General features: G+C 41.9%; 2 protein-coding genes across 6 annotated transcripts in view; both read right to left on the bottom strand.

The window, feature by feature from the left end:
• The window catches only part of LOC124016319 (KAT8 regulatory NSL complex subunit 1-like), a 76954-nt gene extending 44426 nt beyond the window's left edge, over positions 1–32528 (bottom strand). Inside the window, exons 1-2 of one of the 3 annotated variants that reach the window (XM_046331868.1) lie at positions 32243–32528; positions 2516–3875 (exon numbers count right to left, since the gene is read on the bottom strand). In XM_046331868.1, coding sequence (XP_046187824.1) covers positions 2516–3780 — 1265 coding nt within the window. In that variant the 5' untranslated portion in view covers positions 3781–3875; positions 32243–32528. Of the gene's footprint in view, positions 1–2515; positions 3876–29121; positions 29563–32242 lie in introns of those variants that run through there. The other 2 variants (XM_046331870.1, XM_046331869.1) reach the window with 2 other exon arrangements.
• A 2120-nt stretch (positions 32529–34648) lies between these two features.
• On the bottom strand, positions 34649–60527 carry LOC124015543 (cell division cycle protein 27 homolog). 3 transcript variants are annotated; one of them, XM_046330821.1, is made up of 19 exons: positions 60350–60527; positions 58920–58995; positions 58208–58355; positions 57803–57928; positions 56932–57029; positions 56505–56674; positions 52919–53136; positions 52196–52307; positions 51847–51965; positions 50429–50528; positions 48184–48388; positions 47712–47884; positions 45624–45776; positions 45196–45404; positions 37767–37884; positions 37460–37588; positions 37247–37321; positions 36628–36790; positions 34649–36270 (listed from the first exon to the last, which is right to left on the bottom strand). In XM_046330821.1, the coding sequence occupies exons 1-19, from the start codon at positions 60374–60376 to the stop codon at positions 36182–36184; spliced, it is 2508 nt and encodes an 835-aa protein (XP_046186777.1). In that variant the 5' UTR covers positions 60377–60527; the 3' UTR covers positions 34649–36181. The 3 variants fall into 3 exon arrangements, with proteins under 3 accessions (XP_046186777.1, XP_046186778.1, XP_046186779.1); XM_046330822.1 differs by having other exon boundaries at positions 34649–36267; positions 60350–60524; XM_046330823.1 differs by lacking the exons at positions 56505–56674; positions 56932–57029; positions 57803–57928; ... (1 more) ...; positions 58920–58995; positions 60350–60527 and adding an exon at positions 53288–53349.
• Between the last annotated feature and the right edge of the window lie 11562 nt (positions 60528–72089).

Genomic DNA, 72089 nt, shown 5'->3' with positions numbered 1-72089 from the left:
GGTATATTTTGGCACTGGTAACACTTTGGACTCCACAGTGTGAGTGCTACATAAAAACAGTCAAGTATGGGTACAAGTGCGAGTTGTGATTTTTGCAAAAATAAATGCTGCAGTAGCAGTTTTCAAAGTATTTCTGTCGTTTGGTTTCATATCTGGTAATGCAAAGAAATCTTAATCCTAACGTTAGCTATCCCACCTCGCACAGCAACACTGCCTGTCTGGAGGGCTGTGAGCACTGAAAGATTTGTTTATAGAAGCAATGGGCACAGGCATAAAAGTTGGTCTAATTTACTTAAGTCTACCACTTTGTCCTTGTGTTTCTTGGCTATTTACATAGTTTTGTTCACAAGCTCGGTTGCTTTTCAATGTTGAGTTTGTTCCCACAGCTAACAAAAAGAGGCATCGTTGGCCTCTACTAGTGACATTGTCACAGGCACATGTGATGACTTGAGTGGCCCTGTTACCAAGTTACCCTTAAAGGGGCAGCTAAACATTTGTTAAAATACTCCGGTCACAGAATATTAAATCGAGCAATATACCACATTACTTCTTACAAGTAATACATTACTTGTTTTAGAAACATTAAGAACGCTCATCTGTTTTTCTTTGTGTAATTATGATAAAATTGATATTTTGTCTGGTAAAAAATCAGAGTGGTTTGGTAAACCGCTACACCCCTAGTGTAATTACGTGTGGGTCAGGACAAACACCGCGTGCAGACATACAAGACATCACACAAATCAAACTCGTCCTCGGGGGATTGCTCAGAGCTAAAATGACCTTATTGTGGCTGCATCAACACCACCATAGCGACATCAACTGGTCTGGAAAGAACAAGCTTTCCTTACACAAGACACAACAGACATCCAGACACACACACACGACATGGTGGTACCATCAACGAGCTTGCCAACCTAAACTATGAAAAGCAGGAATAGGTCTGTCTGGTGAGTTTAAGTGTTTGCAAACATGTTATATCTGTTCATCATATCCACGTCCAAAACATTCTATGAGTCATGTACAAGAAAAAAGAAAAACAAAGTCCCCCTCCCTCTCTGCAAGAGGAGTGCCCTGTCACTTCTTAAAGGTGCAGGCACCCCTATTCTCTTCTCCCACACAAACAGCCAGACAAAGACTGTAAAAAACAGCAGCGGTGTCATCATGCTCCCTCTCTCTCTCTCACTATAATCTGCCTGGAAGTAAGCCTATTTGGTCTTACGCAATTCGCCATGTGACCGACCAACTGCCTTCATCGTGCCTGAATGTAGGTTATCCCTCATGCCGTCGGCCCGTCTTTAGCTTTAGTTCACAACATTCAAACAAGGCCTCTGTGACTCTGACCCAGTCAGGCTCACGTGGAGTCCCAAATGGCTCCTTATCCTCTACATGATGCACTACTTTTGATCCTAGCCCTACGGGCCCTGGTCCAAAGTAGTGCACTATATAGATTGATGAGAATGCCCATGGGCCAGGCCCTACACTCAATAACCAGTGGGCCTTGTGGAGCTGGATTCAGAGGAAAGCTGCAGGGCTGACTATAAAAAGATCCAAACATAGTTGAATAACATGTGGGCACTGAGGATCATAAAGAAAAGGCAAATCCAACTGAATAGGAACATCTAGCATAACCAGGAAAAGCTAGCCAGCGCTATTCAAAAAGTTAACATAGGACCAATACTGAATACTTGAGGGTGAAATGTCAATCTACTCCTACATCATTGCATCTGCATGTAAAAAACGAGATTGAAACACCCTCCTCTATAGGTTAAAATCTACTCTTACGTTGATCACATTAAGTGACTCATCCAATGGAGTCAACAAGGCAAAGGATCAGCAATATCGGACATAAGATAACAACCGCACTGGAATTAACCTAACCTGGGGCCATGCCAGCTTCTTCTGGATATCTCTGCCTTCACTTCTCTGAAAAAGGTGGTTTCTTTCTCTGGTAAATGCCTTAGATCCAGGCTTATCCCTGAAGACATAAAAAAAGTGTGTTTGAAGCAGAGGACAGCACTGCACCGCAGCATCAGAACACAACAGGGGTTTCATTCACTTTCATTACCCATCACTTCCATCAGGGTGACCTTCCACACAAAGGAGGGTGAAAGCCACATCCTCATGAACACAGGACCAGGAAGATGTAGCGCACACACACGCGTATGTAACATGAATGGGCCTGGATTGGGCTTACTTTCAGCAGCAGAGAGTGGTAAACTGGAGATGAACCCTGAAACTGGCAGTGTGTTACTGCTAAAACAAGGCTACAGATCCCCAGTGGCTAACAAACAAAGCCTGGATGGAGTCCCGCCCTGTCACACACTCTAGCATCGTTGTATTTTCCACTACTTCAGTCGCTGACTCACTCTCTGCTTTCTCCCCATCCTAAATTCCAATTTAGTAAACATTCCCCCATTCAAAAAAGCCCATTCCACTCTGTCTTTATCCAATTCATTTTCTGTTGTGTTGAAAAAAAATACCTAATAAACATTTTGTCCAGGTATTAGGTACTTACAGAGAGATGTGTCGCTGCTCGATGTCCACCTTGGTGAGCTCGTCCTCCTCCACGTCAGTCTCTCCTCCGGAGCTGCTCTCTGTGGCGTCCGAGTCGAAGGCGCTCTCCGTGGACCTCAGGTTGGTGGTGCAGCTGAGGGACAGGCGCTCCAGCTCCGCCGGTACAGAGCCGTCCTTCAGGAATCGCCCAAGCCCCTCCCTCTCCTGCAGGGTGAGAGGGGCGTCCTGGCCTCCTCGTCTCCCGCCAGTTCGGAGGGCATCCAGTGGCCCCAGTGTGCTCTCCAGGAGCCCACCCAGCTGCTGTTGGACGTGGTGCTCCACCTGCTTGGCCTGAACCACCTGGAGGCGCTTCCTCAGGCGCCGTAGACGCCCCTCAATCTCGCCCTGCCGGCTCTTGCTCTGCTGAGACCGCTCCTTAACGTCCACTCCAAGGCTGCCCATGCCCAGGGAGGTCTGTTGGTCCGTTGGGGAAAGGGATGATGTCTCCGTGGCCAGCGATGGTGGCCGTTCGGAGGGTTTGCTGTCGGGGCAGTCCATAGGGGTGTTAGTGGAGGCTGCGGGGGGTGCTGGCTGTTCAGGGTTTCCAGCAGGGTTGTAGGACAGTGCTGTGGGCTGCTGGTGCTCCCCTCCCCCATTAATAGGAGAGTTTCCTCTAGAGGCAGCCGTGTTGGGTTGGGGCAGTCCATGTCCAGCAGGAGGCCTGTTATTACCTCCATTGACCGTTGTCATACTGTCCCTGTCCGGCCCGTTTTTGGCAAACTTCTTAGCCACGCCGTTGACCGGTGGCGGTGGGCTTGACAGGGCAGGGGGACCACCTCCTCTGCTGTTACTCATGATGCTCTTGAGCTGCTCCTCTGAGAGCTCCAGTGTCTTGTGTTTCCTGGGCAGGAAGCTGGGCAGAAGGCCGTGTTTCTGCAGCAGGACGCCTTGCAGCTTCAGTGACTCCTTGGTAGAGGGAACGGACGTCACGTCTGAGCATAGGTACGACGCCACCAGCGGCTGGAGTTTCCCAAGAGGTGTGGAAGAAGCCTCGTTGTTTCGCGTCAACTCCTCCTTCCCCTTACCTGTGATGGACCCCCCGTGGGGACCGCGCTCTTCAGAGGCCTTGCGCTTGACAGCGCCGTTGCTGGAGACGAGGATGTGACTGGTGCCGCCGTTGCTCTCCACGCCGCTCGGGGAGAGGTTGGAGGAGGGCGGAGCCAGTTTGAAGCGGATGCGGTGAGCTTCGGCCGGCGCGTCGGTTAGAGCGGGCGCCATCGCAGCCATGCAGCACAGGGGGGAAGGGGGGGCGGGCGAGGGGGCCTCTCCCGGTGCCGAGGCCAGCTGCACACCACCCACCTACTGCCTCGCCAGAGGACAGCCTAGGAGAGGGAGGAAGTCGGAGAGAGGGAGAAAGAGGGGTAGAGAGTTTGTGTCAGAGATTTACATGAACACAGCACAACATCCGTGTGACATTTCAAATGTTCAACCTTGACAAATCATCATTCAGGGTCATCCAAACCAGTCTTACACCACACCAAGATGATTCTGTGTGATGCCTCAAATTTGCCTATAATCGTCATAATGATCTGGCCCCAATTCCACATTACTACTCTGCAAGAAAACCGGTTGCTGAAGCTTTGAATACATATGAACCCATCAGATATCACTGACATGTTTCTGGAGCATAGAGGAGCAGGTGCGTAGAAGAAACCATAGCTGGAGGATAGAGCGTGAAGTGTGTGTGGGGGTGGAGGGGCATTTACCAGCAGAACTACATTGAGAGGAGCTATGCAGCTTAATTTATGTCTGCATGGGACACGAGAGGCAACAGCTGATCTCACCAAATGTAGGTCAGAGCCCTAGCTGGAGCGAAGGCCTACCAAAACGCATCCAGACAAGGGGGATTTCAGCAGCCAAGCAGTAGACTAATGGCGGGGGGGGGGGGGGGGGGGGGGTGATGGGAAAGTACCCTACCAGGGGTCACATCTGTATTTTCAAAGTATTCTCGTGGAGCTCAGAGGGGGGCTTTTAAGACCCCGTAGCCACGCTAAGCTCACCGTTTCAATGTGCAATTTGGTTAAATGTTTGGCAGGCTGCCTGGCTAATGTAATTCAAGAACAAGGGAGGATAGACTGAGGAGAAGGCAGGTAAATCCTAATGGTGGAAGGAAAAATATGTAGGTGGCTGGCTAGCTTTACAAGTGCAAATTCTTCTTACATAACTGCTCAATGGAAAAATCCAATATTGCTAAGAAATGTTCAGTCATGAATACAAACAGGCCAGGCTGACAAGACGCTACATGAAATCACTATTCATTTTCTGAGAAGTAAACTAAGAGGGATAAAGAGAGAGCAGATTGGTGTGTTTTTATGCTCTGAAAGGGTGCCGTGCTGTAAAACTGCAGCTCCGAAGGGTGTGGTGATGGATGACACAGGTGTTGGGTTACATTGTGCAGCTGCATAATAGGATAGGCTACATGCTCCATCATTTCCTATTAGATTAGGGCTAGGCTTAAAAATCACAAAAAAAAGGCAGTGTTGTGTTCAGCTTCATTACATTTGTCAACAAAGAATGCAATAAAGTAAAGAAATGCAATAATATAGAGAATCACGTAGGCTTGTCTTATGCAATCGTGGAGCCTACGTCTTCATTACAAGGCAAAAACAATGTCCCCATGTTTCATCTTCAAGCTAAATGCAAAGCATTTGCTGGGCTATCGACCCCAGTACATCAAAAACCAGACATTCAAACTATTCCTACTTCCTAGATGTTAAATTCCTTTTTCCAATTTGACTCAAAACATATATGTTGCAATAGTGATCGTTTCTCAACGGGGGTGTTTTCTTAACAGTCACAAGTAAATGAGGAAATATTGACCTATCGATGTGTCGTTGAGCAGCTGCAATATTTTAAGCAACAGCGCGAGCAAGCAGAAAGGCAAGAAGTTCTCAAAAGGAAACTGAAAATGCAAATGGCAACACCTTCAAAATAAGGCCAGCTGCTAAGAACTGACGAGGGGGGGATGGACGTGTCATATTCATCCTAATCTTGTGATAATGTTTTACTCAAAATGCCTTGCGTGTGGATAGGCTGGGACGAGGAGTTACTGCAGTAGGGGGGTGGGGAGGTGTGAGGAAGCAAGTTGTTCCCCCTCTGGCCAACCACATCTTATTGACAGCAAAACACTGACAATCAATCGAAGCTGAATGACAGTCAGTGCAACCAATCAGACAGCTCTGCACGATTGGTAGGTGGGGAATGTTGAACAGCAATGCAGATCAGGGCATATATCCTCACAAAATTGGGGGAAAATGTAAGGGAGAGAAAGAGTAAAAGAGGGGGATGGGAAGGCCCGAGTCATTTGAGTTTTACGAAAGCCATTTCTGGAAGCACTTTTCAGAAATGCTCTTTGGTGAGTTTTCCTAAGGCTGTTCCCTTATGTTGCTGGTTGAGTGGGGAGACGGCTTAAGTAGTGAACAGATTCTAGAACATTCTGGAGGTGTATGTTCACCTGAGAGGTCAACTTAACAGTGCTAATCTGAACCCATCATCTGTGCTGCTGCTACCATATGTTGAGGGGTCAGGTGGGGATGGAAGGCCCCACTTCAACCTTTTTGGGATAGGGGGCAGCATTTTCACTTTTGGATGAATAGCATGCCCAGAGTGAACTGCCTCCTACTCTGTCCCAGATGCTAATACAGTGGGGCAAAAAAGTATTTAGTCAGCCACCAATTGTGCAAGTTCTCCCACTTAAAAGATGAGGCCTGTAATTTTCATCATAGGTACACTTCAAATATGACAGACAAAATGAGGGGAAAAAATACAGAAAATCACATTGTAAAATGTTTTATTTATTTATTTGTAACTTGCACAATTGGTGGCTGACTAAATACCCCCCCCCCCACTGTATATTCACATTATTATTAGTATTGGATAGAAAACACTCTGAAGTTTCTAAAACTGTTTAAATGAGGTCTGTGAGTAACAAAACTCATATGGCAGGAGAAAACCTGAGAAAAATCCAACCAGGAAGTGGGAAATCTGAGGTTTGTAGTTTTTCAACTCAGCCCCCATTGAAGATATAGTGGGATATTAGTCATGTTTCACTTCCCAAGGCTTACACTAGATGTCAACAGTATTTAGAACCTGTTTTGAGGATTCTACTTTAAAGGAGGGGCTCATAAGGGCTCTTTGAGTGAGTGGTCTGGCAGAGTGCCACAACCTCGATCTGGCGCGCTCCACTTCATTTGTACAGACAAAGGAATTGTCCGGTTGGAAGATGAATTAAGTTTTATGTTAAAAACATCCTGAAGATTGATTCCATACTTAGGTTGGCATGTTTCTACGGGCTGTAACAGAACTTTTGGTCCGACGTTCGGCGCGACCTGAATGCGCTTTTGGATTTGTTTACCAAACGCCCTAACAAAAGAAGATATTTGGACATAACTGATGAACATTATCAAACAAATCAAAACATTTATGGTGGAACTGGGATTCCTGGGAGTGCATTCTGATGAAGATCATCAAAGTTAAGTGAATATTTAAAATGGTATTTCTGAGTAATGATGACTGCCTAATATGGCGGGTATCTTTTTAGGTGCTTTGTTGTCAAAAGGCTGTACTCAGATTATTGCATGGTTTGCTATCTCCGTAAAGTTTTTTAAAAATAAATCTGACAGTGGTTGCATTAGGGAGAAGTTTATCAAAAACTTCCATGTATAATAGTCATATCTTTATCAATGTTTATTATGAGTATTTCTGTAAATTGATGTGGCTCTCTGCAATATCACCGCATGTTTTAGAACTACTGAATGTAACGTGCCAATGTAAACTCAGATTGTTTAAAAAAAAAATGTTTTTAAATATGAACTTTATCAAACAAAACATACATGTAGTGTGTAAAATGAAGTACTATGAGTGTCATCTGATGAAGGTCATCAAAGGTTAGTGATTCATTTTATCTCTATTTTTATCTCAATTTCTTTGGCTGGAAAAAATGGCTGTGTTTTTGTGTGACTTGGTGGTGACCTAACAATCGTTTGTGGTGCTTTCGCTGTAAATCCTTCTTATATTCAGACACCGTGGCTGGATTAACGAGAATGTTATCTTTAAAATTGTGTAAAATACTTGTATGCTTGAGGAATTTTAATTATGAGATTTTAGTTGTTTTCGATATGGCGCCCTGCACTTTCACTGGCTGTTGCGGGGGGGGGGGGGGGGCTGAGGCCTGTGGACTAGTGGGGTGCAGGATTTAGATATGTTTCTGCTTATAATTTCCAACATTTTGGTAGGCCATGTTAGTCAGCTTGTCTATAATTAGATACATGTCGTTTATCTTCTGTCATTACACAGTATGTAGCCCTAGAATACTAAATAAACCATTGCTTACCAGAATATCATACATCGATAGAGTGAATGCTTCAATCTAGTTGACGTCGGTAAAGTTCTCTGTCATCTCTGATTCTTCCAAGGAGAAAAACCTTTTAGGGACCAGGGAGAAAATTAAAATGTCCAAATGACATCAATTTGACCGATTGTAGGGAAACAGAAAGCTGTGAAAACAACCTAACATGTTTCTGATAAGATTTCAGTTTCTTTTGGATTTTGTGGTTGAAATACTATCAGCTTTATGATGCTGATAAACATAGAGACCGTCTGTAAAGGTGCTAACAGCGCATTTTCATTCTCTCAAGATGCTGAATGAAAGAGATAATATTTCTCCACTCCTGTTCCCAAGTCAAAATGTGGCCTAGATTTGGTGTTTTATTTTACTGCAAGAAATGCCTTATTCTGCAGGAATTAATATTAAAGTCCAAGTGAGAGGTATATAGACCAACAGTTGGTGTGCAGATTTCAGTTTCCATTTATCCCATCTGAACAGTAGGCTAAAACTCCCTTGCCGTGCCATAGGCCTATTTGAAGTCCCTGTCTTGTGCCTGTTGAATTTGTATAGCACCTCACAATCACCACATACCCAAATCGTTCCCAGACATTACTTTTCTGCCCCCCCCCCCCCCCCCCACTCTCTTATTTTCAACTCTCCATTTCACAGCTTCAATGTAGCCTATAGATATAAATTGCACAAGAATAATGCATTTATGGACTTAAGGTATTGTTTTCTCTTTATTCAACCCGCCAGCCATCCACCTTGCCCTTCCTCCGCACAACATTTCATGACCATAAACACGACCGAGCCACAGATGTAACAGCGGGGACTGCGGGTTACGAGTCAACCCAAGCATCTCTTTAAAGAGGAGTGTTACTGTAGCTTGGCATTTAGTCACGTCACACTAGAACAATGCAGCTGTGTCAAATATCAACTGAGACAATAGCCAGAGCCCAGAGCCAATGAAATAGCAGCACCTAGCAAGAGCAGGGCAGACATTAAGTCTATTTAAAGGTGAAGGAAATGATAGAAGATGTTTAATACACGCATGATTACCAAACATACAACCACACACTCTCTCTCTGGGGATGGGCATGGCTAATCAAATATCCGGATATCTGAACGGACGGTTCGTATTCGAACAATTGAGAGTATTCCATTTTTGGAGATCATTTTTAGGCCTATTTTAACAATGAAAAAGCTTCATCTAAATTATATTGTCCAAGTTACATTGTTACACACAAGGACATACTATGACATTTGAAATGCTTAATCGAATAAAACAAAACTTTATAATGTAGTGTTTACTTGAGGCTCTTTGAGCTACTGCTGCTTCAGACGCAACGTGGTGTTGACAGTCATTGTTTACAGTTGTGCCGACAGTTCTGAGGACTCACAAAGTAATTGCTTTATTTTCACTCTTATGGACTATAGGTTGCATTTGACATGAAAAAGGTATTTTTATTATCATAGTGCATGAAGCCCTATGGTCAGCCCTGACAACGGTATGCTATTTTCCCAACTTCAAATAGCAATTAGCCTACAGGCACACACACCAATGGTGAGTCCTCAAGACCTGCCGGCAGATCAATACAAAAAAATAAAATACAAAAAAAAAACTTGTCAGAATTTGTTTATTTTTTAAAAACAAAATCAGTTCTATGATGGGAAACATCAGACTTCTCTTTCACCTTTGTTGTTAGCCTAGGCTACTCTTAGCCAAAAAAAATGTGCTGCTATAGCACCCTGGAAACACCTGCGCACTGTCTGAGACATATTTATTACATTATGTTGCAAAACATTTCCTAGATGGAAACAAACGTAACGAAGCGGGAAGGGACCGAGCCGAATTTATCCAATAGAAACTATTGTTTTGGTTAATTATTAGCTTATGATTACACCTCAGCTGTTTGCATCATTGTGATTGGTCAATTTTTTATATTGTGAATATCAGGAAAATAAATATTGATAGTATTTGAACAGTGAATTAAATCTCCTGTCCAAGTCACCCACAAAATTCAAATCAGTGCAGCCTGCTCTCTCTTCGCTAATGATGTGAGTGTGTGTTCAGTCTGCCTGTTGCATGTAGAACATCCTAGCCTATTTAATGAAAGTTACGAGGCAAGAAATTGCAAAATTACAGCACACCATTGCGAGATACAACTTTGATTGCCGATAGATAGAAACAGAACCCTGCACTATGCCTATCTAAACAGTGCCCCTCCTCTCTCTCACAGTCCCTTGCTAGTTCACTTGTGTTCGTTTGTGTTCTCGGAAGTACAAGTAATCAGTCACCTCCATTCCAAAAATACAAAATCTTAGGAGTCAATTCCACTGAATGTCTTGGTAAGTCACTGTATTTAACAAACTTTGAGGCACTTTTTTTTTTAGGAGAGAGCGGTCTGCACAGACAGCTCAAAATTATTTGATTGACAGTTCTGGTTGTCGAGAGATAGACATGAATTTTGCTTCAGAAGCGGCATTACTTTACAGACAAGTAAAATGCCCTTTGTGTCGGCATTTAAAAAGCTGCAATGCAACCTTACAAACAAACACGCCGCAGATCTATCAAGTGTATTTGTATAAAAACTGAGGTAGACATAATTTCATTGCCCGACCCTAGCAGTCATACATATGCAGTGCTTGACTTGGACTGGAATAGATGCCAGTACTGTTTATATTTAGGTACAGGAGCGCCACAATACTCTTGAGATAATATTCTTTAAAAGGTGCAGGAGCTCAAGCAGTAGAAAATGTGAAGTGCCGGTACTCGCCTCCGGTGAGCTCCTGCCCAACTCAAGCACTGTACATGCATAAGAGGACCATTATTCTGCATTGTGAATTGGTGTGGAATGTTATGAATATTTCTTGAAATTTTAATGGAAAACAGATTTTTTTTAAACAGCGGTTGAAACTAGAGGTCGACAGATTAATCGGAATGGCCGATTAATTACGGCCGATTTCAAGTTTTCATAACTATTTTTGAGTGCCGATTTCTTTAAAAAAATAATAATTAATAACTGACCTGCCTAGTTAATAAAGGTAAGAACACATTCTTATTCTCAATGACGGCCTAGGAATGGTGGGTTAACTGCCTTGTTCAGGGCAGAACGACAGATTTACACCATGTCAGCTCGGGGGATCCAATCTTGCAACCTTACAGTTAACTCGTCCAACGCAATAACAACCTGCCTCTCTCTTGTTGCACTCTACAATGAGTGTTACGTGAATGCAGTTATCCAAGGTAAGTTGCTAGCTAGCATTAAATTTATCTTACAAAAAACAATCAATCAATCATAATCACTAGTTAACAACACATGGTTGATGATATTACTAGATATTATCTAGCGTGTACTGCGTTGCATATAATCTGACTGAGCATACAAGTATCTAACTGAGCGGTGGTAGGCAGAAGCAGGTGGGTAAACATGAATTCAAACAGCACTTTCGTGCGTTTTGCCAGCAGCTCTTCGTTGTGCGTCAAGCATTGCGCTGTTTATGACTTCAAAAGCCTATCAACTCCCGAGATGAGGCTGGTGTAACCGAAGTGAAATGGCTGGCTAGTTAGCGTGCGCTAATAGTGTTTCATCACTCGCTCTGAGCATTCTAGTAGTTGTTCCCCTAGCTCTGCATGGGTAACGCTGCTTCGATACGTGGCTGTTGTCGTGTTGCTGGTTCGAGCGAGGAGAGGGACGGAAGCTATACTGTTACACTGGCAATACTAAGGTGCCTATAAGAACATCCAATAGTCAAAGGTTAATGAAATACAAATGGTATAGAGGGAAATAGTCCTATAATTCCAATAATAACTACAACCTAAAACTTCTTACCTGGGAGAAGTTCTAAATGAAAAACAATAATAAATCGGTATCGGCTTTTTTGGTCCTCCCATAATCGGCATCGGCGTTGAAAGAAATCATAATCGGTCGACCTCTAGTTGAAACATTAAGCAAAATATTAAATTTGTCACATAGCTAGTCAGATCTTGCTCTATAAAGTGGTTCCTTCTAAATATGTCCAGGCACACAAACTCAAGAAACATTTACAGTGAAACTCAAAGGATATGCACCGACTGGCACCCTATTTCCTAATGGGTCCTGGTCAAAAGCAGTGCACTGTATAGGGAGTAGGGTACCATTTGGGACCCAGACACAGCCTGTCTGCCTAAAGGAGAAGCTGTGTGTAGGGAGGAGCTAACCCAGCCTCCTGCTAGTAGCACATTACTAATACAGCAGCCAGGTTCAATCTCAGTTCACCAAACCTCAATCAAATAATCCACTACAGTAGAAAAGTAGGCTACGGTACAACCCCTCCCTGTTCAATGTATGTGTTCACAATTCCCTAGTAAACGGACGGACGGACGGACGGGGGGTTGACAGTGAATGACAGTTTGATTCAAGTAGGGCTGTATAAATTGAATGTACCTCGCAAAATTAAGATGCAAACATGGCCCGAGTTACATAGGACACACCAGATTCATCTTAGCCTAAAACTGTGTGACAAGAACAACTTGGTACATAGTCTACCAGAGCTGCCAGTTACCTCTTGTATCAGCTACTGCAGCCCAGGGTTTCTTAATGGGTGCTTTCCCAAGTGTCTCTACATAGAAAAGCCTTTCATCGACTTAAGCCTTTGAGAGGCAGCAGGGAGGGACAGAAATTAGGGAGTTAGGCTGTCTGGGGAAGTCCCGTCCTACACTCTCCAAACGAGGTTATAGTTTGGATGTAATCATGATGGAAAGTGAACACCATTTTAAAATAATTGTATGTTGACCAACCTTGACACAGCGTGCGCGCGCACACACACACACACACACACACACACACACACACACACAACTTCGCTCAGCGTCACACAACTATCGCTCAGCATCACACTCATAATAACCCAGGAGAGTAAAGATCCAGTGAGGGTTTGGAATGTAAGGTGACCTCCCTTGGGCTGTTGCGTCAGAAAGTGAGATCAGACTGTGGCAATGACTCAGCACTACCTCACTCTACACAAAGCACCAAGTAGACTACAGAGAACATTCTGGAGGATGTTTGATGCAGCCAGGGTCAAAAGTAATGCACTGTGGCCTATACTACGGACATAGGGTCCCAGTTCAGACGTAGACCAGGGTTAGGGAGGAGGAACAGAGCAGTCATACACCACTGATTCCAGACACCTCTAGAATGTTTATTCACAAGGTGATGTCATAGAGCAGGAGAGAGAGAAACCACGAAACATTCATAGCACACATTTACTCGTGACTTAGGCTACTTCCTTTGCATACAGTATAGCATGTTTTTAACCTCTGGTCATTTCCATGTTTAAAAAAAGGCCCCATGAGCACCAACATGTGAAGTTCATGTCAAATCTGGTGACAAATAAAAGCTATGAGTCTGCATTTTTGAGAAATGAAGGCATACATAACTTTAACCATTTTCCATCCTCAAAATTAGGAATAATCAAAGGCTTTGGTTTATGGTCAAACAGACGGAAAAGTCTTAAAATGCATTTGAAATATATCAAAACATAATAATGCAGAAGTAAAGACACTGCCAACTAATATCAACACATATTTTGTTTAATAAACATTGGCCTGTGCCTTAATTCTGTTACCAAAAGCCCACATATCTTTAAGATATTTTCTCATTTCTCTCGCTATTGAGGGAGGATATTGAAAGTTCACAGAAGTAACCAGGTAACCATATTTATTTGGTTTCTTAATTATTAAAAACTTGAATTTAAACAAATTGGTAACAGAATTTCCTTAAAATCAGTAAAGGAATTACTGCAATTGAATTGGCTACAATGGGAAATCAGTAGTCACAAACCAGTCTTCCCTTAAATTGGCATATTATTATGTTAAACGCTGGTGGTCAAAGCTGGCTCTCTCCCTCTCGCAAATACATTTACATTTACAATCAAAAGTGAACTAAACAATCAAAAATTAACAGTAAACTCAAAGGTTTCAAAGGAATCGACATTACAAAATGTCATATGGCTATGTATAGTGTTATAACGGGCAAATAGTTCATGTACAAAGGGGAAATAAATAAACACAAATATAGGTTGTAATTACAATGGTGTTTGTTCTTCACTGGTTGCCCTTTTCTTGTAGCAACAGGTGACAAAATCTTGCTGCTTTGATGGCACAGTACTTCCAATATATATGGAAGTTTATCAACATTTGATTTGTTTTCTAAATCTTTGTGGGTCTGTGTAATCAAGGGAAATATGTCTCTCTTTCCTTAAGGTCAGTCATAGTGGTCAGGTATTCTGCCACTGTGTACTCTCTTTCAGGGCCAAATATCATTCCAGTTTGGAAAGAATTTAACATAAAACAGAGTAATGTGTCAAGTAATTATGTTTTTGTTTTCTCGTGATTTGGTTGGGTCTAATTGTGTTGCTGTTGCTGTCCTGGGGCTCTTTTTGTGAACAGACCCCCATGACCCACTTGCTTAGGGGATTCTTCTCTAGGGTAATCTCTCTGTATGTGATGGCTTTGTTATGGAAAGCTTGGGAATCGCTTCCCTTTAAGTTGGGGGGGGGGGTATGGTGTTCTTTGGATGCAACTCAGCATTCTTTGTCCTCCGAAAATGCAGAGTTGAGTTTTTACCAAAAAGTAATATTTTGGTTTCATCTGACCATATGACATTCTCCCAATCTTCTTCTGGATCATCCAAATGCTCTCTGACAAACTTCAGACGGGCCTGGCCATGTACTGGCTTAAGCAGGGGGACACGTCTGGCACTGCAGGATTCGAGTCCCTGGCGGCGTAGGGTGTTACTGATGGTAGGCTTTGTTACTTTGGTCCCAGCTCTCTGCAGGTCATTCCCTAGGTCCCACCGTGTGGTTCTGGGATTTTTCCTCACTGTTCTTGTGATCATTTTGACCCCACGGGGTGAGATCTTGCGTGGAGCCCCAGATCGGGGGAGATTATCAGTGGTCTTGTATGTCTTCCATTTCCTTTTTTTAACCTTTATTTAACTAGGCAAGTCAGTTAAGAACAAATTCTTATCTTCAATGACTGCCTAGGAACAGTGGGTTAACTGCCTGTTCAGGTGACCAAATACTTATTTTCCACCATAATTTGAAAATAAATTCATTACAAATCCTACAATGTAATTTTCTGGATTGTTTCCTTCTCATTTTGTCTGCCATAGTTGAAGTGTACCTATGATGAAAATTACAGGCCTCTCTCATATTTTTAAGTGGGAGAACTTGCACAATTGGTGGCTGACTAAATACTTTTTTGCCCCACTGTGTTTTTAGACAGATCCTAATTGGGATGTCAAATTTACATTCCTTTTGATGGGGTAGAAGGCCCTTCTTACCTTGTCTCAGAACGTTCACAGCTTTGTGAAAGATACCGGTGGTGCTGCTGTTCAGGCCTAGGTAGGTGTCGTTTGTGTGCTCAAGGACAACGGTGCCTAGACGGAATTGGTATTTGTGGTCCTGGCAACTGGACCTTTTTTTTGGAACACCATTATGTTTTGTCTTACTGAGATTTACTGTCAGGGCCCAGATCTGACAGAAGATCTAGGTGCTGCTGTAGGCACTCTTTGGCACTCTCGCTCACACACATACACAAGCCCCCTCCCTCTCTTTCCATTTATTGTAACCCGCATCTAAGCACCAACCAACACCGGACGTCAATGGAAGTTGAAAAGTGAATGAAATTTGGTCAGTCGGCCCTGGCCTTGATTTCAACGTCCAAAGAATATGTTTTTGATAAGATCTGGGCCGGCATTAATTTCATTGTCCACCGATGTTTATTTTTGGTCCAGTCCAGCCTTGATTTGGCCCATACATAGACATCCACGATTGGTTCAAATCAATCAGAGACGTTTATGTTTTACACGTGTTAAGAGCACCATACAGTAAAGATCTTTTTTAAAAGTTGAGTATAGTTCAGTACAGTCCTGTATGGTACAGTACTCTAGAGTATACTATAATTTACTGCATTGTACTAATCCATTAACGGCAAGAAATTGGAATTCATTGCCCTTGACAATCAACCGTTCTCTGTCATGGATGACGCTGGCTTTCGCCAACTGGTCCAGCACCATGATCCCCAGTACACACAACCAAGTAGGGCGCTATTTTTCAGGTGTTGCACACCGGATGTTACACAGTATTGTTGAAACGCATATCCATGAGCGTCAATGCTATTAGCTTCACAACTGACATTTGGGTCAGCCCCATGTGCATGCGGAGTCTGACAGCACAGTGGGTTGACAAGGATTTTGTACTGAGGAAAGCCGTATATAATGTGCTGGTTCTCATACCGCTGCTGCCATGTCAATGGCATTTGAGAACATGTTTGAAACATGAACACACTCCTAACTCCATTCGAACAACTGACTCACCAGCTGCGTCTGCAGCAGACATCATACCCTCTGTCATGGCATTGAAACGCCTGCTAAATAAAACTGCCGACACAGACCGTCGGGTTAAAACTTGCAAAAGTACTCTACTAGAGGCTCTGAACAAGCGAGTCGGTGGTATTCTCTCTGAGCCTTTACTGTGTCGCCACCATGCTTGATGCTAGGTACAAGTACCGCTACTTCGACGCAGACAAGAAACAGGGTTTACGTGAAATGTTACAGACACAGATGGACAAAATGGAAACGGACACAGTGACAGTTGGCACCGAGGAAGAGGACCCACAACAGAAGAGGCAACAGACAGAGATAAAACTTCACTGCTTGGCATGTATGAGGAAATCCTGGGTGAAAATTAAATGACTGAACCATGAAACAGCACAGCAAGTGAAACAAAAATCTTTTGGTCAGTGTGTGTGTTCCAACTATTTAACTGTACTATAATGCCACTCAAATTCTAAATATCAGTTATCGGTATCGTGTTTTTTGGCAAGGAAAATATTGGATATCAGCCAAAAATGTCATATAGGTGCATCCCTACTTCTCACCGTTGAATTTGACATATTTATCGCACCTATACAACCAGGCAAGCAAGAGTGGCTCTCTAACACACATGCGGTGATACAAACAAATCCACATTCTCATGGATGACCCTGAGCCATATTGCTCGCCAGGCATGGCGGTGTGGAGCCGAGCGTTGGAAACAGGACTCCTGTTACAGAGCCCTTTAAGACCAACCCTCCCAGTCTAACCAGTTGCAGGCATATAAGAAGCTCCACCCAGCCAGCGATACCCTGTCCAACCAACCGCAGGCTGCGTTTAGGACATGGCACGAATTTCACACAATCACCTTATTCCGATGAGGCCCCTCTCACCTAGTCATGATGCGTATTCTACGCCCATCACCCTATTATGCACAGAAGTAATTAAATTAGGTTAATCTTCGGTGGAGGCAGCCTTCGCAGAGGTAGCACCAGTAAAACCTGAAATGGATCAACCTCCAGTACAGAGGGAAAAATGTAGGCTGTGCTAAAAAAGGTTCAAATGAGAAAAACAGGCTAGTAATTTTGTCATAACACAATATACTGTACTTACCATTTATGATGGTTAAGCATAAAGGCCTAATGTTGGTCAAAAACATGCTAAGTATGTCACAGGAAGGCCAAAAAGATCATCAAGGACATCAACCACCCGAGCCACTGCCTGTTCACCCCACCATCATCCAGAAGATGAGGTCAGTATAGGTGCATCAAAGCTGGGGCCGAGAGACTGAAAAGCAGCTTCTATCTCAAGGCCATCAGACTGTTAAACAGCCATCACTAGCACATTAGAGGCTGCTGCCAAAAGGCATAGTCTAGGAATCACTGGCAATGGTAATGTTTACATATCTTGCACTACTCATCTCATATGAGTATACAGTATTCAATAGTATTCTACGGTATCTTAGTCACTTAATGTTTATATATATGGCATTACTCATGGCATGTGTATATACTGTTTTCTATACTATATCTTAATTCGTTCCGCTCTGATATCGCTCGGCCATATGTATATAGTCTTAATTCATTCCTACATAGATATATGAATATGTTGTGTAATTTCTTAGAAATTAATTGTTAGATATTACCGCACTGTCGGAGCTAGAAGCACAAACATTTGGCTACACCCACAAAAACATCTGCTAATCACGTGCATGTGACTTATAAAATTTGATTTGAAATAGGGTCTATCGGTAAGAATTATATATACAGTTGAAGTCGGAAGCATACAGTAAAAATTCCCTGTCTTAGGTCAGTTTGGATCACCACTTTATTTTAAGACTGTGAAATAATAGTAGAGAACATTTATTTCAGCTTTTATTTATTTCATCACATTCCCAGTGGGTCAGAAGTTAACATACACTCAATTAGTATATGGTAGCATTGCCTTTAAATTGTTTAACTTGGGTCAAAAGTTTTAGGTAGCCTTCCACAAGTGTCCCACAATATGTTGGGTGAATTTTGGCCCATTCCTCCTTACAGAGCTGGTGTAACTGAGTCAGGTTTGTAGGCCGCCTTGCTCGCACACACTTTCAGTTCTGCCCACAAATTTTCCATAGGATTGAGATCAGGGCTTTGTGATGGCCACTCCAAGCTTTAACTTCCTGACTGATGTCTTGAGATGTTGCTTCAATATATAATTTTCCGTCCTCATGATGCCATCTATTTTGTGAAGTGCACCAGTCCCTCCTGCAGCAAAGAACCCCCACAACATGATGCTGCCACCCCTGTGATTCAGCTGGTGTTCTTCAGCTTGCAAGCATCCCCCTTTTTCCTTCAAACACAACGATGGTCATTATGGCCAAACAGTTCAATTTTTGTGTCATCAGACCAGAGGATATTTCTCCAAAAAAGTACGATCTTCGTCCCCATGTGCAGTTGCAAACCATTGTCTGGCATTTTTATGGTCCTTCTCCTTTTGTGGTCCTTCTGTAGCTCAGTTGGTAGAGCATGGCGCTTGTAACGCCAGGGTAGTGGGTTCGATTCCCGGGACCACCCATACGTAGAATGTATGCACACATGACTGTAAGTCGCTTTGGATAAAAGCGTCTGCTAAATGGCATATATTATTATTATTATTATTATGGAGGTTTTGGAGCAGTGGCTTCTTCCTTGCTGAGCAACCTTTCAGTTTATGGCGATATAGGATTCATTTTACTGTGGATATAGATACTTTTGTACTTGCTTCCTCCAGCATCTTCACAAGGTCCTTTGCTGCTGTTCTGGAATTGCGTTGCACTTTTCGCACCAAAGTACGTTCATCTCTAGGAGACCGAACACATCTCCTTCCTGAACGGTATGACGGCTACGTGGTCCCATGGTGTTTATACTTGCATACTATTGTCTTAGCTGATTTATTTTGATTTTCCCATGATGTCAAGCAAAGAGGCACTGAGTTTGAAGGTAGGCCTTGAAATACAGGTACACCTCCAATTGACTCAAATTATGTCACTTAGCCTATCAGAAGCTTCTAAAGCCATGACATCGTTTTCTGGAATTTTCCAAGCCGTTTAAAGGTTCAGTCACCTTAGTGTATGTAAACTTCTGACCCACTGGAGTTGAGATACAGTGAGTTAAATGAAATAATCTGTCTGTAAATAATTGTTGGAAAAAATACCTGTGTCATGCACAAAGTAATGTCCTAACAGACTTGCCAAAACTATAGTTTGTTAACAAGAAATGTGTGGAGTGGTTGAAAATGAGTTAATGATTCCAACCTAAGTGTATGCAAACCTCCAACTTCAACTGTATATATATATACACATTTCATTTTTACATCAAAACAATATCCTACCTATTGACTGAGAAACATCAATGACTCTCCCTCACCTGGTCCAGTACCAGGTAAATCCATCAGACTCTGCAGCTACTCAGATTACAGCTGAAGGTCATAACCTTTATCTATGCCATCCGTGGGAACCATCCACAGACTCACATTAAACCCAGCCCTTGAATGCGATAAGGATTTCTCCAGCATGCAGCAGTTAATGTGTCCGGATCAAAGTTCCCAGGCTACACTGATAATGACTGTGTGTGTGTGTGTGTGTGTGTGTGTGTGTGTGTGTGTGTGTGTGTGTGTGTGTGTGTGTGTGTGTGTGTGTGTGTGTGTGTGTGTGTGTGTGTGTGTGTGTGTGTGTGTGTGTGTGTGTGTGTGTGTGTGTGTGTGTGTGTGTGTGTGTGTGGAGCAGTTCAGCTGTTGCAAATAAATTCATTAAAAATCCTACAATGTGATTTTCTGGATTTTTTTCCCCCTCATTTTGTCTGTCATAGTTGAAGTGGACCTATGATGAAAATGACAGGCCTCTCTCATCTTTAAGTGGGAGAATTTGCACAATTGGTGGCTGACTAAATACTTTTTTGCCCCACTGTAACGTAGGTACATGACGCAATGACGCCATGTAAAAATGTTGTGCTACAAGTGCTGCACAGCATTCCTAACCTAGCCCACAATGTCTGCTATGTGGATTTAGCAGTCAACAAGTTGAGCAGTCATTTGAAAGAGTAAGACAATTTCAGCGAGACAATTCAAAGGAGAAATCCATCAAAGCCAAGATAATGGAATTCATTGCCCTTGACAATCAACTGTTCTCTGTCGTGGGTGATGTTGGCTTTCGCCAACTAGTCGAGCACCGGTACACATCACCAAGTGTGCTATTTTTCAGATGTTGCCCTGCCGGAGTTACACAGTAATAGCGTCACTGCTATTTACGACATACATACTATGGAACACAGTTTGGGTCTTTGCGTGTTAATAAAGATACTGTAGCACTGTCAAAGATGTACAGAAAAAGTCTGCAAACAAGCAAACAGCGGCCATGATCGGTGTGTTTACAATATCGCAATGGTAATAATAAAGCATAATTTGTTTGACCACAACTTCTGGGGTGGCTAGCTTTAGCTTGGTACATAGCTAGCACCAATACAACCAGCCTGAAAACAATGACCAGTAGAAACTGCAGTCATTTTCATTATTCTAGACAATGATTTAGGAATCAGTGTGAGTAAGTACTAGCTAGGTTGCCACATGTTCGCCTATTGAAATTTAACTTTAGTTCATGAAAATAAATAGCTAGCCAGCTACTTAACCCTGTTGCCCAAAGCTAACGTTATAAGCAGCCAGCTAGCTTCATCTGGCTAGTGCAGCTCGACCGGACCGGGTAATGTGTTGTGAAGCTAGCCACAATAAGGATCAGGCACTAGGGTTGCAGACTTGGAAACTTTCCATGGGAAGTTAAGCCCGGGAATTTTGCTTAAATTCATCAAAAAAAGTTAGCTTATAACAGTGAACCTTTTTTGCAGGATACAAAAGGCAACTCTAGGACTTGAGGCATATTTTGGTTAAACTATCCCCAATTCAATGGAATTGCAACCCTCTGCATGCACAGTGCATTTTCCCATCACATGTACAGCTGATTCTCAAGATCTTGCACACCAATGAGATGCTATTGAGCCCATACTATTACACTGTCTGAGCCAAGGACTACATGCTTTCTGGTAAGTTTTGATTACAATACTGGGTGGGGTGAATATATTTTATATGACATACGTGATTTTTTGTTAACTAGTAAATAGTAGCCTACAGCAAAGTGTGTTTAAATAATTTCTAACTTGTTCATTTCTGCTAGTTAGTTTTTGCTACCATGTGGGTTTTAACTTGCTTGAGCCTGCTAACTGAGGAGTGTTATGTTTCATTTTAAAACATTTATCTTACAAAGGAGTTGTTTAATCTAACTGCTTAACTATTTATCTGTACATGGAATTGTATTTGTTTTGACTCAAATCTTTACAGGAAAATGCCACGGGCACTCTATGATGTGTGGAGACATTTCACTGCAGCTAATGTAGAAGGAAAAGCTGTGCACATCTGCAAATACTGTGCCAAATCACATGTGAAGAATGCAACAAAGATACAGAATCATCTGGCAAAGTGCATGAAGTTCCCTCAGCGCTCACAACAAGCAACCTCTGACAAAAAGTCCCTCTACCTCTATTTGAGGTGAAAATGATGAATCAGACACCTTATGCATACACAGACAGCTATGTATGTAACTGGTTCACCTCTCTCTGATGCTCACAGGCAATGTGTATTGGAAGAGATTTCTGAATGTTCTTTGCCCAGCATACACCCCTCCAAACATACATGCTTTATCTACTCATTTGCTGGATGCAGAGTTCAACAGAGTTCAATTGAAGGTCAAGCAAATCATAGAGAAAGCAGACTGTATTGCAATCATCTCTGATGGGTGGTTGAATGTTGTTGGGCAAGGAACAATTAACTACATCATCTCCACCCAACCAGTATCCTACAAGCACACAGGGGACAACAGACACATCGCAGATGAGCTGAAGGCAGTCATCAATGACCTTGGACTGCAGAAGGTATTTGCACTGGTGACAGACAATGCTGCAAACATGAAGGCTGCTTGGTCTAAAGTGCAGGAGTCCTACCCTCACATCACACCCATTGGCTGTGCTGCTCATGCATTGAATATGCTCCTCAAGGACAACATGGCACTGAAAACAATGGATATACTCTACAAGAGAGCCAAGGAAATAGTTAAGTATGTGAAGGGTCATCAAGTTATAGCGGCAATCTACCTCACCAAGCAAAGCGAGAAGAATAAGAGCACCACATTGAAGCTGCCAAGCAACACCTGTTGGGGTGGTGTTGTCATTATGTTTGACAGTCTCCTGGAGGGGAAGGAGTCTCTGCAAGAAATGGCCATATCAGTCTGCTGATATGGACAGCCCCATCAAGAGGATCCTCCTGGAGGATGTATGGGAGAGTGGTAAGCAGCCGGAAACCTATAGCAGTAGCCATTGCACGGATTGAGGGAGACAATGCCATCCTGTCTGATGTTCAGACTCTGCTTGCGGATGTAAGAGAAGAAATCCGTACTCTCCTTCCCACTTCACTGTTGCTCCAAGCAGAGGAAAATGCAGTTCATTCCCTGTTGCCTCTAACATCCTCGAAATCCCACCAACATCAACCGCCTCAGAGTGCCACTGGTCCATGTTTGGGAACACACACCAAAGCATGCAACAGGCTGACCAATACAATGGTTGAAAAATTGGTGGCCATCCAGGCAAATGTGATGGTTTTTGAGCCTGATAATGAGCCATCCTCAACAAGGTTGGAAAGTGACCGAGAATATTAGGCCTCAGAGTCTGATGTTCAAGAGGTGGACATTGAGGAGGTCCAGGGAGACAACATGGAAGCCTGAGAGGAGAGCTTTAGTTTAGACTATCATTTTACAAATGTATGTTGAAAACATTTTTGGGAGATGCGATGGATCATTGTGGATCATTCAATATTCCCTTTCTTTTGTTGTTCAGTGAAATCATCCCATGTGAAGAGTCAACTCATTTATTCAAATGTTAAATTCGTAACCAAATAGTTTTTAAATGTCTTTTGGAAGGATTTAATCATTGCAATTATGTCTCCATATGATACGGTAAATATATCCAATGTAAAAAAAAATCCACATTTAAAGGGTATTAATATTAATTTGCATATATTTCCGTTATTCCCACGGAAATTTCCACCTCTGAATATTCCCCAAAATGTGCAACCCTATTAGGCACAATAGTGGAATTTGCGTTCAAAATAAAAGTATGTCATGTCATTGATAATGATGCAAATGAATACAAATAGTAGCAGAATTATGACATACTTTTATTTTGAAGGCTAACCGCAAAGTCCACTATTGTGGCTAATCCTTATTGTGGCTAGCTTCACATAGATGAGTCCAAACCACCATTAATCAATTAAGAACTGTCTTATAAATTAGGGTTATTTTAGATGACACCTAGATTGTTGTTATGCTATGTTTTTGGGGGAAAACATTGTTTGCATCCATAAGCTTAGCTAGCTTTTTTTTAATGACCAGCCCTGTAGGTGCGCGAGACAACTTTACCAGCATCACAGCACACATATGACATATGAAAAACGAGTGATAGTGTAATAACTACATAAAAAAATCTATGAACGCATTAAATGATTATGTGACATGCAATCATATTCAGGTCCTGGTTGGCCAACAAGCTTATTTGATACGTCAAAGTGTTATTTATATATTTTTTGACACGCAAAGACCCAAAAGGCGTTCCAGAGAAATCCTGGTTGAGAATGAAAAGACTGAACAAATGAACAAAGAAACAGCACAGCAAGTAAGTGATAGAAATAGGTTTTGATTATGATTTACTGGTAATGGGGACATACGTAAATGCCAACAAAATAACTTTTTGGTCAGTGTGGTGTGTGTGTAACACTTATTTCACTAGGCAAGTCGGTTAAGAACAAATGACAGCCTACCCCGGCCAAAGCGGAGCCAATTGTGTGCCGCCCTATGGGAATCCCAATCACGGCCGGATGTTATACAGCCTGGATTCGAACCAGGGACTTTCGTGGAGCCTCTTGCACTGAAATGCAGTGCCTTAGACCGCTGCGTCCGTGTGTGTGTGTTAACTATTTAACTGCAATATAATGCTTAAAAGGCCATAATAAAAATGTTGATAATCAGTATCGGGTTTTTTGGCAAGGAAAATATCAGATATCGGTGCATCACTAGTTATTTAACCAATTGACTGGCCAGAAATCAGGGCATTCATCAGCAAAGACACAGTGCAAGCTGACAGTACTTTGGACAACCAAATTTAACTCAAAATGATTGATGAAATCACATTCTGTCAGCAGTATGGTGATTTGTGATTCCTAACTTACATTATACCGGTACTACCAGTAGTAGTAGGCCAATCGATAACACCATGACGGAATGCGTTTGAAGTGATGATGCGCCGCCGAGAACAGCTAGCATGTCCAGCAAAGTACATTGCCAGTGGCACGCACACACTTCATGCCGATCAGCAGGTGGGGGCTTTTAATTGAACAGTACAAACAATCAGAATGGAGAAAGACCCATTAAAATCACTTAAAATGTATGTGTTGCTACCCTTGGGCCACACAATACTCAAAAAGCATATTTAGAACTTGTATTATTCAAAAACATACAATACTATCAAAAATCCAACACTTTTTTTAATACCATGATATGATCTTTGGCCATGTCGCCCAACCCTACTTCTACCATGGGCAAATACCTAGGCCTAGATACATTTTTGTTCAAATCCAAAGGGGTGAAGTCAAAAAAGTGATTGAAATCACATGGAATGACCCAGAGAAGAAGGGATGCATGTAGTTTTGTGCAGTTTTAATTGGGCCAGTAGGCCATCAGGGAGCACAGGCCACAGCACAGTGAACTTTAGACTATAGGTCGGGTTCAACCCATGGGTATACTCACTCCTCTCCTCATACACAGTACAGCGCACCTGGTTTTGTAAACACTGTGCCAGTGGTTTCTGCCTTTGAAGTCTCTTAATCGTTCAGGTTCCTCCACGACAAGGGAAAAAAGCTACAGAAATACACAACAGAAAATGGGAAAAACACAATTGGGTTTGAAAAGAATTCAGAGTTTCCTCTGTTCCTCTAATCTCAAACGTTGAGATTTTAACCAGCTGTCTGAGGTACTACCAAGCTGGAGCAATTAGTTGACAGTAGGGATGTTGTTTTTTTAAACACAAAAATAAAAGCCAGTGTCTGAATAGGCTAACTGGCATAGAGAGAAACCAGTGGTTTGTTTCTGTGTTCCACAATTCACCCAATGATATATGATGCATATGGTTCAACTTCCAGACTGGTTTGGTGGCTTCAGCACAGGAGCGAATGGGGCCCGTGTGTCAGTCGAGCCACTCCCTGCTGAGACTGCAAGAGGTCAGGCTTCCTCTCGACCCTGTCCTGACCTCTAGGATCTGGGCAACTCGCTTGTCTGAAGTTAGGCCTGGAGGGGTGAAACACTTTGGCCTTTAACATCCTACTGAGGAGCCATGACAAGTTCAGGCAGGAGTCCGGTAAATTAGCTCATTACCCTTGTCCTTAGCCCATCTCCCCCCCCCTCCCTTTTTAATCAAAGTTTATTTGGAGATTTGTAAGTAATTTTCTCCTCTGGATTCTCTTCAGGCCATGTACATTGTTGAAGGGGGTCAATTTTTCCTGCTTCTCCAATGTGGCTGGCTGGTCCATGTTTATCTTATGTGAGGGGGTGGTAAAAAAAAACATTCAGGAATGGAGCATTCTGGGAGGAAAGTGAACAAAGGTATTGTTTCAGGTGTGTTCCAAGCGAGGTTAAGTTCAGAGGGAGGCACTGCCCCTTGGTTTGAGATGGGGGAGAGATGGATTGAGGTGGAGGGAGGGGATGTTGGCTTGAGGGCATGAAACGGGAGGGTGTGTGCATCTGAGTGTACTTGGCCTTGGCAGACTAGGCTTACACTATCAAAACAGCCAGCAACGGTGTTGTTTTAGTCAGCCAAATGTCACCCTTCAGCTCTTCCTCCAGTCAGGATTCCAGGAAAGAGACTAGTGTGTGTGTGTGTCCACATAAGCGACAGCTCAAGTATATGCCAAACCATGATGTACAATACCTGCAACCCGAAAACATGAGCAACAACAACTGCTTCTACAGAAAACCACAATAGCAGATCATTTAGATGTATGAATAAAGCTGTGATTGCTCAGACAGATTTCAAGTGTCTGACTGGAACAGATTATTCATCATGAGCTGAAGTCTTCAGAGAAGCCAGACATTAACCGCCTGAGGGGGTCTGAACAATACAAAGTAATAACATCAGTAATACCAACAGGTTCTGCTTCCATCTCGCCAACTCAACAGTCTGACAGGATAAATCCCAAACCCAGTGCGCCTATGAAAACACACTGCAGATCCGTACATATAGATTTGCATAATCATCAGAAATAGGCCTCCATTTATGCCTAACCAGAGAAACGGATGTAGCTTTATGCACATTATGGCCTGTAGCCTACAGCAGTAACCAGCCATACCTCTATTGGTTGTTTCCCGTTTTCCTGGCAACTTGGCCTCTATATTGATTGGTTAGATGCAAAATTAGGAGATAGAAGGATCTAGAATATAGGCAGAGGAAATTGCCATATGCTCCAAGTGGCTAGGTGCTAGAACAGCCTAAATCAAGGACAAAAATGTATACACATACCTTGGTAATAACTTACAGCAGGACTATTTCTTAGTCCACAATATGGTCTTACATAATGCAACATTTCCTACTTAAAATGCAACCAGCAAACCATAATCATGTCATACTTTCAGTTGGCACTGGCAGTATCTAACATTTGCAACAATGAGCCAATTTTCTTGGAGTGGAATGCCCTGGAAAACTGAATAAAGTGGGGCACTGTGCCCCTAAAATAAGGTTATCATTGCTGTGAAGGACAAAAATCTGAGTGGGTGGCTTTTATCCATTCATGTTATTGAAGACCCTCCTCTGGGTCAACCTCCAAATTCATAAACTAGATAATTGTTGTGTTAGCCTCCTTCTAGGGTTGTGCCAATACCACACACATATGTCTGGAAGAGGGCTGATAGGATTCCACAAAGATCTAAAGCGTCAATGGGGGGAGGGGAGGTCTTGCTTTGTCAATTGTGTGGCATATCAAAACAAATAGGAGTGAAAACAGGCAGTGTGAGGATTCACACTTTCAGTAGCACATTCTCCCAGTCCTACACCATATCATACAGGCCATGTGCTCTGAGTGAACAGCTCTCCATTAAATTGGGTATAACATGGACCCAGGCCTGAGCTAGCCGAGCCATCGGTCCAACTCAGCAGCAGACGGGGCGCTCATCACCCTCTATTCATAAAATGTCTCTCTGACTCCAACATGTGGGCTGCAATGGGGACAGGGGCGTGGGGGACCCAGTCGGGCCAATATGTGCAATCAGTAGAATTTTTTCTCTCTACGCTCCAGTCAGGGCTAGTCCCGCTTGTGTATATTTAACCTCCTGAAACCATTTCCCCAAAAGCACGTCACCCAGACCCGGAACTCTCTTGAAATTCAGTCAATGGATTTGCAATCTGCAGAGGCCCCAGTACAGCAGCAGAGCACAACAGTCAAGGCCTCACTAGCTCAGCTACACCAAGAGTGTACTGTGTAGAGTACCCAACCATAATGACAGCAAACAATCATCAGGAAGATAAACTCCCCCTCACAAGACAAACACTGGTGAGATTATTTGATCTTAGAGCAAGTTCACACATCAGAAAATGACAGCATTGAAGTGCTGAGATCACATATGATGCAAGGATATGCAATTTAACACAATATATAATGGAAACCTACAGATCTTGTAACACACTAACCGGGGATTGAGCAGGTTTAGTGTGCAATTAAAGGGATTCACATGAACACAGTTCCTTGTTGACAAATGGATGGGACAAAATTACAGTATCTGCACTGACGTTAGACAGTGTACAAGCACATAGGAGACGGTTCAGATCATGGCATGGCAAAACCTTGATGTGTTGATAATGAATACAATGATTATATTGTTCATTGTTTTTTTTAATCTAGCGGCCTTGTGTATATCGCTAAATCACAATTTAGGCTAAAATAAAATTGTACAGTTATTTAGCAAACTAGCTTGGTTGGTTTATGCTAAAGAAAGTATATTATTTTGATGAAATAATTAATAGAAAACGTCGCGCCTGCAACTGCCAGTGCCTGCGCCATTATGAAAACCTCGCCATAAATGACTAAATTGGAAATGTATCAAAAATGATTACAATGTAATCTATGCGACACCGCATTTTCTTGGTTAACGTTGAAGGATTACGAAAATGGTTCCCCTCTCATGCGATCATTCGATTGAATTGCCTGGGTGTGTACATTATGCACGATTAAGTTTAGAATGCGGTGGCGCAGAGATGCATTATATAGTGGGCAATACAGCAAGCTTGCAAACTACGTTTTTAGACGACCTATGCCAGTAGACTGACTATGGATAATTTGGATACTCAATCAATTGCTTCGGTGAATAAGTCTTGACATTGACACAATTCTATCTGGTACAGTTGAATGCTATTACCAATGTTTTATGATTTTCCCTCGCACTCTCCCATAATTTACGAATATCATGGCTCATCTTGACTGGCTAGTTGTAGATTACTATAATGGTGTACTTGGCAGCAGAACATTCAGCTAATGCAGTAAAAGAGTAACAAACCTAACGTTACCAACACTGTCTGTAACTGACGTTGGAACTTGGATTTGAAATTAAGGTAGACCCGGCTATGGAACATAAAATAAAAAAATCACAAAAAATGTTGTGCATTTACTACGAATGCGAGATAACTGGTGTGTAGGTTACCTAACAAGTTAAACGTTAAATGATGTTACACGATTTCAAAGTTATTTTTTACTACGGAGTTAAAAGTAACAAAGAAAAAAGGAGGAACCTACCACGTGATGAGGAGCCGAGTCCGGGTTATTATTTTTTTTAGAAACAAATCCCGCACTTTGATAGTAATTTCATCAAGGAAACAAAATATGTGGTAAAACAAATAATTCGAGAATGCCCCTTCACAAAATCCGTCTCGTGCGTTCAAATTGGGTAACCCCGTGTTGCTCCCGGAATCACGAAATGGGCGAAACAACGAGTAGTTGAGAAACGGAGTCAGCTTGCTCTCTTCTCTTTGCAATTATTAATGTTCAATCTAGTTTATTTCAAAGGCTGTTTTATTCAAATCGAATTGGTCTTGTCATATTTCCCAACGCCATTATCGACGACTTGTTATGTATTTCCCCCGATAATCCGTTTTATTGTTGCCGTTTTAAGGGAGAGCGTCACACAGAAAATGGCGGCTCGCTCCTCTCCCTCGGATTTCAAGTCTGACAAAACAGAACCCGAGAGCAAAGCCGCGGCGGGAGACATTCCTCACACTCGCCACTAGTGGAACGTCAGCATGTCTCCGCTAGAGGGAGCCAAATTCAAGCGTTCCATTTTCTACATGTCTGAAACTGGGTTGCTGTGTCTTCCATCATGGCTCAATTAAATCGTGACTTGCAGTTATTACATTTCACGCAAGAGCCGGAATGGATACAGTTTCATTATAACTCCGAATCAAAACATGTGATTCTGGAGGATTGGAGAAAGTGAATGGTTATGGGATCATAACCAGGACACACGGTTAGTTATAAATATCTATGATACTACTCTGCAATATAACAGCATGTGTGTCAAAGCATTCCCCTATGGGAAACACTCTTTTCACACCAATTCGATACCAAAGTGACTTTTTCATAGCAGGTTAGGATAATTAATGTAGCAGGTTAAGGTTAGGAAAATAGTTTGAGAAAATGGTTTCAAAAATCACCTTGTATCTAAGTGCCATTAAAAGAGTGTGTACCATTCCCCTCATAGAGGAAATATATGGGTGTTGTATAGAATTATAATGTAATAATGCCAGGGGGAACCGAAGAACACAACACCATTTCTGCAATGCAACAGAGGGCACAGACGGGCAACATAGCTGACCGATTCTGTTGCAAAACCTTTTGCAACAGAAATTGTTTGCTCCAAACGAAAACGAGTTTCTTCTGGAAAAAATCAGGTAGGTCTCTCCCCGTTTGGTTCGGTTTGCTTCCGTTTGGTTTTTAAACAGTAAACAATTTATGTTGCAAGACAATGAATACACCCCTGCCTTCTCAACAAACCCCAATATGGAACATAAAAAACCTTCCCCTGGCCCCGTACCATTTTTGTGTGCAGATCTGAAGGTAACAGATTGGTCACAGTTACATGGGTAGCCTATAGAGAGCAATAGTTATGGCATCACTTTGTACGCACTAACTGCCATGGTTCATTGGACAAAATCTGAGTTTTGTAGTTTTTTTTGGATAAACCCAGAAAATTAGGTCTGTGGTAGGCTTAGGAGATCTTATACATTTTGTTCTATGAGAATCTATATAAGCTAACGTCACTTGTGAATTTTGAAGAATTTACGAAAATAAATTTTAAAAAGCATAAAGGCTTCATAATTCATAAAGGTCATGTTAACTGACTGATATTATCTCATATAACAAAGATCTCCTAAAGCCTGTGTTAACCTCATACCTTATTTTCAGTGTTTATCCCAAAGCCTTATTCTTTACCCCATAAGAATTGGCTGAATGTACCAGAGGTATCTCATTCCCGGTTTTTAGGATGCACAATCGAGAGCATCCTGGCGGGCTGTATCACCGCCTGGTACGGCAACTGCTCCGCCCTCAACCGTAAGGCTCTCCAGAGGGTAGTGAGGACTGCACAACGCATCACCGGGGGCAAACTACCTGCCCTCCAGGACACCTACACCACCCGTTGTTACAGGAAGGCCATAAAGATCATCAAGGACATCAACCACCCGAACCACTGCCTGTTCACCCCGCTATCTTCCAGAAGGCGAGGTCAGTACAGGTGCATCAAAGCTGGGACCGAGAGACTGAAAAACAGCTTCTATCTCAAGGCCATCAGACTGTTAAACAGCCACCACTAACACTGAGTGGCTGCTGCCAACACACTGTCATTGACACTGACCCAACTCCAGCCATTTTAATAATGGGAATTGATGGGAAATGATGTAAATATATCACTAGCCACTTTAAACAATGCTACCTTATATAATGTTACTTACCCTACATTATTCATCTCATATGCATATGTATATACTGTACTCTACATCATCGACTGCATCCTTATGTAACACATGTATCACTAGCCACTTTAACTATGCCACTTTGTTTACTTTGTCTACACACTCATCTCATATGTATATACTGTACTCGATACCATCTACTGTATGCTGCTCTGTACCATCACTCATTCATATATCCTTATGTACATGTTCCTCATCCCCTTACACTGTGTATAAGACAGTAGTTTTGGAATTGTTAGTTAGATTACTTGTTGGTTATCACTGCATTGTCGGAACTAGAAGCACAAGCATTTCGCTACACTCGCATTAACATCTGCTAACCATGTGTATGTGACAAATAAAATTTGATTTGATTTGATTTAGGACTACAAGCTGGCGATCTCTATATAAGCAAAGGATGGTCCTGTGACCTCTAGGAAAATCTCATTTACAATTCTTCACTATATTACTTACAAATTCCGTTCCTTTCATTTGGCAAATGCAAAACTACTTACGGTTTCAGACAAATCAACATCTACATAAGGATGTCATATATTCCACCTGTTCTGCAACTGTTCACTCTACTAATGTGCTATTCTGCCATCTAGTGGTCTTTAGTAGAGTTAACACCCCCTATATTGGATAAATCACCCCTCCACCTGTGTCAGCATCTGACTCCAGCACCATATTTCTGTAGCAGTCTTTAGGTTGCTATGCCAGACAGTGACACAATATTATAGTGATACATCATTTCAGATTATAGTGAAATGTCAACATAGTCATTTATGGAACAATGCACATTTGGCTATCTGTCCAAAGTTATTAAACCAAGCTCTATGCATGAAATAGCTCTATGCATGATGATGACACAATCAATACTGTATCATGAAACACATGCTGTGTATACATACCTTGCAATAGCAAAGTTCACCTCCCACCAAATCCATCCTTAGGGGAAAAATATCCACTGTGTATTCCAGGTACAGTGCATTCAGAAAGTATTCAAACCCCTTCACTTTTCCACATTTTGTTGCATTACAGCCTTATTCTAAAATGTATTAAATCGTCCCCACCCCCTCAGTCTACATACAATACTACATAATGACAAAGAAAAAAAAATGTTTTTAGAAACTATTTTTTGTAAGTTTATTTGTATTTTTATACATTTGCAAACATTTCTAAAAACCTGTTTTCACTTTGCCATTATTGGGTATTGGGTGTAGGTTGGGGGGGGGGGGGGGGGTGGGGTGGGGTGATTTAATACATTTTAGAACAAGGTGTAACAAACGTAACAAAATGCGGAAAAAGTGAAGGGGTTTGAATACTTTTCAAATGCACTGTAACTTCCACAAGGTAATCCCTCCAGTTCTTTGTCCAATGGACCTGTACACACAGACAAATTGCATTATAAATCAATAATATATAATAATATACCTAAAATCATTTGACTGACACAGGGCTACTTGGTATGGCACTACAAAGAATGTCTAAAAACACTATTTGTACAGAACATTGATTTATTTTTGTTCTGAGTCTATATGACAATCATTATATTTATAGAATGACCTGGCATTGTGCCATATTCTAAAATTATTCTGCAAATTATCTTATTGAATTTTGGTGAACATTTACGTGCGGCTACAGTAACACTAGACTAGGACACAATCTCCCACAGTCTTTTAAATGAAGAATAAACTTTATTGATTTCAGACTCAATACTCTTGTTAGCTTGACTGATTTTATTGTGGAAACGGGCTGTAAGCCCATAATCAACTATGTTGGCTAGCTAATAGCTAGCGAACTGGCTAACAAACTCCACCGCCCTTGTTCTAAGTAACTTAGCTAGCGCGACTAGCATAACTTGCTAGCAATCCTTGCGCTAAAATCTATTACTACTTTATAAACGTAGCAAACCATACACAATATCACGCACTGTGACTTACTGTGCGAAATTATAATGTAAATGTTTCACAATGTTATCACAATTATTATTTACTATATAGTGTATATAATCTTGCAAGTGTGTGTGCCTACTGTACGACACCCGAAGTACGATAGCTAGCTAACGTTAGCTAGATACACTATTTGGCCTGTTGACTGCAACCCCACAGTAACGTTCGCAGTTTTACCTTTGCATTTCAAACTGGATCATTAAATAAATCAATAACATACAAGATAACACACCTCAATCCCATCTCTATTCATTTTATATTCTAATATAATCCGTTTTGTAAAATTGCCTAAAATAAACTGAGTTTTAACATGACAGAGTCAAGACTTCATGTTCACTTACCTGCACAACTCAACCAGTCTTGAACCGGAATTACCCGCCTGCCTAGCCCTGTGATTCGTCAATTTGGTTATGCAGCGATGGCGATTGGTTTATTTATCTTCTAGTCTGCACGGATGGCCGTCCTGTTGAAAGTAAATAAATGGAAGTTTACCAGTTGTTGTCGTCATTAATATACAAGCTCAATAACTGCAATACTTAAAATACAATTATTTGGTTAGACTAAATAGTTAGCCAATTACTCTTCAACGTCAATTTGACCAAATGATCCCGGTCTCCACCAAATCATTTGCCACAAATTACTTTGTGTTTAGTCTCCAAATTTCAACCCATCAATTGGCTAAACGGATCATAATTTGTACCTAGTAATAGCCACTGAGAACAGTCGAAGCTTTTTAAGCAACCTAATACGGTGTTAGATGTGTTGACAAGCCGATGCTGGGTCACAACTGAATCACTGTCTTTTGAAGGGGCTTTTCTTCAGGCTGCTGTAGTGTAATATTACATTGCTGGACTAAAATGGCATTATCCAGAGATAATGGTGCTAGCCTATGTGGTTGTATGACTAGCCCCACTCGCAGAAGTCTTTGTCCTTCTACATGACAAGACTAACCTTAAAATAATCTTCCTAACCTACATACACTGGTTCCACAGCAGATGCTCATCCCAGTTCTTCTCTGTTCCAGGTCCTCAATTGTGAAAATATCATCCCACTGCCGTCAGAACCACTGAGTTATCTTGCTTCTTCTCCTATCCGGAAACAATCTAGGTTTCTCCCACTTATAAATCATGAACTAATCATTAGTGTTCTCAATGCAATTCATTATGAGACTTGTGATATAAATCCATACTTCAAATTTTAACTAGGCTATAAACTGTTGTTCAGTCCCCCAATCATTAGCCAATCTGATCAGCATCTACTAAAATACATGGTCTTATCAGGTCTTTGTAAAGGCAGATGCAGCCAATAAGTCTTATATTTACTGACATTCACATTTTGGGGGAGTACAAGGCAGTCAAATAGAGCACATGTTTAAAGTAGTTTATTCTATCATTTCAAATATCCTTAAAATGAATAGCACATATATACATGAACAGACATTATCCCCAAAGACAGAACACATTTTAAATTAAGACCCCAACGCACTTGCAAAATAAGAACATAATATTTTGACCTGGCTGTGCAGAGGACACATTTTAAGTTACACGTATCCATACACTATGCCTTAGAAAAAATGATCAGAACTTTAGGAAAGGCATTTCAACTCCTTGATATGGGGCAATATTTCTGAATGTGGCATTGAGATTTTTGCCTTTCCCAACTGTACGTTAAGCACATCAAGAAACATTGTATACATACACACAGAATCAATATGAAATTCCCCAAACACACATTTGGATATTTGTGTGATTAATTCTAGGGGATCACATGCATCCAAATATTGAAACTGGGCATTTAATCCCCATCATCATACCTTGTATTAAGGTGGTCAGTGAGAACCAACCTGTGTTAGCCTTGTCCCAGATCAGTTTGTGCTCTTTCCAACTCCATTACTGTCATTGTCAAGCCAAACATGTTTGGCACGACGATGAATGACAAGTAGTTGGCATGATGGCACAAACAGACTGGCACTCAGGCTAAACCTGTGGATGATTATCATATTTTAGCACATTTGTTTCTAGAAGTATTTCATGATGAATCACATCAAAAGAACTGCACATTCAAACTTGTTGACAGGTTGGATGAACCACTGGCTTTTCACATCATTGTCAATGAGAAGCACTTCTAAAACAAACATGGTTAAATATGTCTCATATTTATTTATCTTTGATCGAGACATCGGTCATTGCTAGATCAATGAAACTCGCAGGGCCATAGCCATGGTTGGAACACCTTGGACGTCCCAACGCCTCAGGGAAAAGGCAAGAAATGTGCTTGTCCTCAATCCTCTCCCATACATTTACTCACGGACCAATCAGCAGAGAGGAACCAAAGAGTTATAGGCTATAACACAAGTGTTTATTCAGGGTAAAGCTGATAAAAAATAACATTTAAAAAACTAAACATTAAGACATGAACGCCCATGAATGTTTGTTGCTTATTTTACTTCCGTGGGCATGAACGCAGTGCTCCAAACCTAAAAAAGAAAATTATGTCTTTCAATGATGAGGGGAGGGACATTCAAAATCAGCACTGATGAGGCGATGTGGTGCTGATGTGGTATTCTAGGAAAAACAAACCAAAAATGTAAAAAAAAAAATAAAAACATCCACACATGGCTGCATGGGACCTGACGATAATGATAAGCCAGTGAGGACTAAGGCATGACAGGAGAAGGACGAGGATGGTGGGAGTTGGGGGTAGAAGAAAACAAAACCAAGAAATAGCAGAAGATTTTTTTTTTTTTTTAACAATCAGAGGTACTGTATTAGCAGCAGTTTGTTTTCCTTTTTATCCTCTTCCTCTTTAATACTGGAGTCCAGAGGTTGGCTCCAGGTTGGCATGGTTTTTAAGTCCAAAGGAGGGGTCTGTGTGAAGGGGTAGGGTCTGGGGGGGGGGTTACAGGACCTCATCGCTCTCAGCGGTGTGGAGCTGCGTGTCGTCTGCGTCGGTCATACTGCTCTCCTGCGACTCCTCCACCTCAGCTGCTGGGGACAAGGTGGAGGTCAGAGGAAGCATGGCTCCTGACAGTGACTTTTCAGCTTCCTTCTTGAAGTAACAGACAGAAGCCTGACCATATTGGCATTCTCGCCCTAAAATATGTACTTTAGTGGTAGGCCACATCTTTCTGGAGTGTTTCACATATACTATTAAATTCAGAAGAATATTAACTCAAAATGACTTAATACTAGTACTCGATGTTTAATTTTAAGGCTGTCAAATACTTTGCATTCATAAATGATCATGTAGCGCATAACAAATGTACAGGTCATTGCTGTCATTAACAGGGAACTAAATGGTCATAGCTATGCATCCGTCTGTTATGGCAGTCACAGTGGTTGTACCTGAGTCATAGGGGTAGTCCTCAGTGACAGGCTCCTCGTCATCAGGGAGGTACCTCTTGTCTATGGCCTCTTTGATCTGATTGTTGGCTCCTTTGGGATCCAGGTCCATGGCCCAGGAGAAGTTCATCAATGCCAAGTGTGTCTGGCCCAGCTTCTTATACACCTGAGGGGAGCAATAGGGAGGAAAGCATATGATTAGAGCAGGACACACCATCCATATGAATACATTCGTAAACTGTCTCAACTTACCCATACACATAGACTCGGTACCGGTACCCCTTGTAATATAGCCTCGTTATTGTCATTGTGTTACCATCTCTCCTTTATTTAACACATTTCTTACTTTTTTTAAACTCTGCATTGTTTGGTTAAGGGCTTGCAAGTAAGCATTTCACAGTAATACTGGTTGTATTCGGCGCATGTGACATAAAATTTGATGTCATAAACATCTCATAGCTATTTAGTGCATTGCACAAAGTCAGACGTAGGATATTTGAGAGGTGAGAGTAAAGTGGTCTATTATTGAGTATGAATATCAAAGTGACAGTAAATTATTCACTTATAGTCGACTCCTTTCCTCGTAATCCCCACAAAGAAAATAAAGTTTACGTTTGCTTACCTTTCCTATTAAAAAGTAAACAAGGGACTCTTTGGGCACTATTTGTTTCAGCTCTTCAAGCTCTTGTAGAGCCGCCTGAAAAGGGAACACAAAAACCTTTTCTTAGACTTAACCAGTAGAAAATGCAGTGAATAATGATATTAATATGGAAGAGGAATTGTGCTGAAAAGTAGGTTAGTCAGTGTTCGCTTGTGAAATGTCATATGGACCTACCTTGTACTTTTCATTAGCGAAGAGGATGGAGGCCCTGTGGAATTTGCATAGAGGGTTCTTGGGGTCTATGTTGATCGCTCTATTCAGGGTTTCCAAAGCATGGTCAGACTTCTTCAGTGCATGCTGAACCTGTGTGGAAACAGGCAACATGGAGCAAGATAGTGTGCCATAAAGAACATTGGAAATATGACTCAAGTACCAAATGTAAAACACTACAGGCTTTGAAAATAGTAACAATAATAATACATATGATTCATAAAGTATTTTTGTAAGTGAGCTGAAAGAGACAGTGTAGTAGGCCACTCACCACTCCGATGTGGCAGAGGAGCACAGAGCTCTGAGGGTTGATGCTAAGTGCCTTCTTGAAGTGAATCTCTGCCAGGTTGAATTTCTCCTGCTTATAGTAGATCATCCCCAAGCCATACCTGGAGATGGAGGGACGAAGAGAAAACAAAATAAAAAGGTGAGGTAAGTGTCTCCCATAATCATAAATTATTCAATATCATCAAAATATCAAATCAAATTTTATTTGTCACATACACATGGTTAGCAGATGTTAAATGCGAGTGTAGCGAAATGCTTGTGCTTCTAGTTCCGACAATGCAGTGATAACCAACAAGTAATCTAACTAACAATTCCAAAACTACTGTCTTATACACAGTGTAAGGGGATAAGGAACATGTACATAAGAATATATGAATGAGTGATGGTACAGAGCAGCATACAGTAGATGGTACCGAGTACAGTATATACATATGAGATGAGTGTGTAGACAAAGTAAACAAAGTGGCATAGTTAGTGGCTAGTGATACATGTGTTACATAAGGATGCAGTTGATGATGTAGAGTACAGTATATACATATGCATATGAGATGAATAATGTAGGGTAAGTAACATTATATAAGGTAGCATTGTTTAAAGTGGCTAGTGATATATTTACATCATTTCCCATCAATTCCCATTATTAAAATGGCTGGAGTTGGGTCAGTGTCAATGACAGTGTGTTGGCAGCAGCCACTCAATGTTAGTGGTGGCTGTTTAACAGTCTGATGGCCTTGAGATAGAAGCTGTTTTTCAGTCTCTCGGTCCCAGCTTTGATGCACCTGTACTGACCTCGCCTTCTGGATGATAGCGGGGTGAACAGGCAGTGGTTCGGGTGGTTGATGTCCTTGATGATCTTTATGGCCTTCCTGTAACAACGGGTGGTGTAGGTGTCCTGGAGGGCAGGTAGTTTGCCCCCGGTGATGCGTTGTGCAGTCCTCACTACCCTCTGGAGAGCCTTACGGTTGAGGGCGGAGCAGTTGCCGTACCAGGCGGTGATACAGCCCGCCAGGATGCTCTCGATTGTGCATCTGTAGAAGTTTGTGAGTGCTTTTGGTGACAAGCCGAATTTCTTCAGCCTCCTGAGGTTGAATAGGCGCTGCTGCGCCTTCTTCACGACGCTGTCAGTGTGAGTGGACCAATTCAGTTTGTCTGTGATGTGTATGCCGAGGAACTTAAAACTAGCTACCCTCTCCACTACTGTTCCATCGATGTGGATAGGGGGGTGTTCCCTCTGCTGTTTCCTGAAGTCCACAATCATCTCCTTAGTTTTGTTGACGTTGAGTGTGAGGTTATTTTCCTGACACCACACTCCGAGGGCCCTCACCTCCTCCCTGTAGGCCGTCTCGTCGTTGTTGGTAATCAAGCCTACCACTGTTGTGTCGTCCGCAAACTTGATGATTGAGTTGGAGGCGTGCGTGGCCACGCAGTCGTGGGTGAACAGGGAGTACAGGAGAGGGCTCAGAACACACCCTTGTGGGGCTCCCGTGTTGAGGATCAGCGGGGAGAAGATGTTGTTGCCTACCCTCACCACCTGGGGGCGGCCCGTCAGGAAGTCCAGTACCCAGTTGCACAGGGCGGGGTCGAGACCCAGGGTCTCGAGCTTGATGACGAGCTTGGAGGGTACTATGGTGTTGAATGCCGAGCTGTAGTCGATGAACAGCATTCTCACATAGGTATTCCTCTTGTCCAGGTGGGTTAGGGCAGTGTGCAGTGTGGTTGAGATTGCATCGTCTGTGGACCTATTTGGGCGGTAAGCAAATTGGAGTGGGTCTAGGGTGTCAGGTAGGGTGGAGGTGATATGGTCCTTGACTAGTCTCTCAAAGCACTTCATGATGACGGAAGTGAGTGCTACGGGGCGGTAGTCGTTTAGCTCAGTTACCTTAGCTTTCTTGGGAACAGGAACAATGGTGGCCCTCTTGAAGCATGTGGGAACAGCAGACTGGTATAGGGATTGATTGAATATGTCCGTAAACACACCGGCCAGCTGGTCTGCGCATGCTCTGAGGGCGCGGCTGGGGATGCCGTCTGGGCCTGCAGCCTTGCGAGGGTTAACACGTTTAAATATGAGGTTTAAGCTTTAATTCCTTAGAGACTTTAGATTAAGGTAATACAGTGTTCTGTTCGGGAATACCTAAAGCGTGACCAATTCAAGACCTGATCGAGTCCGAGTCAAGACCGGAGAGGGCCCGAGACAGAGTCAAGACCAGAAAAAAATGTGAGTCTAATTCAAGACCATGATTGTAATTGTCAAATCATCACCATAAGAGGTCAAAATGTCCAGTATTTCAGGGTACATGTTTCAGAACATATGGATTCTTTAGACATTCAGAAGTGAAAAAAATGCATGCTGAGGAAAAATAGAGCCGTTACAAATTATTACTAACCCAAACACAGTGGGGAATAACGGGCCTTCTACACCTTCAGAGAAGGCTAAGGATTAATAAAATAATTATAATATTTTCAATGGTGTTCTGATTTAATCGCTTCAGGTTGTTGTAAAGAAAAAGGTTAACGCTGCCGAGAAAAAAAAAGATCCAACCAGGATTTTTCTTTGCTGGTCTCTGAGGAGATAAATGTAGCTATAACTTAGTCAGCCATTGGCTAGGCCATCAGAAGCTAGACATCTGCAATTCAATTGTAATAGGGCAAAATGTGGAGTGACAGTAAAATCAACCAATCACATTGACTTAATGAGGTGGGCTCGTTTTTACAAAAACATATAGAAACGGACATTTTTTTTAAGGCCAACAGCAATAGCAAGCAGTAGATTTCCCACGGTCTAGCTAGCTAGCTTTTGTTGTCTAGTTTGCAGCGGCTGCAGCAGGTGTTATATAAGAGCATGTTGTTGTTAATTTGTTAGCTTCTCCCTTTTCAAGAATAACTTAACAAGTTACGTTTCAAATAATCATTCTCTGAACTGTTTATTGCAGCGCACTCGCTGTTAGCCAACTCTTTGAAAATAACATTTTTATTTTTTATTTAACCAGGTAGGGTAGTTGAGAACAAGTTCTCATTTACAACTGCGACCTGGCCAAGAATAAACAAACATACAGTCAATAACACAATCGAAAAAACGTCTATGTACAGTGTGTGCAAGGGAGGTAAAGGCAACAAATAGGCCATAGTGGCAAAATAATTATAATTTAGCAATTAAACACAAGAGTGATATGTGTGCAGAAGATGAATGTGCAAGTAGAGATACTGGGGTGCAAAGGAGCAAAATAATAAAATAAGTAACAGTATGGGGATGGGCTATTTAGAAATGGGAGCTGCTCTGACAGCTGGTGCTTAAAGTTAGAGAAGGAGATAGCTGGAGACTCCAGCTAAGTGATTTTTGCAATTCGTTCCAGTCATTGGCAGCAGAGAACTGGAAGGATAGGCAGCCAAAGGCGGAATTGGACGCATTTTAGCAACATGAAATTTAATATAAATCTGTTCATATACACACACCGGGAAGAATGGCACTTATAAAAAACTATTCTGACAATAAATTATTAGTATGTTTGGGAATTACGCATACTAAAGGCATTTGTGAAAATGACATAGCAATATAAAGTGGGAAAGCGGCCGTGCGTTTAGACAGACCGGTGCGCAATAGCCAATCAGAACTATAAGTAGACTTTTATACAAACAAGCCATTTGTCACATGGGCCTGCAATCCTTCACTTTGAACTGGACTGTGTTTACAGGCAGTTGTACCAGAGCAATTTTAGATCATTAGAACACATTTGCGAAAAGCCACAAAATACACCTGAATGGATTTCTGCAAATATGTAAAACATCACGGTCATAACGTGGCATTTGGGAACTTTACATTTTTATTGATCAAACAACCATGAAAAGGTGGGCTCTCTCTACCTCAGTTATGCACATCAACAAGAACAACAACTACTGCTAGCCAGAGCAAGACAAAATCTAACGAAGGAACATTAGATAAACACTCAAACTTTTTCAGCTAAACAAATGGGGAATTGTGCCCTCGTCCTTCTGCACCTTGCCTGCCAATGCATGCTTGTACCAACCAAGCACCTAAGCACACCTCACTGACCCTTTTACTCGACGTAGCAGAGCTGATTACATGTTATCTAGAGTGTTCTTGACTAACTATTAGAGGTCGACCGATTATGATTTTTCAACGCCGATACAGATTGGAGGACCAAAAAAAGCAGATACCGATTAATCGGCCGGTTTTTAACAAATGTATTTGTAATAATGACAATTACAACAATACTGAATTAACACTTATTTTAACTTAATATAATACATCAATAAAATCAATTTAGCCTCAAGTAGATAATGAAACATGATCAATTTGGTTTAAATAAGGCAAAAACAAAGTGTTGAAGAAAGTAAAAGTGCAATATGTCCCATCTAAGAAAGCTAACGTTTCAGTTCCTTGCTCAGAACATGAGAACATGTGAAAGCTGGTGGTTCTTCAATATTCCCAGGTAAGAAGTTTAAGGTTGTAGTTATTATAGGACTATTTCCCTCTATACCATTTGTATTTCATTAACCTTTGACTATTGGATGTTCTTATAGTCACTTTAGTATTGCCAGTGTAACAGAGTATAGCTTCCGTCCCTCTCCTCGCTCCTCCCTGGGCTCGAACCAGCAACACAACGACAACAGCCACCACATCGAAGCAGCTTTACCCATGCAGAGCAAGGGAAACAACCACCCCAAGGCTCAGAGCGAGTGAAGTTTGAAACGCTATTAGCGCGCGCTAACTAGACAGCCATTTCACTTCGGTCACAGCCTCATCTCGAGAGTTGATAGGTTTGAAGTCATAAACAGCGCAATGTTTGACGCACAACGAAGGGCTGCTGGCAAAACTCACGAAAATGCTGTTTGAATTAATGTTTACGCGCCTGCTTCTGCCTACCACCACTCAGTCAGATACTTGTATGCTCAGTCAGATTATATGCAACACAGGACACGCTAGATAATATCTAGTAATATCAAACATGTGTAGTTAACTAGTGATTATGATTGTTTTTTATAAGATAAGTTTAATGATAGCACCTTACCATGGCTTACTGCATTTGCTTAACAGGCAGTCTCCTTGTGGAGTGCAACGAAAGAGGCAGGTCATTATTGCGTTGGACTAGTTAACTGTAAGGTTGCAAGATTGTATCCCCCGAGCTGACAAGCTGAAAATCTGTCTTTCTGCCCCTGAACGAGGCAGTTAACCCACTGTTCCTAGGCCATCATTGAAAATAAGAATGTGTTCTTAACTGACTTGCCTACTTAAATAAAGATTAAATAAAAAGGTGTAAAAAAATATATATATATTTTTTTTAAATTAATTTGTTATATCGGCGCCCAAAAATACAGATTGTTATGAAAACTTGAAATCGGCCCTAATTAATCGGCCATTCCGATTAATCGGTCGACCTCTACTAACTATGACCTTGTTTTGCCTACGTTTACTGACACCGTTCATATTCATCAGGTGTTGTGCGTTCGTAAATTCAGTTCCGCGCTCTGGCACACTCAGACGAGAGTGCTCTGAAATCAGAGTAGAAAGCTAGGGTGAATTTGCAAATGCAAGAGATATGCTAAGTCGTTCAAGTTCTTGCTAGCTAACCAAAAGACACCTACATCTCTAGCTTTGTATAGCCACAAAAAAACGATATGAGGGACAAAAAAAATTCTCACTCAATCCTCCAATGGCATGACATCCTGCTAGCTAGCTAACTAACCAACTAGTGTTCGGCTCCATGTTTTTAGCTTGCTACATAAATAGATACGCTAGCCTATTAGCCACATTATGAGTAACTTGTGATCCTTGCTGGTTTGATTATATTGACATTCCCAACCTTAGTTACATTCATCCGTTTTCATATTGATTCATTGAAACAATGCATCCCAAATGAAGGCAGCAAACAATGTGCCAGGCCAGCTGTGATTTACAGCCTGAAAAAGTTTTGGGATTATCAAGAATTGCATTGGTGAATTATATGAATCATGCATTGAACTGTATCCAACTATTCTGCCAACAATGCCTTATTTGACTGAACATTCCATTATGTAAACTATAACATTTTTTAAAACCTCTTATACAGTTGGTTTTGAAGCATAAACTGGGAATTTGATATTTTTGACTGATATTATGATTGTTTCATATCTGCAAAGTAGTTAAAACGCTGTCAGTCCCTGTTAAAAACTTTAGATTAACGGTTGGTTACTTTGTGTGCTAAACATGAAATGTTTTTTTGCAATGGGAAGTAGTTGTAAATTTTGATTGAGAAATGCTTAATGGTTGTGTTTTTGTATTCTTATGATTGGGACCTACTGGCTTATTATGTCCGAGGTTATAGACTGCTTATCCTTTAACATCATGCTGTGTGACTGCCATCTTTCCATCGGCCCTATGCAGTGTTGTCTGGAGAAGTCAGTATACTCCAATTTTGACAAAACTTTCCCAAATGGCCCACCCAGTGAAGGAAAGGCTCCCTGTGTGAATAATCCTGTTTTCCTATAATAGGCCTCTGACAACCCAGGCTCATCCATGTCTACTCCCCCGATGCAAACAATTGCGCATCACAAATAGTAAACTAACCAACACTTCAGACTAAAATTTTCAATACCTGGTTTACATACCCATCGTTGACTTAGTTAACATTTACTAGTAGATATGTTGAAACGTCTGTCCTACACGACCGGCTACCAATATCATTCTTCTGTGAGCTACTCCATGCCAAAAGCAGTTGACAGCTTCACACTCTTGCTGCCTGCAAACGATATTCCTCTGAAATTTGGCGTGTGCGGCGCGCATGTGAATATATTTCACGTGCTTTGCGATTGTGTAGGCTACTTTTTGCATGATTTCTATATTGTACTAAGTCTTATATCACCACTACACTACTTTGATACGCATCAGTAGGGATTAAGTACTGAGTATAAGCAATTCCCACTTAAAAACAACTGGGTGTAGGGTTTAAACCTGCCTATACCTTCCACTACACCACTGGCCCTTTGTGTGTACAAAAAGTGCTATAATATTACAGTTGCTGGCCTTTCAGAATCCCAAACCTGTCACACACTGAAGGCCTATAGGTTCGCCACTGCTCAAACATGTCTATAATAGATATAAAGGCTGTTAAGATATTAATGTTGGCCTGGCGAAGCAGTTTTATGCGCAGGCTGAACGGAAGCTGATAATTATGAGTGTTTTACTCTGCTGGTCTTGGGAAGAAATTAGGGGTCCCCACTGTCCGAGACAAGACAGAGTACAAATGTATCCAACACAAGAACTCAACATGTGGTCTCGAGACCGGACTGGAGTACTACGACATGGAGGGAATAAGATAACATAGTATGGTAATATAATAAGAGAATTTTCATCTATTACGATTGTAATTCAGATTTTGTCACATCCACCATCACTCCAAGGTTGTCCACTAACTCACCAGGCATTGTAGTGGCGTGTGTTAACTCTGATGGCGTTACGGAAGCAGGCCAGAGCCTTCTCCAGCTCCTCTGTGAGGACAAACTCATGGCCTAGCAGCGTGTAGGCGTAGGCAAAGCCCGGGTTCACCTGGATGGCACGCTGGAAGAACTTAATGGCTATGTCATGCTCCCTCTGCAGACTGAAACAGTTACCAGCCACGCACCATGCCTAAGACAAAAACAGAGTGTTGGGGAGGAGGGAGGGAATATAAGGAGAGAAAAGGGTGTGAGTAATGATAGAAACAGGAGCAAAAGGAACAAAATTAGAATCACTTGTTAGCATTTCCCAATGGAAAAGTCTCAATTGAACATACTTTTTAGTCCAGGACTTGACATGTGGATACGGTACATGCAACGGGTTGTCCCAGTGTGTTAGTTAACTATGTACCTCTGGTGAATTCTTGTCCATGTCGGTGAGGTCTTTGGACAACGCCGACAGGGCCACGTCCTTCTGCAAGTGCCACAGGGTGGTGGAGTAAATCTCCATGCCCTCCACCCGGTAGCTCTCGATGCGCCGCACCTCCGAGAAGATCCTCTCCGCCTGCAGGAAGGGGAAAGGAGACAAAGAGTGAGAAGTTTCTAATTGAGCCATTAAGAAGTTGCAAAAGCCACCATACACAGCCATCGACCACTCTTTGCATCCAATTGACAATCTTAACCCTGTGAAATTGTAGTAAGGACAGGAGGACATCTAGCTTCAGATGCCCACAATCCGTTTTAGGGTTAGGGTTAGGGTTATAATAAGAATGGCGCCGAAGGAGATGGCTGCCGTTTTACGATCCCGTAGCCAATTGTGCATGTTTTTTTTGCGTCATTTGTAACTTATTTTGTACATAATGTTTTTGCCACCGTGTCTTATGACCGAAAAGAGATTCTAGATATCAGGACAGCGATTACTCACCCCGTACTGGAGGAATATTTTTTCTTCAACGAGTTGGACGGGAAGGATTTACTTCAGACGCCCGACAAGGCCCTCGTCCCAGTCATTTGCAGGAGAAAGAGACGGAGGTATCAAGGACGAAGGTCCGGGTGCCTTGTAAGGATCCGTCGCCGAGAGGGTAATCTACCTTTACCATCAGTCCTATTAGCCAACGTACAATCAATCGATAATAAAATAGACGAACTACAATCACGTATATCCTACCAACGGGACATTAAAAACTAATATCTTATGTTTCACCGAGTAGTGGCTGAACAATGACATAAATAACATACAGCGGGTGGGTTTTAAGCTTTTTCGGCAGGATAGAACAGCGGCCTCTGGTAAAATATACATAGAGTGAGAAGTTTATGTATATTTGTCTATGTATATTTGTAAACAGCTGGTGCACGAAATCTAAGGAAGTCTCAAGGTTTTGCTCACCTGAGGTAAAGCATCTCATGATAAGCTGTAGACCACGCTATTTACCAAGAGAGTTTTCATCTGTATTTTTCGTAGCTGTCTATATACCACCACAAACCAATGCGGGCACTAAAACCGCACTCAATGTGCTGTATCCAGCCATAAGCAAAAAGGAAAATGTTCATCCAGAGACAGCGCTCCTAGTGGCCGGGGACATTAATGCAGGGAAACTTAAATCCGTTTTGCCTCATTTCTACCAGCATGTTAAATGTGCAACCAGAGGGGATTTATTTTTTACACCACCTTTACTCCACACACAGAGACACGTACAAAGCTCTTCCTTGCCCCGCACTTGACAAATCTGACCATAATTCTATCCTCCTGATTCCTGCTTACAAGCAAAAACTAAAGCAGGAAGCACCAGTGACTCAGGCAATAAGAAAGTGGTCAGATGAAGCAGATGCTAAGCTACAGAACTGTTTTGCTAGCACTGACTGGAATATGTTCTGGGATTTTCCGATGGCATTGATGAGTACACCACATCAGTCAATGCATCGATGACGTTGTCCTCACAGTAACTGTACCCCACCAAAATGCCATGGATTAAAGGGAAACATCCACACTGAAATAACGGGTAGAGCTTCCGCTTTCAAGAAGTGGGATGCTAACCCGGAAGCTTCTAAGAAATCCCGCTATGCCCTACAACGAAACGTCAGAGGCAAAGCGTCAATACAGGACTAAGAAAGGCTTCTTGACAACTTCTACCCCCAAGCCATAAGACTCCTGAACAGCTAATCAAAGGGCTACCCAGACCCCTCTTTTAAACTGCTGCTGCTCTCTGTTATTATCTATGCATAGTCACTAACTCTACCTACATGTACATTTTACCTCGACTAACTGGTGCCCCCGCACATTGACTCTGTACCGGTACCCGCTGAATATAGCCTCGCTATTGTTATTTTACTGCTGCTGTTTAATTATTTGTTACATACATATATATATTTTTATTTTTATTGAACACTTTAACTTGCAAGTAAGCATTTCACTGTAAGGTTGTTGTATTCGGCGCATGTGACAAATAAAATGTGATTTGATTTGAAAAGGTGAACCTAGCAAAAGAGGGTCCTCCCTTACCTGCATGTATTCGGCCAGCTCAAAGTGGGCCCTGCCGATCTGTCCCAGGACCCACCCTGTGTTGTAGTGATGGGAGGGTAGCTGGCTCAGGATGCTGATGGCCTCTTTACAGTTGTAAGAGCAGAGGGCCAGGTACCCCCGGCCGATGTCTCGCATCAGCGACATCAGGCCATCTGGAACACAGAGGGGAAAGAGGGGTTGGAGATGGACTTGTGATGGCATCTTTGTAAGGACATTGTTCCATTGTGTTAGTCATAGCTAAAATATGACAAGGTGGCTAAGACTATAGAAATGTATTACAATTATAACAGAAACTCAAAAAGTCAAAACTACTGCATTACTTTGACATAATTTGTTTAATGGCAGTGTATCCCTACGTCTCAGCTCAACATCTTGATATGGTCAAGTAAAGAAGAATCATTGAATTGAAAGTCAATGTCTGAGAATTCATCCTAACAGTGTCCCAACTCACCTGCAGCAGCCTTCTGCAGACTGAAGGCCTGGAACTGAGGAGTGCCCATACTGACTTTCCCCTCTGTCATGGACGAGTCCAGCTTGAGGATCTCAATGCTCTCGTTCAGGTTGGATGGGGTGATGCCTCCCTTGCCAGTTTTTGACTTGGTCTTCCGGTTGGGGATTTTGGTGGGGAACTTCATTTTCAGCTTCTTGCTGTTCTCCTGTTGAGGAATGCATGTTTGTTTGTGTTTAGCATTTCAAAGACCTCTGCTAACGTCAAATACATGTCTGCCCCCCTCGCTTTTGACATTTAATACTAACAGAGTACAAGGAAAAAATAACGTCTTTGTCAAGTATCTCAGCAGCACAGCGCCAGTCTGTTTTGTGCCAAACTCTATTCAATATAGAACAAAATAATACATAACTGCAATCTCTGCTCATAAATATCATTACACTACTTAAATGCTAGACCTGAAAGCAAACTGATGTTTTTGTTTTCCTGGTTAAAAAGATGCACCACAAATCAGTACTGTGCAGCCGTCTTCATCGACCTTACCAAGGCTTTCGACTCTGTCAATCACCATATTCTTATCGGCAGACTCAGTAGCCTCGGTTTTTCTGATGACTGCCTTGCCTTGTTCACCAACTACTTTGCAGACAGAGTTCAGTGTGTCAAATCGGAGGGCATGCTGTCCGGTCCTCTGGCAGTCTATGGGGGTGCCACAGGGTTCAATTCTCGGGCCGACTCTTTTCTCTGTACATATCAATGATGTTGTTCTTGCTGCGGGAGATTCCCTGACCCACCTCTACGCAGATGACACCATTCTATATACTTCCGGCCCGTCCTTGGACACTGTGCTATCTAACCTCCAAACGAGCTTCAATGCCATACAACACTCCTTCCGTGGCCTCCAACTGATCTTAAACGCTAGTAAAACCAAATGCATGCTTTTCAACCATTCGCTGCATGCACCCGCACACCTGACTAGCATCACCACCCTGGATGGTTCCGACCTTGAATATGTGGACATCTATAAGTACCTAGGTGTCAGGCTAGACTGTAAACTCTCCTTCCAGACTCATATCAAACATCTCCAATCGAAAATCAAATCTAGAGTCTGCATTCTATTCCGCAACAAAGCCTCCTTCACTCATGCTGCCAAACTTACCCTGGTAAAACTGACTATCCTACCGATCCTCGACTTCGGCAATGTCATCTACAAAATAGCTTCCAACACTCTACTCAGCAAACTGGATGCAGTTTATCACAGTGCCATCGATTTTGTCACTAAAGCATCTTATACCACCCACCACTGCGACCTGTATGCTCTAGTCGGCTGGCCCTCGCTACATATTCGTCGCCAGACCCACTGGCTCCACGATATCTACAAGTCCATGCTAGGTAAAGCTCCGCCTTATCTCATTTCACTGGTCACGATGGCAACACCCACCCGCAGCACGCGCTCCAGCAGGTGTATCTCACTGATCATCCCTAAAGCCAACACCTAATTTGGCCACCTTTCGTTCCAGTTCTCTATTGCCTGTGACTGGAACGAATTGCAAAATTTAAAAAAAATAAAATAAAATAAAATCGCTGAAGTTGGAGACTTATCTCCCTCACCAACTTCAAACATCTGCTATCTGAGCAGCTAACCGATCGCTGCAGCTGTACATAGTCTATTGGTAAATAGCCCACCCATTTTTACCTACCTCATCCCCATACTGTTTTTATTTATTTACTTTTCTGCTCTTTTGCACACCAATATCTCTACCTGTACATGACCATCTGATCATTTATCACTCCAGTGTTAATCTGCAAAATTGTAATTATTCACCTACCTCCTCATGCCTTTTGCACACAATGTATATAGACGTTTTTTTCTACTGTGTTATTGACTTGTTAATTGTTAACTCTGTGTTGTCTGTTCACACTGCTATGCTTTATCTTGGCCAGTTGCAAATGAGAACTTCTCAACTAGCCTACCTGGTTAAATAAAGGTGAAATATAATGTAAAAATAAAAAATAAAAATCCTACTGTTCATCTCAATCCCAGTATTTGCTTATTTGTTTAAAGGGAAAATGCACTCAAACTATATTTTGGTATTTGTTTCATTAGTCCACTGTTGATAATACCATAATGTTTTGAATATCAGCAGTCAAGTTTTCAAGATATTAGAAAGTGCCACTTGTCAGATCATCATGATGCATTTTGAAATGTAAAACAAATGGCAAATTCCCAAAGGAGTCTTTGCTATGTTACCTTGGCAGTAGAGCTGGCACTGGTGAAGAGTCTGGAGCTCCGTCTGGGCTGCACATTGGGGGGAGCAGCGATGGTGGGGCTCAGCACTTGAGGCGTAGTACTACAGTAGGCACAGAAAAACAGCAGAACAATGGTCATCAGGTCTTCATACTTAGACAACCATAAGCACAGAGAACACTAACACCATGAGTGACATTTCACGTTTAACCTCTTCAGTCGACCCTCTACTTTTTCGAACATTCTGTTAAAAATCGCGCAACATTTCAGCGCCCTGTTACTCATGCCAGGAATATAGTATATGCATATGATTAATATGTGTGGATAGAAAGCACTCAGACGTTTATAAAACTGGTTAAATCACGGCTGTGACTTTAACAGAACGTGCGTTTCATTGAAAAGTGCAGGAAAATCTGATCACTGAAAGTGGAAAAATATCCATCCGCCGCTTCAACCCATTGTTATGGGCGAAAGACATTAAATAGGGCTGAGGTTGCAGTACCTATAGCTTCCACACGATGTCAACAGTCTTGTCATTTGCCAATTGTTTGTTTCTTGGTCAAACGAACAAGAGACAGGCTTTTTCTTCAGGTCTCCGACCGGATATTTTGGTTGAGAAATACACGGACAGCATTTCAAGACGGACCCCTATAGAAAACACTTTGTCTCGTGATTAATTTGATCGCTTATTAACGTTTACTAATACCTAAAGTTGCATTACAAAAGTATTTCGAAGTGTTTTGTGAAAGTTTATCGACGACTTTTTGAATTTAAAAAAATGACGTTACGTTATGAAACGCTATTTTTTCCCGTTTATCACACAGTCTTCATAGATCGATATCTAGGCTATATATGGACCGATTTAAATCGTAAAAAAAAGACCCAATAGACATCTAGGAGTGCCAACAAAGAAGATGGTCAAAGGTAATGAATGTTTTATATTTTATTTGTGCGGTTTGTGTAGCGCCGACTATGCTAATTATTTTGTTTACGTCCCCTGCGGGTCTTTTGGGGTGTTACATGCTATCAGATAATAGCTTCTCATGCTTTCGCCGAAAAGCATTTTAAAAATCTGACTTGTTGCCTGGATTCACAACGAGTGTAGCTTTAATTCAATACCCTGCATGTGTATTTTAATGAACGTTTTAGTTTTAACTAATACTATTAGCATTTAGCGAAGTGCATTTGCATTTCCAGAGCTCTAGATGGGACGCCTGCGTGCCAGGTAGGAGCAAGAGGTTAAAGCACAAGACTTAAAACAAGTATGGATCACAATTTCATAACATTCACACAATTTCACCTTGCATGAATTCTCACTGAAAATGAACCAGTATTGTGAGTACAGCTGTCCTTTTTGGCAACATCTCTGCATTTCCATACTGTAAAAATGGGTCCATATGGGCCTTGTAATGAGAACATACCTGGTCTGTGGGGGGGCAGTGGTCTGAGTCTGGTTGAATGGGATAGGGATGACCTCCCTGCTGTTACCACTCTGTGCAAACACTGACTTCGTCCCCACCTGACTGATTCTCGCTACAGACTGGAGAGAGAAGTGGGAACAAACTTAAAAAAATGTGCAACAAAACATCTGACCGCCTTCATTGTTCAATCCATCACTGAAATTAAAAGGAATCTCCTCTGAAGTTGAAATGTTTTCTATTCAGATTACACAGATCCATTTTTATACACAGTAGGTTGCTCTTCGATCAACACTCCAAATAGGAGAGCCACATAACAGTTGTCTTCATTATAGCGATGACGCGTGCATACCTTCTTTGGTGGGACTCCGGGAGGGGGCGGCTCCATCCCCGAGCCACTGTGAGAGTAGTTCTGAAGATACAAGGGTTCACCTGGGCTGGGCTCCAGGGGCAAGATTCCAAAACTGGGAATAAGATCAAATGGATTCTCAGTATAAAAATATACATTGTTGACTTATTCAGCTCTGTATAATTTAGCCCATCATCCAGAAGTCCCCATGGACACCATTTACATCCAGTTACAGTACAAGAGAAGCTTGTAACAGGTAGAAAAGACCACACAGAACAAAGCCGTTGTAGAGGACAAAGGCTGGAAAGCAGTAATCAAGAAGTCCTCTGAAGCCAGTTATCATTACAGTCTCCCTAATTACAGACTAGTGGAGAATGGAGCTGGATGATGAGTAAATGAGAGACCAGTATGTACTGCAGCCAGGTGCACAATGTCAAATTATAGCCTAGATAATGTTACTTGACTACAATTTTCAAAGCCATGGACAAATTACTAGCGGAGTGATCGCTGATAATAGAATAATGTTCTGAGGAGAGTACCAGTGCATATGCCTCTATAATGTAGGGTGTCCAATTAAAAACTCATATTTTGACACGACACGTATGAGCAGATTGACACAGGCATGCGTCATCTATCCACTTATGATAAAAACAGCCCAACGCAAGTAAACAGCCCAATGTAAGTAAACATCTCATATGTGAGTGTACAGGGTGAGACCACCGGTACCTGGGTGTGAGGGGGCTGAGTGCTGCCGGTCCTCCCAGTAGACTGCGCCCACTCTTGGGTTTGTTATGCACTTGTTTGGATAGCAGGGAGCAGCCTGTCCCCAGAGTCCCTACGGTGTCCGGGGAGATGACGGACGAGTCGATGTAGGACATGGTGGAGTCTGTGTTCAGAGACGAGTACTTGGAGTTGGAAGACTCCAGGTTCAGTCTGTTTAATTCCTACAGGGGAGGGAAAGGGAACGAGACAAGGGTTGTCAGATCTTCTGTGCATATTTGGTTAGACAAGTTATTGGGGGGGGGGGGGGGGGGTTTAATTGGCTCATCACGCTCTAGCGATTCCTTGTGGCAGGCCGGGCGCCTGCTGGCTGACCTCAGGTGAGCGGTGTTTCCTCCGACACATTGGTGTGGCTGGCTTCCGGGTTAAGCGGGTGGAAGACACATGACTCGACCTTTGCCTCCCGAGCCCGTTGGAGAGTTGCAGCGACAAGACAAGATCGAAATTGGAGAGAAACACACACACACACACACATATAAGAATTGAAGGTCCACAACAATGCTTAAACATCAGGAGACATTGTAGAGTAATAATAAAAACATCAAAACCATGAAATAACACATATTGAATCATGTAGTAACCAAAAACGTGCTCAACAAATCAAAATACACTGCTCAAAAAAATAAAGGGAACACTAAAATAACACATACTAGATCTGAATGAATGAAATATTCTTATTAAATACTTTTTTCTTTACATAGTTGAATGTGCTGACAACAAAATCACACAAAAATGATCAATGGAAATCAAATTTATCAACCCATGGAGGTCTGGATTTGGAGTCGCACTCAAAATTAAAGTGGAAAACCACACTACAGGCTGATCCAACTTTCATGTAATGTCTTTAAAACAAGTCAAAATGAGGCTCAGTAGTGTGTGTGTGGCTTCCACGTGCCTGTATGACCTCCCTACAACGCCTGGGCATGCTCCTGATGAGGTGGCGGATGGTCTCCTGAGGGATCTTCTCCCAGACCTGGACTAAAGCAGCCGCCAACTCCTGGACAGTCTGTGGTGCAACGTGGTGGATGGAGCGAGACATGATGTCCCAGATGTGCTCAATTGGATTCAGGTCTGGGGAACGGGCGGGCCAGTCCATAGCATCAATGCCTTCCTCTTGCAGGAACTGCTGACACACTCCAGCCACATGAGGTCTAGCATTGTCTTGCATTAGGAGGAACCCAAGGCCAACCGCACCAGCATATGGTCTCACAAGGGGTCTGAGGATCTCATCTCGGTACCTAATGGCAGTCAGGCTACCTCTGGCGAGCACATGGAGGGCTGTACGGCCAAAGAAATGCCACCGCACACCATGACTGACCCACCGCCAAACCGGTCATGCTGGAGGATGTTGCAGGCAGCAGTACGTTCTCCACGGCGTCTCCAGACTCTGTCACGTCTGTCACGTGCTCAGTGTGAACCTGCTTTCATCTGTGAAGAGCACAGGGCGCCAGTGGAGAATTTGCCAATCTTGGTGTTCTCTGGCAAATGCCAAACGTCCTGCACAGTGTTGGGCTGTAAGCACAACCCCCACCTGTAGATGTCGGGCCCTCATACCACCCTCATGGAGTCTGCTCAAACGGTCAGAAACAGACACATGCACATTTGTGGCCTGCTGGAGGTCATTTTGCAGGGCTCTGGCAGTGCTCCTCCTTGCACAAAGGCGGAGGTAGCGGTCCTGCTGCTGGGTTGTTGCCCTCCTACGGCCTCCTCCACATCTCCTGATGTACTGGCCGGTCTCCTGGTAGCTCCTCCATGCTCTGGACACTACGCTGACAGACACAGCAAACCTTCTTGCCACAGCTCACATTGATGTGCCATCCCGGATGAGCTGCACTACCTGAGCCACTTGTGTGGGTTGTAGACTCCGGCGGTAAAAGCACCGCCAGCATTCAAAAGTGACCAAAACATCAGCCAGGAAGCATAGGAACTGAGAAGTGGTCTGTGGATACCCCCTGCAGAACCACTCCTTTATTGGGGGTGTCTTGCTAATTGCCTATAATTTCCACCTGTTGTCTATTCCATTTGCACAACAGCATGTGAAATTTATAGTCAATCAGTGTTGCTTCCTAAGTGGACAGTTTGATTTCACAGAAGTGTGATTGACTTGGAGTTACATTGTGTTGTTTAAGTGTTCCCTTTATTTTTTTGAGCAGTGTATATTTTAGATTCGTCAAACTAGTCACCCTTTGCCTTGTTGACAGCTTTGCACACTCTTGACATTCTCTCAACCAGCTTCGACTGAAATGCTCTTGGAGGTCCCACATATGCTGAGCACTTGTTGGCTGCTTTTCCTTCACTGTGCAGTCCAACTCATCCCAATTGGGTTGAGGTCAGGTGATAATGGAGGCCATGTCATCTGATGCAGCACTCCATCACTCTCCTTCTTGGTCAAATTGCCCTTACACAGCCTGATGGTGTGTTTTGAGTCAGTGTCCTGTTGAAATGAAATGATAGTCCCTCTATGCGTATCGCTGCAGAATGCTGTGGTTACCATGCTGCCATGCTTGTTTGGTTAAGTGTGCCTTGAATTCTAAAATCACTGACAGTGTCATCAGCAAAGCACCCCCACACCTCCTTTTCCATGCTTCACGGTGGGAACCACACAAGCGAAAATCATCCATTCACCTACTCTGCATCTCACAAAGACATGGCGGTTGAAACCAAAAATCTCAAATTTGGACTCATCAGACCAAGAGGACGGATTTCCACCGGTCTGATGTCCATTGCTCGTGTTTCTTTGTCCAAGCAAGTCTCTTCTTTTTATTGGTGCCCTTTAGTAGTGGTTTCTTTGCAGCAATTCGACCATGAAGGCCTGATCCATGCAGTTTCCTCTAAACAGTTGATGTTGAGATGTTTTACTTGAAAATGTGAAGCATTTGTTTGGAGTGCAATTTATGAGGCTGGTAACTCTATTGAACTTATCCTCTGCAGAAGAGGTAACTCTGGGTCTTCCTTTCCTGTGGTGGTCCTCATGAGAGTCAAGTTTCATCATAGAGGTTGATGGTTTTTGCAAATGCACCTGAGAAACTTTCAACGTTCATAAATTTCTGGATTGACTTACAACTGAAATGCATTCCAGGTGACTACCTCATGAAGCTGGCTGAGAGAATGCCAATAGTGTGCAATGCTGTCATCAAGGCAAAGGGTGGAAGAATCTCAAAATCTATTTTGATTTGTTGAACAATTTTTTGGTTACTACATGATTTTACGCATTATTTCATGGTTTGATGTCTTCACTATTATTCTACAATGTTGAAAATAGTACAAATAAAATAAAAACCCTTGAATGAGTAGGTGTCCAAATTTGACAGGTCCCCATAAGAATAGGTTTACCGTTACACCCCGAGTGTTCATAGATCAAATTCTTCCACAGTCCCAACCCCTGACAAAACACCAGATCAAACACTCATCTTGGTACCAATGCAAAGCAAACAATCATTGTAAAGAGAGCCAAACCTGGCTGTAGAAAAATATTGATGACAGGAATACTGGGTTTAAATGGACTGAGGGAGGGAGAGTCGAAGGGACGTACTAAGGTGTCCTGGGGCGTCTCCATGAGCACCGTGTCCACCTGGCGGTGGGGTATGTTGTGGCTTGGCGTGTGGGCGGGGCTGATGGGGAGCAGGGAAGGGGCTCCACTCCCACCGCTGAAGCACTGCAGGGACGTCAGTCTGAAGATCTGCTCCGGGTCCGGACGATCACCTGACAACAAAGATACAGGTTAATATATTTAGCAGGGGAATGGAATAGAGAGTGGATTTGAGCCTGAGCACTGGTCAGGGAATTAGATTTGGTTCTGCCATCATGCATGGGATTAGGACCCATGTAAATTTCCTTTTTTTTTGTCTTACTATGACAAGTGAATCAAACTCTATTGTTCATGCAAATACATATTCTATCATCTTCACATTCATTATATAACTAACTACCTCCCCACCCTAGCTGATTGACTGACTCACCGATCTGACAGAGGGACTCAAAGGGAGACCACAGGAAAGGATTCATACTCAGGCTCTTCTGATAACATTCTGAACCTTTGGCCAGACGATCCGTTTTGCTACACAGACAGGAGAAAAATGATTCTCGATATTGACTGATGCATGTGGGTGACAGGCACGCACATGCAATCACACAACAAAACACATTGCACCTGGTCATGTTAATCTAATTTAGAACATTCCAGCTAATATTTTTGCCAGGATTAGCTTGTTTCTGTACCTCAATTCTAATGTATAAGAGGAAGCAACCACTCACTGGGCATTTATGAAATATACCAGAATACCACATTGTTGTTTAGAGTCTGACTTCTGAGATGGTTACACTTTAGAAATTGAGACAACAGCATTTTGATTGTGATTCATGCATGTCTAAATTGTAACATGATGTTCATGACTAAGTGATAGATGCTCAGACATTCTAGCCCACTGGCTGAGCTTACATTATGTTCTAAATACGGTATCTCTGTAGAAAGGGACACATCCTCTGCTTAGGAGGCTGCTGCAGCCCCTTGCTGCATTCAAATAGTCCATTTGAATTGGCCACGGTAACATCCAAATATCATTAACAGACATGCCTCCTCTCCAATTCATTAGCAACACAATGGGAAGCTGAATAAAAAAAGTCTTCTTCGGGATACAATAAACGTGTCCATCTCAACAAACATCAAGGCACTGCTACGCCCAACCCTATTCACTAGGGTACAACGTTTATCACTCAGTTGCATAGTAAAACATTAGGTATTGCTATGTGATTGCTAGCACACAAGCAATCAGCTCTCAACATTCCCAGGCAATGCTTTAGATTGTTAACCAATGAACATGGTTATCCTACCAATAGATTTGCCCCAACAGGGATAATGTGAAACAGGCAGAGTCTCCAAACTCTGTGACAATGTCCTCCTGGCTCTTCTGTTTGTTCAGGACCCCCCCTGTCAGGATCTGCTCTCCTTCTGCAAGCCTGGGAAAAGAAAAGGACCGGAACACCGTTGTGAGCATACTGGGGTCAAAGAGGAGGGGAGCTATCCAGGCCTCTTGTCCTCAGACTGGCCCTCTTTAATCCTTGTTTGAGGAAATATTGTAGTCAATTCTTGCATGACAGAAGAGCAAGACCCTAAATCCATTTGGCTGCTGTATGCAGCATGGCCAAGAAAATAATATGTTGGCACTCTGGATTCAAAGCATGCACAATATCATAGCTATGAGGTCTAAAACATCAGAAACAAAATAACATCCTTACTTGCTCAGTTCTACACAGCACTTGGCGAGGAGGTATTTGCATTGTGGCGTTGTGCAGCTGTGCCCCTTGAGAAGGCGGTATGCCTTGTAGGCCTTTCCCGAACGATAGTAGCATGTGGCTAACAGAAAGAGGGCCTCCTCCGAATGCACTGTGAGGAGGATAAGAGATGCATCCAAATAACGCATAATTTAAATTAACATACATACAGATACATACCCTGACACACACAATCTCATTCCCAGATGACTAGGAGTTATACATATAAATGCTATTCATTTGGCTCTGACATTTTCAGACATGCACTGACAGCATTAGATTCCTTTTGGCATGTGTGACAGCATTAGATTCCTTTTGGCATGTGTGACAGCATTAGATTCCTTTTGGCATGTGATGAATGTTCATACTTGATGTGTTATTTTGATCGACTCACGTCTACGCTATAGCCTAATAGTCCACTGCAGTGTTGTGCGTTCCACATTAAAGCAACAGCAGTCGACAGGCTATTCTATAAGAAATGACAATGTCTTTGAAATGTGTCAGTCAGGCCCCACAAGCCACCATCATGTCAAAACCTTTTAGGAGTATCTGTATGGATTAAAGAATTCAGATGGAACTGTACAGTTGTCAGCACAGTAGGCTGGAACATGAAGTGCTCAGGTGTGCTGCAGCATGGACAGGATCTTCTCAAGACAAGATGGATAGATTTCATTACCTTCAGCATAGAGTCTCTCAGCCAGGAACACAGCATCTCGGTAGGCATAGTGGTTTAGTGCATGCCAAACAGCAGCCTAGACACAGGGAGACAAACAAACACATAATGCCATGTCTCCCATTTCCCCTATCTGAATCTCTACATATTGTCACATAGCCTACTGTGATTGTCTGATCTGGTGGTGGCCTAATCAGTCAATAAGCACATGCGTTGATAACATTCGTTGAATACAAAGCTTGCAGCTTATTATAGCAGACTATTCCATATTATGGCTGGCTGTTAGCTAGATGGCTATGAAATGTTGACACAGCAAACAACCATATGCAGCTACATTCGACTGGCAGGCAATGCAAGTGGGGGGAAAAATGTCTAGTTCTGGCGATATCCAGTTTTTCGTGGCAAGTGTCAAACATTTAGCTAACGTTATTTCATCGTCCGAAATCAATACCAACATCTGTGGCCATATGATAACTTAGCAATGTAACTAACTATGTTAGTTGCGGTAACGTTACTTGGCTAGGTCAGATCTGATTATTTAAGGTTACGTTAGCTGGCAAGTGGCTAACGTTAGCTGCATCAAATGGTCAACAAACGCTATGTCAATACAGGCAGCAGTTATCCATGTAGCTAGCTAGCATTGAGTAGTTAGCGAACTAACGTTATCCAGTGGCTTTCAATATTTTCAATTCAGCTGTCAAATGACCATTTACTATACAAGCTGAAATAACTGTTACACCTTGGATGACATGTTAGCGAACTTAATAGTATCTAACTTAGATTAACGACTTTAGCGTTAGCTAATGTTATGCTCCAGAGAAAGAACGACATTGGAATAATGTTAAACATCAATCTGATCAGCTGTAACGTTTAGCTAACTAACTTATTTCATGTAGATAACTTTATCTGGAAAAACTCACTTTACTGTCATAGTTTAAGTTAGTAATTAGCTAACGTTAGCAAGTTATGTTAGTCTAACCATCTAATAGAGTTTGCCAGTAGCTAACTAGTTTGCTAAAATTAACAAGATAATTCAAAACAAACCTTGCATAACTAACGTTAACTCACTAACGTTAACGTAGATAGTTAGCTAAATATGGCTAATGACTGAGCACCTACTTCAGTTAAGTTACCTGGCATCTACCGCCCTCTAATTTCGGATACCTGGCTGACAGTGGCAGTTCGAAAGAGTACCCCCTGTGTAGTAACGTTATATATTGAATATCAGGCACTAGTTTTTGACAACGAACCGATTTTGACAACGAAGCAACTATTCGGGGAATGCTAGCTGGCTAGGCCAAACATTTGTTTTCAGGCCTCGGTGTAGCAGTAGTGGATCTTTCTGTTAGGGAGGGACCAGTGCAAGCCACAATACATCCCTCTTGTCCTGCATGTGACAGTTTTCTTCTTGGTATAGCAAACTGCTTCGTTACCTGAACAGGTTCCTGCAGCACCGTCATTCCGTTGTCAGGCTCCTTCTCTCGTCCACTGTTTTGTGTTTCCCTCTTTCTTCTGTTCCTTTCTTAGTTCAGTATCCAGGCCAGAAGTAGTTCTGAAGATTTGAACACAACGACCGTTACCGAGCATGCCGAAAGCTCCCGAAAATACCCGAAACGGATACGAAAGTATCAGTTTACGAATAGAATCGAAGACAAGCGTACATGACGGAAACAGTCGTTAGCCGAAATAGAAAATCATTTTTATAGCTGTGCCATTGCAACCTTGTGTCAGATCATTTCGAATTATTCTGTAAGTAAAACCGAGACACTACTTCTAGTATGATATGTTACGTTTCATAGGGTATGTATTAATTTGTGATGTCCATCATCCATTTTGTATGTTATGTTAAGAAATGGAAATCCTGCAATATGTCACAAATTGTACATTTGTAAATGTATGATATGTTATGCATTCCAATTTGTTGTTGCTAACGTTAGCTAGCCTAGGGGTTGGAGTTAAGAGTTAGCTAAAAGGGTTAGCTAACATGCTATGTAGTTGCAAAGTAGCTAAAAAGTCATTGTGAAGTTGCTCAAATTATAAAGTTGTCCATGATGAGATTCGATCACACAACCTCAAATCAAATGTTATGTGTCACATACACGTGTTTAGCAGAAGTTAATGTGGGTGTAGCGAAATGCTTGTACCTTTGGGTTGCTAGAAATTCACGTTACCAAACACACTCCTTTCATTTTTGCCTTAACAGGGCTTGACATTAACCTTTTTAGCCACTTGTATGTAGGACAGAATTTTTACTTGTCTGAATGATCAATTCAAAAAAGGTTCTGTAATACCAGGGGCCAAAAAGGTAACTGAAAATTGTGTTGTATGATGCAAGGAACCACTTCACAAAATAACCTTCATTGTTATCACTGGTATTGATAATGGAAGGCTTCTGGTCTATGATACTATGTATTATATTTTCTGCCGTTGTGGCCTTGAGCAAGGCATTTAACCCCCCCACAAAGTAAAATACTGCACGAATAGGCTACTGTATAAAACATGTGGTCCTTCAACCCTCCGTCTGGAGAGCTACTTGATGTGCAGCATTTTTATCCAACCATGCTCAAACACACCAGATTTAGCTTATCAAGGTACCCGTTTTTTAAAGTTTTGTTTTTAAATGTGGTGGCTTCGAGCAGGGCTGGAGCAAAAGCCTGCACTCCCAGTAGCCCTCGTGGACTCCAGGAGGAGGGTTGACCACCATGCAACATTACAATTACAACCAAATACTTTTAATGTTTTTATAAAATAAATCCTCATTCAATGAACCAGGGATCAACTTGCTAAAGTGGGTGAAGTAGCAAACTAAGACGTTTATCTATTTGTAAGGTTAAAATATTCAGCGTTCAGGAGGGATCTTGACTAGAGGTCGACCAATTATGATTTTTTTTACACCGATACCGATTATTGGAGGACCAACAATAGCAAATACCAATTAATCTGCAGATTTAAAATATATATATATATATGTATACACACACAAACACACACACACAGTTGAAGTCGGAAGTTTACATACACCTTAGCCAAATACATTTAAACTCAGATTCACAATTCCTCACAATTAATCCTAGTAAAAATTCCCTGTTTTAGGTCAGGTAGGATCACCACTTTATTTTATGAATGTGAAATAAATAAATATTAGAGAATTATTTATTTCAGCTTTTATTAATTTCATCACAATCCCAGTCAGAAGATCACATTAGTATTTGCTAGCATTGCCTTTAAATTGTTTAACTTGGGTCAAACATTTCAGGTAGCCTTCCATAAGCTTCTCACAATAATTTGGGTGAATTTTGGCCCATTCCTCCAGACAGAGCTGATGTAACTGAGTTAGGTTTGTAGGCCTCCTTGCTCTCACACGCTTTTTCAGTTCTGCCCACAAACTTTCTATAGGATTGAGGTCAGGGCTTTGTGATTCCCACTCCAATACCTTGCCTATGTTTTCCTTAATCTATTTTACCACAACTTTGGAAGTATGCTTGGGGTCATTGTCCATTTGTAAGACCCATTTGTGACCAAGCTTTAACTTCCTGACTGATGTCTTGAGATGTTGTTTCAATATATCCACATAATGTTCCTTTCTCATAATGCCATCTATTTTGTGAAGTGCACCAGTCTCTAGTGCAGCAAAGCACTCCCACAACATGATGCTGCCACCCCCGTGCTTCATGGTTGGGATGGTGTTCTTCGGCTTGCAAGCCTCCCCCTTTTTCCTCCAAACATAAAGATGGCCAAACAGTTCTATTTGTTTCATCAGACCAGAGGACATTTCTCCAAAAATGATATTTGTCTCCATGTGCAGTTGCGAACCGTAGTCTAACTTTTTTATGGCGGTTTTGGAGCAGTGGCTTCTTCCTTGCTGAGAGGCCTTTCAGGTTATGTCGCTGTAGGACTCGTTTTACTGTAGATATAGATACTTTTGTACTGGTTTCCTCCAGCATCTGCTTTCTGAGCGGTATGATGGCTGCGTGGTCCCATGGTGTTTACAGATGAACGTGGTACCTTCAGGCGTTTGGAAATTGCTCCCAAGGATGAACCAGACTTGTGGAGGTCTACAATTTTTTTCTGAGGTCTTGGCTGATTTCTTTTGATTTTTCCATGATGTCAAGCAAAGAGGCACTCAGTTTGAAGGTAGGCCTTGAAATACGTTGTCACGACTTCCGCCGAAGTTGGCTCCCCTGCCAGTTCGGGTGGTGCTCGGCGATCGTCGTCACCGGCCTACCAACCTCCACCAATCCCTTTTTCGTTGTCTGTTTTGTCTTGTTAGTTGCACCTGTGTCCTTTTGTGTGTGCTTGATGGGCTTCCTTATTTAAAGTATGTTTACCCGCCCTTGTTTTGTGCGGGATTCATTTTGTGTTACGTGTGTGCGTTAGTTAGGTGTGTTCGTGTTCTGGACCTGGCACCCTGTGTTTTGGGTGGTCCATATATTTCCACGCCCTGTGTTGTGGGCTTGTTTGTTTGTGCCGGATTAAAGTGCACCTTTTCCCTGTGGAACTCTCTGCGTCTGAATCCTTCCTCACACTCCTAGTCCCGCGTGACATACATCCACAGGTACACCTTCAATTGACTCAGAAGCTTCTAAAGCCATGACATCATTTTCTGCAATTTTCCAATCTGTTTAAAGGCACGGTCAACTTAGTGTATGTAAACTCCTGACCCACTGGAATTGTGATACAGTGTGTTATAAATTAAATAATCTGTCTATAAACAATTTTTGGAAAACATGCACAAAGTAGATGTCCTAACTGACTTGCCAAAACTATAGTTTGTTAACAAGAAATTTGTGCATTGGTTGAAAAACAACTTTTAATGATTCCAAACCAAGTGTTTGTAAACTTCTGACTTCAACTGTATATATATATATATATATATATATATATATATATATATATATATATATATATATATAGGTCGACCGATTAATCGGAATGGCCGATTAATTAGGGGCAATTTCAAGTTTTCATAACAATCGGAAATCTGTATTTTTGGACACTGATTTGGCCGTTTTTATTTTATTTAACTAGGCAAGTCAGTTAAGAACACATTCTTATTTTCAATGATGGCCTAGGAACGGTGGTTTAACTCCCTCATTCAGGGGCAGAACGACAGATTTTTACCTTGTCAGCTCGGGGGATTCAATCTTGCAACCTTAACTAGTTAACTAGTCCAACGCTCTAACCACCTGATTACATTGCACTCCACGAGGAGCCTGCCTGATACGCGAATGCAGTAAGCCAAGGTAAGTTGCTAGCTAGCATTAAACTTATCTTGTAAAAACAAAATCAATCAATCATAATCACAAGATAACTACACATAGTTCATGATATTACTATTTCATCTAGCGTGTCCTGCGTTTCATATCGATGTGGTGCGAATCGTTGCTCCAATGTGTACCTAACCATAAACATCAATGCCTTTCTTAAAATCAATACACAGAAGTATATATTTTTAAACCTGCATATTTAGCTGAAAGAAATCCAGGTTACCAGGCAATATTAACCAGGTGAAATTGTGTCACTTCTCTTGCGTTCATTGCACGCAGAGTCAGGGTATATGCAACAGTTTGGGCCGCCTAATTTGCCAGAATTGTACGTAATTATGACATAACATTGAAGGTTGTGCAATGTAGCAGGAATATTTGAACTTATGGATGCCTCCCGTTAGATAAAATACAGCATTTATTTCACTGAAAGAATAAACGTCTTGTTTTCGAGATGATAGTTTCCGGATTCAACCATATTAATGACCTAAGGCTCGTATTTCTGTGTGTTAGTTATAACATAATAAGTATATGGTTTGACAGAGCAGTCTGAGTGATGGTAGGCACCAGCAGGCTCATAAGCATTCATTCAAACAGCACTTTCGTATGTTTTGCCAGCAGCTCGTTGTTGTGCTTCAAGCATTGCGCTGTTTATGACTTCAAGCCTATCAACTCCCGAGATTAGGCTGGTGTAAATGATGTGAAATGGCTAGCTAGTTAGCGGGGTGCGCGCTAATAGCGTTTCAAACGTCACTCGCTCTGAGACTTGGAGTGGTTGTTCCCCTGTGGATTTTGTGGAGCGATGGGTAACGCTGCTTCGAGGGTGGTTGTCGTTGTCGTTGTGTTCCTGGTTCGAGCCCAGGTAGGAGCGAGGAGAGGGAAGGAAGCTATACTGTTACACTGGCAATACTAAAGTGCCTATAAGAAGATACAATAGGTTAATGAAATACAAATGGTAAAGAGAGAAATAGTCCTAGAATTCCTATAATAGCTACAACCTAAAACGTCTTACCTGGGAATATTGAAGACTCATGTTAAAAGGAACCACCAGCTTTCATATGTTCTCATGTTCTGCGCAAGGAACTTAAACGTTAGCTTTCTTACATGGCACATATTGCACTTTTACTTCTCCAACACTTTTTTTGCATTATTTAAACCAAATGGAATATGTTTCATTATTTATTTGATGCTAAATTGATTTTATTGATGTATTATATTAAGTTACAATAAGTGTTCATTCAGTATTGTTGTAATTGTCATTATTAAAAATATAATAAAATACAACATTTTGGTCCTCCAATAATCGGTATCGGTATCGGCGTTGAAAAATCATAATCTGTTGACCTCTAATATATATATACACACACACACACACGTAATAATGACAATTACAACAATACTGAATGAACAATGAACACTTATTTTAACTTAATATAATACATAAATAAATAATGAAACATGTTCAATTTGGTTTAAATAACGCAAAAACAGTGTTGGATAAGAAAGTAAAAGTGCAATATATGCCATGTAAAAAAGCTAACGTTTAACATGAGAACACGTGAAAGCAGGTGGTTCAATATTCCCAGTTCTTCAATATTCTCGGTTAAGAAGTTTTAAGTTGTAGTTATTATAGGAATTATGACGATTTGACTATAAAAGAGTTAAGGTTAGAGGAAGGATTAGCTAACGTGCTAAGTAGCTAAAAAGTAGTAAGTACTTCAAGTTGCTATTTAGCTAAAAAGCTCAAGTTGTCAGTGATGAGATTCAAACCTTTGGGTTGCTAGACGTTCGCATTATACATCCACCCTGACCAACCACCCTTTTTCCTTGAAAGGTTATGACCCTTTTTTCCATTTTTGCCTAAAATGACATACGCAAATCTAACTGCCTGTACCTCAGGACCTGAAGCAAGGATATGCATATTCTTGATACCATTAGAAAGGAAACACTTTGAAGTTTGTGGAAATGTGAAATTAATGTAGGAGAATAACACATTAGATCTGGTAAAATATAATAAAGAAAAAAAGTGTTTAAAAAAACACATTTGTCCCATCTTTGAAATGGAAGAGAAAGGCCATAATGTACTATTCCTTGTTAGGCACACTTTAGGTTTTGGCCACTAGATGGCAGCAGTGTATGTGCAAAGTTTTAGACTGATTCAATGAACCATTACATTTCTGTTCAGGGGGGGGAACCGATAGAGATTAATTTTTAAATTAGCACCACTTCTGGGATGTTTTCATATAACCTGAAGAGTGTTTGTACCAAATTTCATGTTTTTATCCTCTTTGTAACTTTTTTTCCCCCTCACTAAGGGCCCGGACTTATCAATACGTGTATTTATGGTTGATGACCATTGACCAAGATTATTGATAAAGTAACGCATGGACTATTTCTAAACATTTTGTATGGCATTGATATGTTAATGTGTAAACATCTAAACAATGTAAGCATAGAAAGACAGGATGTACAGTTGTGCTGTTTTCTTGAGGAGAGTGAAGAAATGTATAAAGATGCAGCACAATGGCATTAATTTCCTCCACGAGGCAGTGTATCAGTCATGAAACACTAGATGGCGCCAAAAGACTGTCGAGATTAGAACAATGACGACGACTACTACTACTACTACTACTACTGTACCTCTCCACTCAACATATGCAGCTTGTATTTCCATGTAGCATTCCTATGCTGCTATACACTTTTTTTCATATCCAGATAACTACACCCTTGCTCTTCACGTACAAACATAATATCCACATACAGCAACATACATATTATTCTTGAAGTCGTAACTTCTAAATGTGCTTATGACATTCAAAATAGATGAGTGATCAGGCCAGAAGAGCAGGGTCCATTGTTCTCTCTTAGCCATCTTGCAGTTATCCCCCAGAGATAACACAACACAAAGGTCACGACATATAGCACACATCAGGCCCATCATATCCTGGCAACATATACTTTCTTCACAGCTGCTGGAGAATAATGATATAGGGGAATGAGGAATGTTTTTAAATGATTGTCCAGTGTCACAGAGTGAAAAGGGTAGCCGAATAATAATCACACTAAGCGTGAGAGTTACATACCGTACTGCTGGACATGTTTTACCATACTGCTGGACATATATTCTAACGTATGTCGGAATATCGTGTTCAGTTTGAAAACCCATGTCTGAAATTCTTCATGCGTGTTTGACGAAATGAAGAGTCACAAATTACATGATTGTTTCCTCATATTAATGTAATCAATCCATTTTATGTCACATTGTAGGGAAAACACAGCACTAAACTAGGATGATTAATATGCCCCAGGTTCATGTTTATTCTGCCAAGAGACATTTCAACAACAAAACTTACATCTATGAATTATGACCAGATTGACCAGATGTCCCCCAAAAATGTTTTAAAGCACATGAACCTGTAATCAAATGCTGTCAAATGAAATCTCCAGAATAGATTCAAATGTCCTAGCTTACACCACATCTTTTTTTAAAACTGGGTCATTGTGTGTGCATGCTTCTGGATATTTTTGTTACCAGTAATACGAGCTTGTCTTTTAATCACAAATCCATTTGCTGTTAGCACAGGGCAGGCTATTTCTGAGGTTTATAAAACTATCCTCAGTTTTCCCACGGTGTGGCTAAAGCACTATAATACCAACACCAGCAGAGCCAAATGGCCTAAGCCAAAGGCACATTAGCCTCGGTTCCTCTCAGACCAGTTAAGTTCCACATTGTGACATAACCTTCTGGCCCATTGAGGGAGTATTGTTGAATAAGTGAAATGTTGCAGCAAGTGAAGACCGACGGATGATACAGTGTCATGACACAGGCCGCCTCAGTATGTTAGACAATGTACAGTATCTGATGCTGTCTGGACCAAAAGAGTACGGCATGTCATACTATTTCTGGCCAGAACAGCAGATACATGGGTGATATATAGAGGGGGCGGCAGGTAGCCTAGTGGTTAAAGCATTGGACAAGTAACCGAAAGGTTGCAAGATCGAACTGAAAACTGCTGTTCACAAATAATCTCCATTCAACCTCACTGAGCTCGAGCTGTTTTGCAAGGAGGAATGGGAAAACATTTCAGTCTCTCGATGTGCAAAACTGATAGACATACCCCAAGCGATTTACAGCTGTAATCGCAGCAAAAGGTAGCGCTACAAAGTATTAACTTAAGGGGGCTGAATAATTTTGCACGCCCAATTTTAGAGTTTTTGATTTGTTAAAAAAGTTTGAAATATCCAATAAATGTCGTTCCACTTCATGATTGTGTACCACTTGTTGTTGATTCCTCACAAAAAAATACAGTTTTATATCTTTGTCTGAAGCCTGAAATGTGGCAAAAGGTCGCAAAGTTCAAGGGGGCCGAATACTTTCGCAAGGCACTGTAAATGGATGAGAGAGCTTCCTACTGCCTGAGCTATGTTGTTGATGTAAATTGAGAAGAGTGTGGCCTAGGATCGAGCATTGGGGTTCTCCCTTGGTGACAGGCAGTGGCTGAGACAGCATATGTTCTGACTTTGTATACTACACTCTTTGAAAGAGGTAGTTAGCAAACCAGGCCAAAAGACCCCTCAGAGACACCAATACTCCTTAGCTGGCTCACAATAATGGATTGGTCTATCGAATCAAAAGCTTTGGCCAAGTCAATAAAAATAGCAACATTGCTTAGAATCAAGGGCAATGATGACATAATTTAGGACCTATAAGGTTGCAGTGACACATCCATAACCTGAGCAGAAACCAGATTGCATACCAGAGAGAATACTATAGACATCAAGAAAACCAGTCAGTTGATTATTGGCAAGTTTTTCCGACAGTTTTGATAAAATTGACCTTGATCTCCCCCTTTGAATAAGGGGTGCACTGTGGATGCCTTCCAAGCAATGAAAACCTCCCCAGAGAGGAGAGACATGTTAAAAAAGGTCAGAGATAGGCTTGGTGATGATAAGATCTAAGACATCTAGTCAAGTTTAAGGAGCTCCTTTAGCACCTCAGACTCAGTGACGGCCTGCAGGGAGAAACTTTGTATTGGTACAGGGGGAAAAGAGGGAGGAGCATCGGCCTTATCACATTAGAAGGGGTGGGAGATGAGGAGCTGTTGGACAGGCAATGAGGCATGGCTGAGTCAAATAGAAATCCTGACTTAATGAAGTGGTGATTAAAGAGCTCAGTCATTTGCTCCTTGTCAGTAGCAACCACATCATCAACATTAAGGGACATGGGAAGCTGGGTGTATTCTCCAGGTCTTTTATCATTTTCCAGAAATTCTTGGGGTTAGACCCATAGAGAGAACTGCTCCTTAAAAACCTCTTTAGCGGGAACATTTTGGTCAACATCCGCTGAATTGCAGAGCGCCAAATTCAAATTAAATTATTCAAAATATTATAATTTTCATGAAATCACAAGTGTAATATATCAAAACACAGCTTAGCTTGTTGTTAATCCACCTGGCATGTCAGATTTAAAAAAAAATTACATCGAAAGCTATCCAAGCGTTTATGTTAGGACAGCTCTCTCAGCAGACAAAACATTACAAACAGCTAGCAGCAAAGTAGATTGGTCACGAAAGTCAGAAAATAAATCAAATTAATCGCTTACCTTTGATGATCTTTGGATGTTTGCACTTACGAGACTCCCAGTTACACAATAAATGTTAGTTTTGTTCTATAAAGATTATTTTATATCCAAAAACCTCCATTTGGTTGGCGCGTTTTGTTCAATAATCCACAGGCTTGTGCAGGTCACGACAGGCAGACGAACATTCCAAATAGTATCCGTAAAGTTTGTAGAAACATGTGAAACGTTTTTTATAATCAATCCTCAGGTTGTTTTTACAATAAATAATAAATAATATTTCAACCGGACGATAGCTTTTTCAATAGGAGGGAGAGAGAAAAGGTCTGCTCCAAGCTGCTCGCGCATGCAAAAATCTAAGGACACCCAGCTATCCACTGACGCGATGTGATCATTCGCGCTCATTTTTCAGAATAAAAGCCTGAAACTATGTCTAAAGACTGTTCACACCATGTGGAAGCCATAGGGAAAGGAATCTGGTTGATATCCCTCTAAATGGAGGGATGTTATGCAATGGAACAGAGGTTTTAGAAAAACAGCTCTTCCTGGTTGGATTTTCCTCAGGTTTTCGCCTGCAATATCAGTTCTGTAATAATCACAGACAATATTTTGACAATTTTGGAAACTTTAGAGTCTTTTCTATCGGATAGAAAACACACATTTAGGTGACTGTGAGACTTAAAATTGAATTTCACAGATTTATCCTAAATGCATATTCTAGCTTCTGGGCCTCAGAAATAGGCAGTTTCATTTGGGTACGTTTTTCATCCAAACATCAAAATACTGCCCCCTAGTCTCGAGATTAACTCACCACGTACACAACACATTTATTCTTTGCCTCACACAAGTCAACAAAGTCTACTTTTGTAACATCCATTGTGAATGAAAAAATTGTGATTGTATGTGAATGTGACATCCATTGCCTATTTGAGAAATCTTTCCAACACTCCCAGCCTCGCTAATCAACTAGCCTTGGTGTGAAAGAGCAAAATATCATGATCTGATGATCCCATATATCCAGTGGAAACGTCCAGTGGAAAAGTCCCACCTGGACGAGACTGATGGGCTGGCCGTGTAACAGGCCGTGATAAGCCGGTTGGGAGTAACATTCCGACAAACCGGCAGAAGCATGGGAGCCTGGTGATCTGTCGGAGGCATGAAAACCTGTCGGTCCCGTTGAGGCGTGGGAGCCCGATGAACCGGCTGAGGCGTAGACACCTGACGAGCTGGCTGAGGCGTAAAAACCTGACGTTCCGGCTGACGTGGCATGGGCGCCTGCCGAGTCCTAACCGGGGTATGGAAACCTCTCAAGCCAGCTAGGGTGTGGAAGCCCGACTAGTCAGCTGAAGCACCCCCAGTTCCATCGGCGGTGGCGCCCGGCGTCAGAACAAGGGGAAACAAAACAACATGACGACAATAAATGCAGAAGCAGGGAACAGAGCTGTGGAACAGACAGATATAGGGAGGTAATAACACAGGTGATTGAGTCCAATGATTTGCTGATGCGCGTGACGAGGGAAGCAGGAGTGTGTAATGCTGGGCAGCCAAGCGTCCTCGAGCGCCAGGGAGGGAGAGTGGGAGCAGGTGTGACATGGCTGGACCCTGTGATATTTTGATACAATGTTGAACTTCACTAACAATAGCTCAAGTCAAGACAGATGGAAAGGGAGGGAGACAGGCGGAGAAGAGAGATGAATGTGATTGAAAGAACCAGAATTTTCATCAGGATATTTTCTACTGTTTTTATTTGTCGGCTTTAGGCCTATGTATTTTACTTAGTTGTTGATGGAAGGTATAGGCCTACTGCTGTATTGGTCTATAGGCTATCTCTGAGTTCTATATGCTAATTTCTTTAGCTGCCAATGGACCAAAGTGTATTAAATGTGGCCATGTCGCCATAGTTTAATTTTCAGCCACAAATACAAACATACACTTTGGCCTATAGCCTGGTCCCACATTTTTTGGTGCAGTCTGTCAACAACCAGTGGAATTGGCTGACTGCACAAACAAATAGGACAAGGCTTACTTTCACCTTCCAAATCCAATGTTGTGTAAGGTAAAGGGGATACCTGCACAACTAACTACATTCAACGGAAATGTGTCTTTTGCAGTTAACACAACACCTCTGAATCTGAGATGTGTGTGTGTGGCTGGGGGTAATCAACATCATCAGTGCCCAAGGGCAGTTGTTGGGTGTTAACTGCTTTGCTCAAGGGCAGAACAGCAGATCTTTCCACCTTGCCAGTTCGGGGATTCGAACCAGCAAACTTTTGGTTAACCGCTAGGCTACCTGCCGCTCTACTCTAGATGGCTGACCAATAAATGTGTCAC

The sequence above is a fragment of the Oncorhynchus gorbuscha genome, linkage group LG26, assembly GCF_021184085.1.
Source record: "Oncorhynchus gorbuscha isolate QuinsamMale2020 ecotype Even-year linkage group LG26, OgorEven_v1.0, whole genome shotgun sequence".
NCBI classification, from domain to species: domain Eukaryota; kingdom Metazoa; phylum Chordata; class Actinopteri; order Salmoniformes; family Salmonidae; genus Oncorhynchus; species Oncorhynchus gorbuscha.
The sequence above is the reverse complement of the archived record's forward strand: the minus strand, read 5'-3'. Positions and strand labels throughout refer to the sequence as shown.

Coding starts and splice junctions, on each gene's coding strand:
- LOC124015543 (XM_046330821.1), bottom strand. CDS start 60,376: ATGACGGTGCTGCAGGAACCTGTTCAG. Junction 57,030..57,802: donor CTGTTGGGGCAAATCTATTG/GTAGGATAACCA, acceptor CTGTCTGTGTAG/CAAAACGGATCGTCTGGCCA. Junction 45,777..47,711: donor AGCTGGCCGAATACATGCAG/GTAAGGGAGGAC, acceptor CCCTTCCTGCAG/GCGGAGAGGATCTTCTCGGA.